The sequence below is a fragment of the Onychomys torridus genome, chromosome 10, assembly GCF_903995425.1.
Source record: "Onychomys torridus chromosome 10, mOncTor1.1, whole genome shotgun sequence".
NCBI classification, from domain to species: Eukaryota; Metazoa; Chordata; class Mammalia; order Rodentia; family Cricetidae; genus Onychomys; species Onychomys torridus.
In genome coordinates, this window is record NC_050452.1 from 63,035,563 (window position 1) to 63,107,651 (window position 72,089).

Genomic DNA, 72,089 nt, shown 5'->3' on the forward strand with positions numbered 1-72,089 from the left:
AACACTCCTCAACTTTTGAGACTCCCTTACCCCTTAATTGAACTACTAATATGATTCTTATGGTCCATTAAAACATCTTTCCACTTTTGGTATAATGCCAAGCATAACTACACACACACACACACACACACACACACACACACACACACACACACACACCAAAAAACAGTCATCTCCAAGCTACAGTTAACAAACAAAAAGCTGTATTTAAAATACTGTCGGGAATTGTCACCATGGTCTTTCAAACATAGACACGCCCCAGCTTGACAGGCATTGTCTATTTTGAACCTTTTCTCCATATAAACTCCTCTCTGTCATGTGCGGTTCTTGTAGTATTATTAAGACAAACTACCTGGATATGGTCTTCATTGGGATACTACAGCTTCTGTTTTCACAACTTGACACATGTGTAAGACTACACAGTGATGTGCCAGCCATGCATCTGGGCTAATTTTTATGCTACAAGCAAAACTGAACAATAATGAATGAACAGAAGCTTTTGTCCTTAGCTGCTCAGGTATTGAAGGGTCTGATGGCTTTATTGTGTGGCACAGATAGCCACAGTATTGAGGAACCACCAGAGCTAAGCTTCTTCTTGTATAATTCCTATTCCAACTTTGTACTTAACAAAATGAACCACCTCAAACAGGGTACCCAAAACAATTTTCCTTCCTCAGACTTGCTAGTGGTTGTCTTGGGTTGCCACTTGAAAGGAGTAACTGAATGTGATCACACACTCTGAAATACAGATATAAAAGAATAAAAGGTGCTGAAAACAAACAAACAAACAAAAACATAGGTTTGTATGAAAGCAGTGTTGATATGCTTAAATATTCTGTTGTTGTTTTTTCTTTTTTTTTTTTTTTTTCTTTTAAGCTGGGGACCGAACCCAGGGCCTTGTGCTTGCAAGGCAAGCACTCTACCACTGAGCTAAATCCCCAACCCTGTTGTTGTTTCTTCATGACAGGGTTTCTCTGTGTAGCCCTGGCTGTCCTGCACCTCTTTCTGTAGACCAAATTGACCTTAAACTCAGAGATCCACCCGTCTCTGCTTCCCAAGAGCTTCTCAAGTCCTGGGATTAAAGGCATGCACCACCATGCCCAGCTTAAACATTTTTAAAAGATAATTAACTACTTAAATAACCTACAACTATAAATAGACCTTAAACCAAGTATCATTTTGAACCACTTAATCACTGAGCAAGTCTGAGCATTTTCCAGTTACAAATTCCTATAATAGTCACTCCTTCATGAGAGAAATAGAAAACACTAGAATTCAACCTTCTAATATTTCAACATGGTACTGCAGTCAACAGGCATGTTAGGGCAAATTTATTGCTATCCTAGGATGATACACACACCCCATGGATTGGTTATGTTGACCAGAATTGGGTTTAAACTAGTCTATCAGAAAAAAAAAAAAAAAAGCTTGTCAGATGACACAAGAGAGATTGGACAGTAGTTTTCAAATGCACAAGTGTAAAAGTGGGCTAACCAGTCCCATGGGTGCAAAGGTGACAGACAATCCTTTGTGTATTAGGTAAATCCCCTTAGCCCAATATTCCTTCAGTTTAATATCTTGAAATTTATTACTTGTGTTTGGCCTATTATGTAGATATAATGTACTACCAAAGATGAAAATGTTTTTGTCTTTAGCACTGACTGATCTTCTGAAGCAGTTTTAAGACAATCTGGAATTTTCTGTCTTGATAAATGTAATTCATGTACAAAAAAGTACACAGGTCACAAGTACAATTTAATGTACCTTTCATGAGTTTGGACACATGTTTTACCAGCACCAGGTTAGGAAACAGTTTACAGTTAAGACATAATATACACAGAATCTTTCATTCAAGATCTCTTAGAACTTCTCCATATCTTTTTACAATGATATTGACAATCTTGATTTCTAAAACCATGAATTATTTTCCAATTTTTTACTTTATGAGTGAGTTTATTATTATATAATGTTTTGTGTTTGTGAGAAGCATCTATACTATTGTGTACAGTTACAGAGCCATACTTCATGCTGATTACTGAGCAGTTTTTTCATTGTAAAAATGCACCTCCAGTTCATTTATCCCTTCCATTACTGATGGACATTTGGGTGGTCCCCAAAGAAAGGTTATTGTGAGTAGTATTGCTGTGAATATTCTTGTGCCTGTCTTTTGATAAATATATGTGTGTGTTTGTTTCTATTGGATTCAAGTGTTGTTCTTGGATTTAAGCACATATCTCACAGCTGTGGGAGACATTGCTAAGCAGTTTTCCAAGGTCCTAGTTATGAAAGTCATAGTTAAACTCTATGATTTGGTTCTAATAGCAAAGGAGCAATTGTAGACTTGTATCTCTGGGATGAAACAGCTCATGGTCAACAAGTAAAATCAATTTCTATTTCTACAGCTAGTATCCAGTTATCATTTCTTCTAGGGCATTTAAAACCAGTGATAAGACAGAATAATTATTTAATAAGTTAAAAAAATAAAATATTAAACATAAGGATTGAGGATTGCTACATATTTCTATCATAGGAAAACAATTCTTTACTCCTAAGAGTCTTCTGCAAACTCCTCCCACACAAGCCTATCAAAGCCAACACACTGGAGAAACCCTGTTTTGGAACAACATGACTCTGAAGAATCCATTTTGAAAACACTACTATGGTCTATTTTCTGTTTCAGATGAGGGTATTCAAGCCTGTGGTGAGGGAAATGCCATTATGAATCACATAGTCAAGTATTAAGAAAGCAAAGGGTGAGACCCTAAGTCTTTCTAACTTCTAGTTTAGCAAACTTATCTCTTTGTTGAACCAGATCCAACACTGAAATAATAAAATTCCTTCCCAACTTGGAGCAGTTGTAAGGTTTCAGAAGACTCGTGTCCTTTCACAACTTTCATTGATGATTTTTTTTTCTCCAGTGGCCTGATGAGTGCAAAGCAATGTACTCTACTATCAGGAAAATGAACCAACTCCATTGGTTGGGGGATCACAAAAGCCTCAGCATTAAGGTGATAATTCGAACAAAATGTGGTACTTGAATATTTAAAGTTGGCAAAAAAGTCCTTAATATTTGCTCAAAAGGAAGTGAAATATAAACATGCAATAGTAGTGCATGACTCACATTCCCACTAGAATCAGAAGAGAACTGAACTCATACAAAGCATTAAGAGAATTTAGTTTGGTCTTTATCCAAGCAGTTGGGTTCAGATCTGATTTCTGAAGACATATAAATCTTGCACATCAAATATCTCCTTTAATTTTCTGCAAACACTCAAATAAAGCTGAATTTAAAATTTCCCTTAAAAGCATATGGACTTTCAAAAAGTCAAGAATGAGGTAGCTGCAAAATATGTTTTCAGCTTTAACACTTAAAACATATAAATAAAAAATTACAGCAGGGTTTGTTCCAGCCTATGTAATTTGTCATTTTCCTAACACTGACATAGGACTACTGAAGATTTTTTAATTATTTCATAAGACATAATAATTTTTTGTATTAGTTCTTGAGTATTTGAAGAAGATGGCAACTTTGATAAGGTGAAACAGTCTTTCCAAAACTCATGAAATCAATACTTCCTTGTAAATCATCTAAATCAAGGACCATTCCCAGGAACTAAAGAGATAATTGTGAATTAAAGAAAAATGTTGTGAAGCTAAAATTCTTTTAAAATTATTTTTACATTTGATTTTAGAACAAAGGATGAAACCAAAGATGAAAACACAGGCAGAGAAGAAAGAAAGAATTCTAGAATTATTTCATTAATCAATGAATGCATTGTGGAGTAGAAAGTAGAATTTTGTTACTGACTTCACAACTTTTGTCAAAGGATATTGACAATTTTTACTAAAGTTTTTCCTTGTTGTTTTGTTGTTTTTTATTTGTTTGTTTGTTTTGTCCAGGACAGAGTTTTTCAATGTAGCCCTGGCTATCCTGGAACTCACTCTGTAGACCAGGCTGACCTTGAACTCAGAGATCCATTGCATCTGCCTCCTGAGTGCTGGGATTAAATGTGAGTGCAGCCACCACCAGGCTTCAGCTAGAATTTTTAAATATATGTTTCTTTATGCTTTTAAAAACAATTCCTCCCATTTCTGACCTATCCTTAGCATATATCTAATCATCCTCCATGTTAATTCGACAAATTAAAACATTAGATTAGAACTATGACCCCAATCAGCCAACAGAGGGTTGTGCACATGTCATAAAGTTACAGGTGACTAAATTAGCCCATGTTAGTCAAGGAGGAAAGAGCAAATTCTTCCAACTGCCTGGAAGGACAAGACTGAAAGCAACAACAGCTCATCATGAAAGATCTCTGTAATGTTCCTGTGATGTGGCCCCTGCCCTACTTGCCCACTCTTTATCCTTGCTATTTGTGTATCCAACAGTCCCCAGCTTAATCTAAGCAACATTCAGCAATGCAGAAGCACTGTGTTCTTCTACAGACCTAATCCTCAGAGTCATCTAGAGGATCCTTGTCATATTCTTCCAGTCCTTCTAGTCCTAGACCAAACATATCACCTCCACTAACCCATCTCAGAGTATTTATCACTCCCTCCTAATACTAAACAAAACACTTATTGTTAAACACTTCTATGTGGCATGTGTTATCCTGAGTATTTCATTTAACTACTAACAAGACTACAAAGAGGATATGCTATGATTTTCAGGTTATAGACAAAGAAACCTGTATAGAATAATGTGATATATATTCACGTTGTTCAATGTGAATTGAGAGAGAGAGAGACAGAGACAGAGACAGAGAGACAGAGAGACAGAGAGACAGAGAGGGGATTAAATGAGGAGAGATATAGGCAACCCTCTCCCTGGTTTAAAGTAATCATTCTCAAGCAAGTTTCATCTTTACTATTCCATTATCACAGCCATCTTCCCTGAATGCTTTTCCATCCTTGACTGTCACAATAAAATGTAAACATATCAAGTTAGTTGATCAGAGTTCTGAGACAGACCACCTTATGCACTCCTTAGTTTATACATAAAGTTACTAAAAAGATACTGTGTGGCTCATGGAATATCTAGGAGACCCATATTGTGAAACTTATGCTGTATAAGCCAGGACAGATGGAACTAGGTAAAACACATCAAAATAATTCAAGTCATGCACATCATAGTCCTCCAAACATAGACCCTGAACACCACCACGGTGACTACTACATTACACACTTAGGACTTGGATCTATAAATAGCTGTGCTAGATGCCCATCTCCCCCACCAAACAAGTTAGAATGCTGGTCTCTATGCATACTGCCATTTACTTCAGTTTTGTTTTCATTTTTTTTCATTTCCAAATAAGTGGGTCTATTCATTGGTAGACCCTAGGTTATGTGCCTGCACCTTGTCTATGAAGTAGTGAGAGCAATGGTTATAATGAAGGAAAGCAACTGCCAAGTGGGCTGGTATCTGTGCTGATGTGACAGTTCGGCTCTTGGTTTTTAGTAGTTACTAAGTAAATGGAGATAAATGCTGAGGAGACCTATTGCTGGGGACTTGGCTGGCTCCAAAGGCAGGCAGAGGTGGATGAGTGACAAGGGTTCCCAAAAGGAGGAGGAAACATCCAAAGGCACTACTATTTAAGACTTATTAAGAGTTGAGTGAGGTATGCTCATTGAAATTTAAACATTACACAGTGTATCAGCTATAACGTAATACCTAACAAACATGTACAGTTTTTATGTTTTTTTCATCTGCTAGAAATTATTTTTTTTATATAAAGAGAATAACCAAGTTATTCTCTGGTGGTGTACTGAGAAAAGAGAAAACAAACTATTCTGAGGAAAGAATAGCAGGCAGCATGGCAGGAGTTATTTCAAGTCATTCACAGACAAGCTGAGGCGAACAGGAACATGGACACAAACAAGGATGTAACTAGGAAAAGTCAAAGACAGTAGACTGGATAGAAAATGCTTGAGAAAACAAGAATCCACTCTGTTATTCATAATATTCATGACATCAGGGCATTCATAATAGCTAAGATGTACACCATTCAGAAAAGTTACTACAACAAAATTGTGCTGTGTCTGAAATGTGTTTGGAGAAACACAAAGTACCATAAAACTAATGGGTAGTCAATTAAAATAAACTTCTGATAAGTGGATATACCAATACAAAAGCCATTCAAATAATTAAATGTATCCAGTTACTTTTGGAAAATTGCTACTAAATTAACTGACCTAAAACCTTTATCCAAAATATCTTCTTTCCAGGCAAGCAAAGAATAATAATTCCCTCCTAGTCTTGAATGACCACACACTTTTTTATATAAACTTCATAGTTCTCAATGAAATTGTGTGTTCATTCATTGATTTGGGGACATTATATGTTTCATCCCATCTGAAGATAAATTCTCTACAAATAATAACAATGTTTGAACTCATCTTTGTGTTGCTACCTCTTGAAACAATTCCAAACATGTAACTGGTACTCAGAATCTGATCTTAGCAGAATAACTGGGAATGCCTTTCCCTATGGTATTGTCCAGAAGATTACCAGTCTGTTTAAGCCACCAAGAAGAGTACTTGGCATATAATAGGGCTTTAGTAAATGCTAGTTGTTATCACTTAGTTTGGAAAAGTGCTCATAGTCTCTCTGTATAGCCCTAGTAATAAATATTCCTTCTAAAGACTTTTACTTAAGCTACCTAGAGTCTAAATCTGGATGTTAGTTGGAAGACTAGAATTGGTCCCCTACCATCAGCATCTTTATGTGATGCTGAAGCTGGTCTTTGCAAGATTAAAGTTTAATGCAATGTAATAATATACATTTTCATCTGCTATAGATTAATAATTTACATGTGATATTTACTGTGAACCAGAATTCAAATCCTTAGTGCATCTTCAAAAGTATTGCCATCTGGCCCACAAGTCTTGGGAAATACTGTGCCATGAGTAACCAGACATGAAAAGTTTGTAATTCAAGGCATTTTTCTGCCCTCCTACCAACAGAAGTGGTCTTGAGAAAACAGTAATTAGTAAGAGTTTACAATGTAAGGCACAGATGGAACTGGCCCTCTAGATGACTCTGCAAGCATATAATTAAACACTGCCTTACTGTTTGTCCACATAATGTTGCTATCCTAGACTATTAGCATTGGAAGAGACTCCATAGTGACCAGGACAAACCTACCCTAAGTAGTACAGACAACAAGAGAACTGATCAAGGACACACTGACAAATTCTGAAACTTTGTTAGGTGTCACTTTGGATAGAACTGCCTAAGTTTTTTTTAAAGAAAGAATTTAGAAAAGATGGGGGGGGGGGGTCATTTTAACATTTATTCTTTGAAATTTCACAGAATGAGGGCCCTGGTAGATGGCTCAGTCAGTAAAGTGCTTTCTGACTAAGCATGGAGACCTGTGTTTATACACTGTCTAAAAAACAGGCATGAGCCAGGCATTGGTGGTGCACGCCTTTAATCCCAGCACTCGGGAGGCAGAGGCAGGTGTATCTCTGTGAGTTCGAGGCCAGCCTGGTCTCCAAAGCGAGTTCCAAGAAAGGCGCAAAGCTACACAGAGAAATCTGCAGCCCCAAAAATGCCAGGTGCAGATAAAAGATCCCAGGGACTTACTGGCAAGCCACTCTAACTCATTAGTGAGCTCTCTGTTCAATAAGAGATTCTGTCTAGAAAAATCAGGTCAAGTGTAATAGAGGAAGACACCTGACCTTGACCTCTGACCTCTACACTTGCACATGAGTTTTTATACCTGCACATGTGTCCACACAGGCATATACAATATGCACAAATCCACAAAGACGTGTATACAAACACACACGCGCACACACACATATACATACACACACACAGAGACAGAGAGAGAGAGAGAGAGGAGAATTCAAAGAATTCCTGTATTTTACAGAGAAGCCACTGCACAATTTTTTTTTTTTTTTTTTTTGCTTTACTTTGCTTTGCTTTGCTTTTCCTTATGGTTGCTTGTTTGGGGACTTTTTATTTGCAAATTTTAGGTTTATATTTTTTTCTATAATTGACTTGTAATATTTATAGGATGAGAAATAATGTTTTGATACATATGTATATCTGTGTATATACATAATATACAGGACATATATCCACTACCTCAGAAATTTAAGATTTCCGTGCTGTAAGAACATTCAAAATCCTCTCTTCTGGGTGTTGTGAAATATTTAGCATACTGTCATACAGTCATTCTACTATACAGCAGAAATCCAGAACCTGTTCCTGACATCTAAACTTAGCTTTGTTTCCATTATTTGGGATTCTGCTTGTTGGCTGATGCAATGTCATTTTTCAAACACAAAAATATTTATGAGAGTAGGAGACAAATCTCAGCTTGCCTGAAGCTGAGGCTGCGCCTAGGTTATCCAGTGTCTGTAGACTCCAACAAAGTTCTTCACTGATCTGAACCTGAGAGCCAGTGAAAAACTATGGTTGAAACGACTCTTATGATGGGTAGGTTTCTCTTTTAGTTATCCATTCTGTCAGTCATGTGAGGAAGACAGGATGTGATAGTCACACAAGTATTGTTTTCTTTTTAGCATATCTGAGAATAAATTCCTAATCTTCCAAAAGAAACCCATAGATATTACTAGAAATTTTGAGCCATGATTTAATTTAAGCAACTGGCAGCCAAGTAGAGAAGTGGTCAGAGGAGCAGAAAAGGCAAAGAAACGAATAAAGACAGTAGGCAAACACAAAAGGAAAACAGGTCACATTCCGTGTGTTCCTCATGCAGTGTATTTTGCTCGGTGGATTCTGTAAGTCAGCAGTTCTCTCAATGTCCTTCCCACCAGCAGTGCAGGCATCACTGGAGCTGCTCAGATAGGTGACTTCTTAGAGCACACAACAGATCACTGAATCAGAATCTTCTGGATGGTCTCCAGATGGACTATAGGTCAGAATCATGGATGGTCCTATCTAACTCCATGAGTCTGACCTATGCTTGAGAAATCCTGGTGGGTTAGTATGTATACGACTGTGCATCTGATAAAAGAAACAATGTACAGAAATTCTCTGGACCATTTAAGTTGTAAATAAATCACATCTATGCTACATACATGTAAAATAATCTGCAAAATAGAACCCAAAAGGCATTTATTCAAAGCTTAAATAAACTGATAAATATCTATTTTGATATTATTATTCTACTCTGTAGGCAAGATACTCTGCATAATCATGGCTATATGCAAATGTAGCCAAGGTGTTTATACATTTAATGAATGTTAGCATTTCAGTATTTCTTGCAGATTCCTTATATCATATAAAGAATTAAATTTATTAAAATTCAACCTATGTAAGAATTTAATGGACACCTTTATATATAATTTACAATATAATTATATAAAATAACATGCACATTTATTTACTTATAATTAATCAATATATAAAAGTCCATCAATGTATCTGTTCCCCAAAAATTTTTTTATGGAACAAATGCATTGTGCTTTAAGCCAGATATATTTATTCCCTATTCCAAGGACAAATCCTTGATCTTTCCAACCTCTGCTCGTATACTTATCCTGAATGAAATTTCCTTCCCATCACATTCAAACATCCAACTGCCCTCTTCCAGAGGGCTTGCATAACCAAGTCAAAAGTGCAAGTACTGCACCTCAGTTCCCTGAGCAGAACAACTCCAAGAGCTGAGGGCACATCTCAGTTTTATAGAGGCTCAGAAGGAGAGTTGAGCCCTAAGAGGAACGTTTATTCACTTAGCCAGAGGAGAAACTTCATATCATCTGTAATTGGCCCTTGGGATGTAAGAGATAAATTCTTGAAAAGTGTGACCAAGGAAATCCAGGGGTTCATATGCAGAAAGCCTAGATTACCTACACAAGTAGGAAATCCAGGGATCCACAGGCAGAAAGGCTAGGCATACCCATATAAGTTTACATGGAGAGCAGTGTGTCTTTTTGACCCTTGCACAATGGTCCTGTCTGCCATGGAGGTTGGGTGAGATCTTGCCCATGAAGAACTGAGCCAGAGAAAATTTGTGTACTGGCTTGTCAGTAGTAGCCCTTGGAAGAATGTGGCGCTATAGCCACACAATATTTATCAACAGCTGTCCTGTGCCCCAAAGAACAGACAAGGAATAATAATGACACCCCCTCCAAAATTCAGAGATGAGACTGAATAGAAAATGAAGCTGAAACAGAAACTAACAGGTTATAGCAACGTTGGTATCTAGCACAGATACAGAGCTTTAAAAGTAAAGGGTAGGCTGGGCCGTGGTGGCACATGCCTTTAATCCCAGCATCACGGAGGCAGAGCCAAGGTGGATCTCTGTGAGTTCGAGGCCAGCCTGGGCTACCAAGTGAGTTCCAGGAAAGGCGCAAAGCTACACAGAGAAACCCTGTCTCAGGAAAAAAAAAAAAAAAAAAGTGAAGGGTCTATGTAAATTATGCATACATGCCAAGTACTATAAGGACTGGCACAAGGAAGAAATTATAATATATGATGGGCATAAAGATGATTTTTGCCTGGTCCTACTATTATGATCAATCCACATGAGTCTATTACAATGGTAACAGAATTTACTAAGATATAAATTGAGAAAATACACTCATGAGTACACAACTGAATAGACAGCAGAAGTCATCTTCTTTGACTGGCAGTGAATCCACTTTGCAGGCAAGAGCAGAGAGAATGGGGCATGTGACCCTTCTCCAACCCCTTATGAGAGGTCACATCCAATGGCAGGAAGCACAGCCTCCTTTGGGCCGTATAGCCCAAGGTCATGGGCAGAGCAAATGCCACTACAGTCCTACTGGAGCCAGGGTCTATGTTGATATCTGTGACTCAGATTGCCACCAAAGGCCACATAGATGCCTGGGGTCTGGGCTGCCACTTGAAGCCATGTTAGTATCTGATGGTCATGCCTCCACCGGGGCTATGCAGATCTGTGTGGGCTGTGTTGCCATATAGAACCATGGTGTTGACTAGCCTGGGCTGCTGCTGAAAGCCATGTCTGGAGCCGGGTCTGTGTTAATGTTCATGGTTCCTCTTACCGTTGAAGGTTGTGCAGATGCTTAGGATGTGGGCCACCACCTGGGGCCATATTGGTGCCTGAAGGCCACACTATTGCTGGAACCATACAAATCTGAGTAGCCTGGCTGCCACCTGGGACTGTGGTGACATCCCAACCTGGGCTGCTGCCGAGGATCATGACTAGGTCCCTAGTCCTGCTACAGCTGGGGTCTGTACTGATGTCTGTGGCCTGTGTTACCACAGAGGGGCATATGAGCCATACAGGTTGAAATCCGAGAGCAGTGCGGAGCCAGCTCTGCCCTTTGCTGGCCCTAGATCTGGCCCTGCCACTTGCTGGCTGCTACAGCAGGAGAGCTGGCCCCATCCCTCACCATGGATATGGGAGAGCTGACCCCAATGGCATGGAAGTAGGAGAGGTAGCTCTGCCCCTAGCCTGAGGGGTGTGGTCCCAGTGCAGGCCTGGACTGACCAACTCAGCCACCACCCAGGCTCACATCCAGTGCTTTGAGTTGGCCCACTCTAACGTCTACCTCATCTAGGACCTGCTGGAGCACCTGAAGAGACTCTTCCTGTGGAACCATAGGCAAAGGATCTCCATGACTGGGGCAACAGCAGGATATCCAGGAAGAGTTTCAGTGGGAGTCCAGTATTGATGGTGTACCAGAAGCCAGAGGGCTTGAACCAGAACAGCTCATGACAATGAACATTTGCAAGTAAAGCTGCTTGGACAAAATGGTATACTGTACGATACACCACAGCTCCCAATGCCACTAGGTGAATGAAGAGGTGGTGTAGAGGCGGGAAAGATGGTGGAGTGAAGTGCTTTTGTTTTGTTTTGTTTTTAATTAATGTTTTTATGCTTTTAATTTTCTTTTGGATGGGGCACTGCAAGGGTGAAGGGCAGATATGGATGGACTGGGAAATGAGTGGAATTATGGTGCATGACCTGAAATTCCCAAAGAATCAATTTTAAAAAAATTATGTTGAAAAAGACAATTTTGTTCATTAATCGAACTTTTTATTCTTAAAAGTGTAGTACAGGCAACTGTTTCTTTTAGTCTGCTAAGTAACAAGAAATCACAGTGGTGCTTATAAAACGGACATTATTTCTCACTGTTCTGGGGGTTGGAAGCCGCTAATCACATATGTACAGGTTTGCTTTCTCATGAAGCTGCTTGTCGTGCAGATAGGACGCCTTCCCACCTGGTCCTCACATGGCGTCAGATGGTGCACATCCATCCCCAGTGTCTCCTCCTCCTGTCACAAAAACAACAGCCATATTGAATCAGGACCTCACACGTGCAATCTCAATAACCACTTTTACCTGTTTAAAGCCTCTTTCCTCAAACATGGTCACCACAGGGTCTAAGGTTTTAATATATGAACTTTGCAGACCCTAAGTTAGTCTATAGCAGTTTCTAAAAGCAAAAGAATCTATTTTATGCAAAAATTAAATAACAGCACTATGTAGTTGGAAGCACCAGGTTTGTGCGGCAGACGGAGGAAAAGCAGAGTGGGGAGAACTGGATGCCCTCCTCATCTTTGCTCTTTACTGTGTGACACTGCACAGTGCCCCTTCCGCAACACCAAACACAGACAGTTTCCACTGGACGTCTTAGAGTTTCAAATTACAGTTCTTTGAAAAGGAGTGAGTTACCAAAAACTACCAAGAAATGATAATAACAATTGAAGTTATTGGAGCAACATAGTTTGCTCCACACACTGAGACGCAACATGCAGCTCCTTCCTTCTTTCTAAATTGTAGTTAATCTGCTTAATGGAAGTTTCCACTCTCCAGGGAAACAAGAAAATCAATTACCCTCACAGCTCCCATTGCATTTCCTATTCCTTTCAAGGGTCCAACAAATGTCCAAGGTATTTGAACAACCCCCCAAAAATGGGGATGGAGCATCTGGTTTTCAGTCCATACAGCTATGGTTTGGATACTCAGGACCTACTCTCCTGTGCTCTGCTAGAAAAAACTATGTCTAGTCTTAGCATGTTCCAACTCTTCGCACCATGGCACCTTATTAGCAGCCCATGCTGTGTTTAGTTATGACCCAGAGCTCAAGAGAAGGGGCCAGACCCCTGCCTCATTAAAAATCCTGCTAGATCTTCAAATCCCGAGCCTTGGGGAATCCAATACCCTTCTATGGAATATAGAAATCTTTCAGCTTTTCACCATCTATTCCCCAAATAATGAGCTTCTCTGTCTTTATGTAAACAAAGTTCCATGAAAACTCCCTCAGGCCTTGAGAATCCAGGCTGGTAGAGGGACGGGTACAAGATAATAGAATCTTTGTGGGGTTTTTGTCTGGTTGGTTTTTGTTTTTGTTTTGTTTTTTGCTTGTTTGTTTGATTGGTCGGTTTGGGGTTTTTTTTGCTTGTTTTGGGATGTGTGTGTGTGTGTGTGTGTGTGTGTGTGTGTGTGTGTGTGTGTGTGTGTTGATTTGTCTGGGTCACAGATGCCCAGATATCATGCCAAATGTCATTCTGGATATTTCTATGGAGATGTTTCTAGAATAATATTAACACTGAAATTTATGGCCTTAAGGTAAAGGATATTACCTTCTATGGGTGGACTTTTTCTAATCACCTGGATCTTCCCTAGGTTGGCCCACTGCAGACATAGGACTTGAAACTACGTGAGCTAAGTTCCCCAAATGTTCATCCCTCCCCCCCCCCCCCCCCCCCCTCTCTCTCTCTCTCACACACACACACACACACACACACACACACACACACACACAAACACACACACAGACACAGACACACACACACACACACTCATTCATGCACGCATGTTCATGCATGGGTACACAAGGGTACACACACATACTCTGTAGGTCATCATTTTTAGAAATACCAAATAATTCACTATTCTAACCAAAAGATCAAAATACAAATCCCAGCATCTTATACAAATTCTGTCAGCTGAAGAAAATAGAACCACTTAAGAGAAGATAGACAGTGCCCTCCAGATTCACTGTTCTATCATTTGATTGTTCTCATGACTGATCCTACAAATATTTGTTGAGACATATCTACATGCATGAAGTCATTCCAAATCATACGTCCCAAGCTATAAAGAAGTGCACAGCCTGGTTGAAGTGGTACTCCTTCCCTGTATCCAAGAAGAATTATAAAATTAAAAAAAAAGTGTTGCTCATGAAGCATTCCTTGACAGATGCCAACAGTTTGTACTTGGTGGCTTTATTTCTATATGTTAGAATCCAGAGTGACATATGGGTCAAGAGCAGAGGCTGATGTGGGTAAGTGATGTGGCACTTACCAACAATGCCACTTTGAATAGGTAGCACTTTATGCCTTAGTTTCCCCTCTGTTAAACAGGCTTACTAATATGTAATGAAAATCACAAGGCTTGAAGCACTGTTAGAAGGATTAGCCTAAACAATAAAAGTAGGATGTAACATGGCCCCTAGCATAGTCAGTAGTCAATATGTTTACTATTAAAAGTTTTCTTGTTATTATTTTGATAATATCACCACAGAAACTTTGACATGAGAAAGCTCATTGAGCTAGATTGACCAGAAAGATTTTTAAAGACATGAAGGTTGAGTTAATCCTCTTCAGATTTGAGCTATTTTGAATCTGAAATGGTCCAACAGGCTTACTGAAAGTAAGATCCTTATTGTACTTTTAAGGCAGTGGTTCTCAATCTTCCTAATGCTGTGACCCTTTAATATAGTTCTCATTGTTGTGGTGATCCCAAACCATAAAATTATTTTCATTGCTGCTTTGTAACTGTAATTTTGATTCTGTTAGGAATCATAATGTAAATATCTGAATATCTGGTATGTGACCCCCAAAGGGTCATGACCCACAGGTTGAGAACCACTGTTCTAGGTTCACCTGCATCTTACCTAGCCCAGCTATAACAATGAATACCATGGACATTGTGGTATAAGTAAAAAAAAAAAAAAAAAATATTTGTTCCCACAATTCTTGAAGCTGGAAGCCCAAAATCCAATTGTTGATGAAATATCCTTTGTTAGAAGTACCTTGATTCTAGACTTCATAAATATGAGAAGTATAAGAAATAATTTTTAAGTGAACCAGTCACCAGTACTTTGTTGTAACAGTCTGGACAAGCTAAATAAAATTCTCATTAAATGACTTTTACGGACTTCAAATAGCTGTGGTGGGTACTGTAAGAATGATGGTAGAAAAGGGAGTAATGTATAACAGTAGATGTCCAATGCAATTCCAGAGAAAATCACTCTAAAAATTGAAAAATTTAAAGTACTGTAATACAAATGAAGAATGTTTCAGTGGGTTTCACACTGAACCAGAAACTCCCTCAGAAGAAAAATAGTGAACGTGAACATGGGTCAAGAGAAACTTCCAAGGCGAAAATGCAAAAAAAAAAAACAAAAACAAAAACAAAAATCCAGAATGTAGGGGGGTGGACAAAGATGAGATATGAAGAATTTTCAAAAGATACATCATGGAAAGATGGAATACCAGAAGGAAAAGAGCAAATGGAAAAAAAGAAACCCATGATGTAATTATGGTCAAAAGGCTCCTGGAGTTATTGGTGGACAACAAACTGCAGATTCTGAATGCCCAGAGAACACCAAGCAGGATTAATTTTCAGGTTTGCACTGAAGCAACTAATATTCAGTAATCAGGAATATAAATACAAACAAAGTTTTAGAAGACAGAGGAGGCATAATAACTTAAAGTGTGTGTCCAATGGGGAGAAAGGAAGGTTTGGTTTTATCAAAATGTATTTTTTCCTTTTCCTTACTCTTAGCTGAGCTGGCATGTAGATCTGGTAAAGTAGTTCCACCTACAATCAATTAAGATATCCAGCAGAAGCCCACATGATGCTCACAACAACATCATGGGTTTGGGAGGACAGAGCTGGCAAGGCCACTGTCAGGTACTCCAATGACAACTGAAGCAGTTCAGTGACATTTCAAGGTTCATTTAGCTCATTCAAAAGAAGCACAAAATATTCTAAGGCAGGATATATATGAGAATATGCTAAACTGTTCACAAAACTCTGAGGAAATAGAAATGGAAGAATAAACAAAGAACAAATACAATCAATACACAAATATAGATTATTTAAAACCCCACTAAAAACATGTCATCTTAAATATGAAGGATCCAAATGTATTAATCCAAGCACAAACCCCAACATCCAATCATCACATGCTTTGTGTACATACACACAAACACACCACACACTCACAGAAAAAAAAAAAAAACATAAAAAAAACATTTTAAGTAGATGGAGAAAGTCCTACAATACTAACACAAAGCCAAAGAAAGCTGGAGCAGTTCCACTGACCTCAGAAAAGCCAGCTGCAGTGAAGAGATGCTGCACAATAATAAGGGGACCAATTCTCCTTTAAGTTGCAACAATCTTAACAGCAAAGTGTCAAAAACTGGACTGAATTGAAAACAGAGATCTACATATCTACTCCAGCAGAGATTTAAAAAAAAAAAATCTCATAGTAATTGATGGACCAATAGGCACAAAGCCAGGAAGAAATCTGTTAGACTGAATAATACTATCAATCAGCTTGATCTAATGCCGGCTTCGATGGAAAGAATACTTCATCCTAAAGCTACAAAGTGTCTGTTTCATCATCATATAAAAATCCTCCAAATTAAAAAATATATAAATCATACAAAGAACATTCCCAGATGAAAATTAAGTTAAATTAAGAACATATAACAGAAGGATAGCTGGAAACTTCCTCAAAATATTTGGAAATTTAGTAAGATGCTTCTAAAAGAATGTAAAGTGAAACAATAAATCACTATGAAATAATAAAATATTTTCAAATGAATAAAATTAACAACACATCATATCCAAATCCATTAGAAGCAACTACAACAACATCATTTGTGGTGATATACTGTGTATCAAATAAAGCTTGCCAGAGTATCAGAGGACAGAGCCAGCCACTAGATTAAACACAGAGGCCAGACAGTGGTGGCACACACCTTTAATCCTAGCACTCGGGAGGCAGAGAATTGTCTGAATCTCTGTGAGTTCAAAGCCATCCTGGACTATATGAGATTGATTCATTCTAGAACAGAAACAGAGCTAGCCAGTGGTGGCACACACCTTTAATCCCAGCACTTGAGATCTCATGCCTTTGCTACCAGTATTTTGGAAGCACACAGGCCATTAACCCCAGCACTAGGAAGGAAGTGAAATGGCTGGGCGGAGAAAGGCATATAAGGCTTGAGGAGACAGAAACAAAAAGCTTTTTCAGCTGTGGATTCAGAGGTCTTACAATAAAGACCATTGAGATTTCATGTTACAATCATTAGAGAGAGATTTTTAGAGCCTTGAATACATGCGTTAGAAAAAAAAAGAAAGATCCCAAATATATCCCAAAGTCTTCATCTTAAGAATCAGGAGAAGGTAGATAATTTAAACCTAGGAGAGAGGGCATAAAAGAAACAAGAAAATATTAGAACGCAAATCAGTGAAACTCTAATCAGTAAAGCAATAAAGTCTATAAGACCAAAAATGTTTTCAAGATGTTCTAATAAAATATATGAAGAAGACATTGAAGCAAACTAAATGAGAAAAAGAGATAAAGTATATTACTGATATCAGAAATGAAAGGTTGTAACTGTGAAGCTCATGGGCATCTAAAGGATAATAAAGGAAGTCTATGAATAATTTTGTTTCTGCAAAATTGACATCTTAGACGAAAACCCTTTGAAGAAAAATTCTATCAAAAATACACAAAGAAGGTAAGTTATCCAAATTGATAATAAACTTTCATATGAAAAACACACAGCCCAAAAGTTTTTACTTGGGAAGTCAATCTAATATTTGAAGAAGATATTATCAACTCATCAAAGTATCTTAAATAAATAGAAATGACCAATCAAATTCAAGCATGGATAGGGTAGGGTTCATGAGGCCTAACCCCTATGTGAGGAAGTACTGGAACTTCGTGACTGCTGGAAAAGAGAGAGTCAGTTTCATTAAGGAATGCAGTCCTTGGTAGGCTGTGCATACTCCAATGGATGGCACTGTGCCTGTGCATATATGGGAAGCACAGTTGGACTTAGTGAGCTGTGATTAACAAAAGTGAAGGAGACATGAAGTTGGGAGCATGCAGCGTGAGGTTCTCTAGGAAGAGTTGGGAGAGAGGGAGAAGGAATACGATAAGTGTGTGTGTGTGTGTGTGTGTGTGTGTGTGTGTGTGTGTGTGTGTGTGTAGTGTGTATAGTGTGTGAAAAACACATTTAAAAATAAATCAAAGCAAAAAGACCATTTTTATTTGTTTTATGAGACCATTAATACTGTAACACTAAAACTACGTTGAAAGACTACAAGAAAGAAAGCCCAAGCATATTGACCATGAGTCAAAAATCCTCGGCACACCATTACCAAACAGAATCCAACAATATAAAAACTGTTATTCCCCACAAACCAAATGGATTTATTCTAGGCATGCAAGACTAGTTTCACAAACTAATATAGCCATATCAGGGTGTAGAAGAAAGCTCAACTGATCATGTCAACTGATTTTTTTTTAAAGCGCTTGACAAAATTCAACACACCATTAATAGTTGAAGAAATATCTCTCAGAAGCTAGGAGTCCAGCCCAGAACATCTTGAGAATTTGACTGGTTACATTATATTAAATAGTGAGAAATTTTCCCCATCCCTTGAAATCGGGAATAAAGTTAAGACTGTGTTCTTAATTACTGTATCTGTTCAACATTCCATTGGAAGTCTTTGCTATGGCACTAGAACAATGCACCCACCCCATCCTCACAGCCACAAACAGTAAAATGTACATATATTATAAAGGGACAGGAGAAACTGCCTATCCAAATGACACCATCACTCTTTGTGGAACTTCCCCAATGAACTGAAAGAATAAATACATACCCGGAGGCAAAATACTCATACACATAAATGTAAATAAATTTCAAAAATAATTTTGAGTTAATATACAACAATACCTAAAGCAAATAGGAGCAGCAAGTAAGAGAAGTGAAGTGTATATGTCATGAGAGCAGAAGAGGGGACTGTTTTGGGGGAAATGAGACTAACAAGAGGGGATACAGAAATGGAGGGAGCACTGGAGGATGAAGATGAGTAAGAACAAATATAATGGTAGGTGTATGAAAATGTTACAAGGAAAGCCATTTCTTTGTATGTCAACCAGATATTTAATACTTTAAACCATACACACACACACACACACACACACACACACACACACACACACACACAATATGCCTTTTGTTACATAATCAAAAATGAGATGCTTAGGTGTATTCATGTGTATGTCTAATAACTATATACATGTAATGATAAAAGAGTAATGACAAAACTAAGGGGTCCATTCTTCCAATCTTGATCTATTAATCCATAGTAATTCCAATAAAACTTTATAATTATTAACAAGTTAATTCTAAAGCTAACAGAGAAAGGGAGGAATCTAAACTAGCCAACACAATAATGAAGCAGAGTGGGAGGACTCATGTTTATCCATTTTAACACAAAACTACAATGATTAAGATGTTGTTGCCCTGGTGACAGAATGGATGCATAGGTCCCTGAGCCTAGAGACAGACCTAACAAATACAGTCAAGTGACAGGAGGACATCAACCGTTCCATGGAGAAGGTTTGGGACACTCTTCTTCAAACCATGCTGGTTAAGCTGGACACCCACATATATTCTTTAAATCCTAGGTGTAAATCTTGTATGTTCCATACAAATTGGCAAAAAAAAATGATAATAAACTTAAATGTAAAATGAAATTTCTACAAGAAAATAACAAAGGAAAATCTGGTGGATTTCAGTTTCAGTAATGCTTTTTTAGACACTCAGTCTTTCAGGAGAGGGTTTAGGGGGGCAAATATGATCGAAGTACATTGAAGTAAAGTGCCTTTATGGAACTCAGCACTAGGCACAATGAAGATACACCAATAAAAAGTTTTAGTTAAAACCTAAAAAATATAAAATAAAAAATGGACAAAAAAAGTTAAAACTCAACAATTTTTAAGGACTTCAAGTGAGACACAGACCTAAACAGAAACCTCACCAAAGAAATCATGTAAGTGGCAAATAAGTATGTGGACGACGCTTCACATCCTACGCCCTCCAAGAAGTTTTAAAGCAAGAATTGCAGAGTACAACTATTTTAAAAGACAATTGGATAGGTTTCTACAACATAAACTTCTTGCCACACCCTGCTGTATAATCCAGCGATGTGTTCATCTCACTCCAATGAGTTGAAGGCGTTTTCCCTCAAAAGTCTGCACTAAAATGTCTTCCGTTGGTGAATGAATAAACAAGCAGACATAACCATTTAATCAAATATTCATCAGTGCTGAAAAATGAGTTTTCAAGTCATAAAAAGACATGGATAAGCTTTAAATGTATATTAAATTAAGGAAGCCAATGGGGAAAGACCACATGCTTTCTCAGTCAGAGTATATTAAATTTTAGATAAGAGCAAAGCAGCCGGTTTTGTTAAAAGCTCGTGGGTTTTCAGGAAGGAGATGGAAGATGGTTGAAGAGCGGAAGTGTGAAGCACCGGACCTTCGGAGGCAGAGGAATTCCTCTGTAGACCCTGTGATGGTGGATGTGTTACACTTACATCAAGATCCATAAAGATTTAGCATGGAAACCAATATATGCACTTTGAAACAAAAACCAAAAATCATAGGATCCAAGGATACAATTTAGAATGTGATGAAAAACTCTGATTGTATTACAAGTGTGGGAAACAAGTTCTGTGAAGAAGGGGGAACGGAAAGGGGGGATCAAAACCACTTGGAAACGAGCTAGACCCAAAAGATTAAAGATGAAAGAAATGTGCACCAAAGTAAGGTGGTTAAACCCATAAAGTCCCATCCTACAGCAATATAAGTTTATATATATATATATGATTCGTGGATATTGAAATCAGAAGATGAAAGAAGAGAATATTCCTTTTTTAAAATATTTTATTTTTATTATGCGTATGTGTGTGGGTCTATGTGCAGGTATGTGCAGTGAGTACAGTGCCAATATAGGCCAGATTGTCGGGTTATGGAACTGGAATTACAGGTGGTTTGCGAGCCACCACATGTGGGTGTTGGGAATTGAACTCAGGCCCCCTGCAAGGCTCTTAACTGCTAAGTCATCTCTTCAGCCTAACTAACATTCTTTTTTTAACTTTCTGTTTATTTATACTTTGTGTATTTCACATCATGCCTTCCCTATTCCACCCATCTTCCCCCAACCTGAAAATAAAACAAAATAAAATTTAAGAGGAAAAAAAGCGGGGAAGGGGAAAATCTCATCATGGAAGCTGCAGTGTGACACAGTGAGTCACACAATAAGCCCCTTTACCCATACACTTTTACATGCAGGTGTTCATCGCGAAGAATCACTGGGCTGGTTCAAAGCTGCTGGTCTCTGCTACACCATCGATGCTGGGCCCACACTGGGACTCTTCCTGGACATCCCATTGCTGGCTGCCCTGTGTCGTGGAGATCTTGTAGCCCTGGGTCCGCAGGACCTTCCCCCCACCCACCCACATCCCATGCTCCAGCAGATCACAGATAGGGTGGATGTTGGGGTAGGCCAACACATAACCTTGGCTCTGGGCCTAAGTAGTTGCAGGGTTGGTTAGCCCATCTGCTCTTCCCTGTCTTCATCACCAGGGGGAGCTCTCCAGCATTGCCCTGGTGATAATTCACCCTCTGCAGCAATGAGCAATGGGCGGGGCCAGTTCTCCTGCTTTCACATCTTCAGCTTGTTCTCTCATATCTACACCTTCAGGCCCACCTCTAATGCGTTGCCCAGGCATGGTGTAGGAGCTGTCTTCCAGAGTGCGGCAGCTGATTAGGGGCAAAACCAGCTCTCCCGCTCTGACGAACTTAGGGCCAGCTCTCCCACCTGCCTCAGGTGTTGATGGGGAAAAGCGGGCATCTTCACCAACCCATGATGCCACGTGACAGATGACTAATGGGGGTCAGCTATCCCATGCTCAAAACATCAGGACTGGCTCACCCATATCGCCAATGGGGTCAACTCAACTGTGCTGCCCAGGTGAGATGCAGAGTTCATTTTCCCGAGTGCTGCAGCTGGTAAGGTCAACTCCCTCGCCCACCACAGGTGGCAGAGTCAAGGCAGGTTGGAAGGGTGGCACCTTTCTCTCGACCTCACCCTGAGCAATCAAGGGGAAGAGTCTAGAGTAATAAAGATTCCATAATAGAGTAGGATACATCAGTCAAAACACATCTAACTCATTGTGGATTTATCCACATACAAATAGTTATAGAAATGTGTATATAAAATATATGTACACAGGTTATTATGCATACATAAAAATATCCTTGCATTGTCAGACAGTAGAATTACAGTGGCATAAGAAAATCTAGGCTCCAAGTCATGAGTTCTAACATCATTCTCCAGCATATTTCCTTAAACTAATGTCTAATTTTATGACTAAGGAAAGAAATGTAGCTTTGAATAAAAATGAATTTTGCTTGAAACAAAAAATGAGCTTTGAATATGCTGCAGCATAGAAAGAGAGAAACTAAATTAATTAGCCTTAACTAATAATGCAGACATGGCAAAGGGACACAGGAGCCAGCTGAAAGAACTATCAATAACCAAAGCTGAACCAATTTGATCAGTAACATATAACAGCGGTGAGTACAGCCTGACATGGTTTGAATAATTCTTCCTCTGAAACTTGGGCTGAAGTTTGACATTGTAATAGTAAAGGCAGTATCTCTGGAGGTATAAAATATGAGGGCTGCAACCTCCATTGTAAACAAAATAATCATGTTTATCTCTCTTTCTCCCACTCCCACCATGTGAGGGCACAGCAATCAGATGCCAGCCAGGTGCTGACACCTTGGTGCTGGACTTCCCAGAACTGCCAGACAATAAACTTTAGTCTACTACAAACTTCCCCATCCCTAGTGTTCTGTTAGGGCAGGAAAAAGAAACTAGAACACACTCATAAGTAAAGAAACTATCTATGAGTCCCCAATAATACAATTGTTTGAATCAATAATAAAAAAGATACAAATCTCTCAGACATGATTCCTAATAATTTACATAGAAACTGCCCCTCCAGGAGGTGGAGTATTATGGGAAATCCCTTATGTGTGGTTTTTACATATTAATATTCTTTCAGAGACTACAGAATAAAAAGAGGGAAGAGATGTTTTATAGTGAAGAAATATAAACAATTGCCTCAACAAGGTGATAAAAGTTAAAGTCAAAAGTAATGTCACATTGATAGAATATGTCTCCGTTATAATGCAGTAAAAATGCCCTTTGTCTGTGTGGTATGCCTTCCCCAAAGATACAACCTTAGCCTAAACATAAACTAAATATCAAATTCCAATTGAGGGAATATTTAACAAAATGTCTAATGAGACTCCTCAAAACTCAAAATATTAAAAAACAAAGGAAGGCTGAAACATTCTCAAAGCCAAAAAACCTGGTTACTGAAGTTCCCAAAGAAAAAGTCACAGCTGTGTTAAATAAAGATTCTACAAGACTGGTTGACTGATAAGAACTAACATGATTATAGAGAGCTTAGAATAGAACATGTGCTAATCGAATCGTCTTGGGCTACCTTTAGTCTTAATAGCCACTCTTTGCTCATGTATATGTTTGACCTAATACCCATCTGAGACTCCCAGGTAAACCCTTTGGGAATATTCTGACAAACAACTAACTCCCACCAACCCAGAGACCAGAAAGATCATCAAATAACATCTGATGCCTACAGTAGCAATTCCCCTACTTTGGTATAACCCACCTACTTGATGTTTTCACCAATATATTTTAGAATTATCTTGATATGACTTTCCTCATTATGACTTTCTTTTGTTCTCTAATTATAAAAACTCATGAAACTTTTACCACATTGAAACACAATATGTAGCATAATCTGGGTCTGTGTTCCTGGTCCATGGTGATTACAGGTTATCTTCTGTCATTAAGGGAACCCAGGGCAGGAGCTCAAGGCAGGAACCAAAGCAGAGACCAAGATAGATGCCTTGTTTCCAGTCTCACATTAAATGATGTTTCTTACATAGCCTGCCTGCCTACTTTCCCATAAGCCTAAGAATAGTACCAGCTACAGTGAGTTGAGCCCTCCAATATCAACAAGCAATTAAGAAAATTCCCCCCACAGATATGCCACAGGTCAATCTAATGAAGGAAATTCCTCCATTGAGGTTACTTCTTGCTAAGTGACTATAGGTTTGTGTCAAGTTGACAACTGAAGTTAACTATGACATTCTCTCTTATTTTCTCTCTGTGTGTGTGTGTGTGTGTGTGTGTGTGTGTGTGTGTGTGTGTGTGATTTCAAGACATGTAGCTTTGAGGTGAGAGGTGTTTTCATATCAAGAAACCTAAGGAGAGATCACAACTGAATGTAATGTGGATGGAATCCTAGGATGGAAAAAGACATTGTGTATGTCTATGAAAATTTGAACGAATTGTAGACTTTAGTTAATACTGCATCAATATTGGTTCATTAAGTGTGACCAACTGATAAATGGCCAAGAACAGAAGGGCCAGGTTATAACGGAATGGCCAAGAACAGAAGCACATAAAGGAAATATGTACTATTTTTTTTTTACTTTTCTATAAATTTAAAAAATGGTTCCAAAATTAACTTGTTTTGAAAGTTACTTAATCATGATAGACCCAACAGACCATTTAAAAGATCTGTGATATTTAGTCCCTATAAGAAAGGAGAGAAATATAAGTAATATTCAAACAACTCTGAAATAAAACACACTGAACTGAAACTGAACTAAAATCTACGTGGAGTCTCTCTGAGGATAGCCTAGAAGAAGTGTTTACTTGTTGGTAAACTTTCTTCATTGGGATAGAAAGCAGTATAATTATATAGGGGTGGGACCTGGTCTCCTTGCCCCATTTTGCCATGCCTCTGTCCCTTTCATTTATGCTCAGAGAACTGAAGCAATCAAGCATCACAGTTAATAGCACATTGGTTATTTGGGGCACATACCTCCCTTGTATTTTATTATTATTTACTTTATTATTTATTTCTACGTACCCACAAAATGTATTCTTATTCTTTTTTCCCCATTTTTCTTTATTAAGAAATTTTCTACTCACTCTACATACCACCCACAGATCCCACCTCCTCCCTCCTCCAATCTCCCAGCCTTCCCTCCCAAGCCACCCCACATCCCCACATCCCCCAAATCAAGGCCTCCCATGGGGAGTCAGCAGAGCCTGGCACACTGAGCCTAGGCTGGTCCAAGCCCCTTCCCACTGTACCAAGGCTGCATAAGGCACCACACCACAGGCCCCAGATTAAAAAAAACAAAAAACAAAAACAAAAAAAAAACATATTCTTTATTTCCTACTCACATAATCAACCATTGTAACTTGTTATAGGAGAATCTAGACAAAATGTATTATTCCTCTCCCCAAAAGGCAGAGAAGTGTCACTGTAACCAACACATTGTCTTCTAATAGCAATATCTTCATCTGAGATTAAAATCACTTAAATGAGAGCTTTGTGGTGGCAAGTGTTACTGAAAGGCTCGGTCTTGTTTTGAAGCTGTGGTTTAATAGAACATTATTAAACCATTTAATCTCTCCTGCAGAGACATTTCATGCTGCCCCCTCAGGGAACTTTCTCTGCAGGTCTTGAAGTCAGCCCTTGGCCAGGCTGGTGACAGTCCAAGTTCATCCTGCTCTAATTTCAGATGAGCAGCAAGAGTTCTATGCACAGCAGGAAATTCAAATTTGAAAAGCTCAAGGACAAATACACACTGCCTTTCATTTCCCACCGCCTGGGATATTAAACCCAGATGACCGGACCATAGTGAACACAAGGGAAAGACAAATTGCAGAAATGAAAACAGCTATTCCTGGTCACTGGGTCATTTAAGTGGCAGTCCTGTTTTATTTCAGGAGAATTCAGTGTCCTCCCTTAAGGGAACAGAAACAAGCCGTAGGAAGCTTTTCTCTCAAGGGAACTATGACATCCAAGGAAACAGGTTGTTTTACAGAAGTCGGGGTTTAGACTTAAGTCCAGCCCTGTTTTCCTATCCAGCCCTGTGAAGTCATCCTAGCAACTGCCAGTAATCAGACTTACAGCAGCACACCTACCAACCTTTGCTCCACAATTTGAATGAGGAAATGAGAAGACAGGGTCACAGCTTTGGAAGTAAGAAAGCAGATCAAATCCAAACACACCCCAACTCTGACCTTCTTCCTGTCTGACCTCAGCAAAGCAGATGAGTCTTTCTGGGGATAGAGTTCAGCATTTTAGGAACTGTTTTCACTGGTTTTGTTTTGCTTATTAAGGGTCCAGCCAGAGATCTGGCTTAGGGCAAAGGGGTGAGGCCATCAGGCCTGAGGACTTGAATTCGATACCCAGGACCTACTTGGTAGAAGGGAAAAATCAACTCTCACAAGTTGTCTTCTGACCTCCCTGTGTGCCCTAGGGAACATGTGTGCCTACACATATATATGCACACATACATACATGATATATGGGAAGAAAGAAAGAAAAGAAGGGAGAAAGGAAGGAAGGAAGGAAGAAAGGAAAGAAGGAAGGAAGAAAGGAAGGAAGGAAGGAAGGAAGGAAGGAAAGAAAGAAAGACAGAAGGACAAAAGCCAGGACATTTTTTTAATCTATGTAAGTCCATGTGCAATTATATTTTTTATTAAATCTGAACGAGCCAGTTTTTCCTCTAGTGTTGAAAAAGTTAGGGAATGTTGTTTATTTGTTTGGTTTTTTTTTTCACTTCTGACACATTTTTTTAATTCTAATATTAATTACTAGTATTAATTCTCAACTCATATATAACATATTGCACAATAAATAGAACTTTATGGTAGTATGCACATGACTTACAGAATGGCTCCAAAAGGATTAAAGAAGCAATAGTCTAGTTGAATGCATTCAAAGAAGCCCATCTGGAGGCAAAAGGCTGGTAGAGATGCAAACAGAATCTCTGCAGGAGTCAGAAAAAAAAGAGCCTTATTGAACCCACTGCAGAGTCTAGCAAGAGTCAGAGCTGATCTGATCCTCCGGGTTAGAGCCCAGCTGCCAGAGGAGGGAGGTGCAGCCCTACAGAGGCCATAGGGGTGAACTGCAAAACCAGGTCCAGAAGGACAAATGAGCAGACAGACAAGCCACATCAGCAGTGAGGACTGAGCCAAGCTGAAGCATCTGGGACATTAGGGATTTATTTGTCTGCCAAACCCTTCACACACACACACACACACACACACACACACACACACACACACACACACACCCCAGTTGGTCAGATGTCAGTAGGACCACCAGCATTGCAATGTTAGGTGTCCTCTTTATGGAATCCAGGAGAGGGTGTTGCACACTTTCCTCAGTTAGGTGTGTTTCATATGTTCTTGGGCCTGGTTTTCCTGATATTATTTTAATATACCCATGTGCTCATATGATTCCAATTTACTTTGATAAAATATAGAGTGATATATTCTTACTTTTAGAAATATGGTATTTACTAGTTTGTGTCTCGTGAGGGTGCTGGAGAGGTAAGTGGTGGTATCTACATTAACAATAAGGTACCGGGTCATTAAGCCCATGTGTTTCTAGTCAGGATGGAGTCAAATGCTTTTTGTAAAATGGAGTCACCCAGAGTAAGGCACAGCCTCACCTCAACAACATGAAACCAGAACCCTGTAAGGGAATAACAGCATTGCCGAGAATAAGTGCCATCTTGGGTCACTACAAGTAGAACACAAATTAGATGGACACTAACTATAATTTAATCTATTTTTTCAATGTATTTTGTGAGCAAAACAGTTGAGAAGGAGGAGGGCTCTAATCATATCCCTAAGCACAAATAATGATTTCATAGTTATAAAAGTACTTTCATGGTTGCTTCAAGGTTCAGGTTGGGAAGGTAAATAAAGAAGGAGTTTTGCTTGCAGAAGCCAGTCAGTAAATGTGTGTGTGTGTGTGTGTGTGTGTGTGTGTGTGTGTGTGTGTGTATTCTTTCAATAACACAAACACCGACACAAGATAGAACAGATAGCAAAGACTCAGGGACACATGACACCATGAAAGAAAGTAACTCCACCCCAGGGAAAGGTAGATAATTGATACCTAAGAAAATAATTTCAAATAACCAATTTATATAAACCCAGGTGCAAGAAGACACAGATAAACACCTAAGGAAAATAATATATGGACAAAAAGTTTAATAAGAACTATTTTAAAGAACCATAAATCCAAAACCTAAAGGATACCAGGAAAGAATTAAAATTTAATAGAGAGACTCAGCAGCAGACCCAGTCATACAAGGACAGAGTTTTACCTGGAAAAGGTAACTATGAAGTCAAATTGGAATATTGTAATGGTGATAGATAAATAATGTTAACTCCAGTATAACGACTAAAAACCTAAAGTACAAAAAGAAACTATATAATCCTCATGCCATATGATAATTCATTAACTCATATACAATATTCACAAACTGTATGAGGGTAAAAATATGAAAACATTCAGGGGTACTGAGGTTTAGATAATAATTACCTCCAATGTGTCCTTAGATTAAAAGGATGGCTTTATGCTTTTAAGAAAGGAATCACAAAGACAAGATTAGAGGACACAATTGCTCCTGGATTGACAATTTGATTGCATGAGGGTGGTAAAGGGGTGTGGTTTTACCCCTAGCCCCTTCCCTGCTCCTTGTCTTTGCTTTCTGCCTAGCATTTGGTAAGCAACTTTGCTCTACCATCTTGCCATGATGTCTGCCTTACAACAGGCCTGGACAGACTGAGCTAAGAGATGACAGGTTGAAACCTCTAAACCCATGAGCCAAAATAGATCTCTTCTCTATTTAAGTTCCTTCTGTCAGATCTTTTGTTGCAGAGATAAAATCCTAACTAACATAATATGTAACTTGTGTTTCAAAGTACATTTTTATGTGTTAGCTCAGATTTTCACTATCCAATAAGAAAGAGAATCAGCATACGTTTTATAACCAAGAGGTAAAAATGAAGCAAAGAGGCCTTGTTCTCTCATACTTTGTGGTTATTATCCTTCATTTTAATTTTGAACATAATATCAAGTTCAAGATTCTCTCTATTTCTCTGTGTCTGTCTGTCTGTGTCTCTCTCTGTCTCTCTCTGTCTCTCTCTGTCTCTCTCTGTCTCTCTCTGTCTCTCTCTCTCTCTCTCTCTGTCTCTCTCTCTCTCTCTTTCTCTCTCTCTCTCTTCTCTCCTTTCCTTTATCACTCTATTTCCTGCTCTTCAGTCCCACATGTCTACACTGAACATCTTTAAAAGCTTGATAAACATTTTCATTTAGATGCTTGCCTGTGTGCTTTTTCTCAAGGCCAATCAGTTTTGTTGAGTGCCAACTTCATAAAAGACAGATGCTTAAACAAAGTTAGTGGGGTTTTTTGTTGTTGTTGTTAAATTAACTTCTTGCTATATACTTGCCTATATATTTCAGGCACACTTAGTGCTAGAAACATAAAAGTAAATTAAAAATACCATTATCCTCCTGTAAAGTTTTATGTTCAGGTTCCTATAGGAACATACATAAAGGGATAAAAGTGTGCTAGAGATAGATGGTAAAGGAGTCTATCTGAAGAAGATGACAGCTAAGCCAAATCATAAGAGAATAGTATCTAAGTGAAGACATAAAGGATACGGAGCTTTGATAACACATATTCAGTCTCTCCATCTCCAATATATATCTTCTTTTATTTAAAAATTCTTTGTACAATCCAATCACTTTCTTGAACTATGACTTTTCCAGTTTCTCAAAATCAACTACATTTTCTCTACCCATGTCTCTTCATTCAATAATCGCCATGTATGACTTACCTTGTCATTGTTAACATTTCCTATTCTTGTTTCAGACTTGAAATCTTATGAGAATAATTGGGATTAGTTTTCCAACTGAGCTCTCTTGAAGGACTATCTATCTACTTTATTAAAGAGAAGCTGGATTTCTCTCAACCTGTATCCTTACCGATCTTTGTCTTGGTTGGGGTTTTATTGCTGTGAAGAGACACTATAATCATGACAACCTTTTTGTTTTGGTTTGGGGTTTTGTTTTGTTTTGTTTTGTTTTCTAGACAGAGCTTCTCTGTGTAATAGCCCTTGCTGTCCTGGAACTCAATTTGTAGACGAGGCTGGCCTCGAATTCATAGAGATCCACCTGCTTCTGCCTCCCAAGTGCTGGGATTAAGTGCAAACACCACACTCTTTTTATAAAGCAAAACATTTAACTGATTTTGACTTGCAGTTCAGAAGGTTAGTCCATTATCTTCATGGCAGGAAGCATGGTGGAATGCAGACAGACATGCTGCTTTAGAGGTCGCTGAGAGTTCTACATCTAGATGCACAGGCAGCAGGAAGTAAATGTCACACTATACATGGCTTGAGCATTTGAGACTTCAAAGCCTGTGCTCTAGCAACAAAGCCACACCCAATCCAACAAGACCACACCTCCTAATAATGCCACTCCCTATGAACCTATGGGAGCTATTTTTATTCAAACCACCAGTCTTCCTAAGACATTTACTACTGAAACCCTTACATCACCTGTTGCCTGAGACCTGCATCACTGTGACTCTCTTCCTTCCTCTGCAGCTAGTTATTATCTAATACATAGTCATCCCTAAATGTATGCATTCCTCCAGACAAATCTGACTGTGTCCCTCATTTCTTCCTCTCTATATCTGCTCCTTTTGTCCTTTTATGGCATTGACATTTTTTCTTCATGAGTGATCTGTAAGTCTTTGCAATTGCTGATGGCTTTTTCTAGGCTCATATTCAAATTCACCACATGCAGTTTTGGATTGTGGACATCTCTACCTGGATATCTTGTCAACCTCTTTATATGCAAGGGTGGTTCAACATATGAAAGTCCGTCAATGTAATACACCATATAAACAAACTCAAAGAAAAAAACCACATGATCATCTCACTAGATGCTGAAAAGGCCTTTGACAAAATCCAACACCCCTTCATGATAAATGTCTTGGAGCGATCAGGAATAAGGAAACATACCTAAACATAATAAAGGCAACTTACAGCAAGCCAACAGCCAATATCAAATTAAATGGAGAGAAACTCAAAGTGATTCCACTAAAATCAGGAACAAGGCAAGGCTGTCTGCTCTCCCCATACTTATTCAATATAGTACTTGAAGTTGTAGCCAAAGCAATAAGACAAAATAAGAAGATTAAGGTGCTGTGGATATCGTTCTGATTGGCCAGTGGCCAGGCAGGAAGTATAGGCGGGACAAAGAGAAGAGAATTCTGGGAAGTAGAAGACTGGAAAGAGACACCGCCATGAAAAGCAACATGTAAAGACACTGGTAAGCCACAAGCCATGTGGCAAAGTATAGACGAACAGAAATGGGTTAATTTAAGATAGAAGAAGCAGATAGCAAGAAGCCTGCCATGGCCATACAGTTTCTAAACAATGTAAATTTCTGTGTGCTTTCTTGGTTGGGTCTGAGAGACTGTGGGACTGGTGGGTGAGAGAGATTTGTCCTGACTGGGCCAGGCAGGCAAACTCTAACTACATTAAGGGGATACAAATTGGAAAGGAAGAAGTCAAGCTTTCCCTAATTTGCAGATGACGTGATAGTATACATGAGTGACCCCAAAAATTCAACCAAGGAACTGATACAGCTTATAAACACCTTCAGCAACATAGCAGGATACAAGACCAATTCAAAAAATCAGTAGCCCTCCTATATACAATTGACAAACAGGCTGAGAAGGAAATCAGAGATACATCACCCTTTACAATAGCCACAAATGATATAAAATACCTTGGGATATTGGTGAAATTATTAAGGCCACTCCACGTAGTTAAAAGGGAGGTTTATTTTGTGGGGTAACTTACAAATAAAGGGGTAGGTTGCAGGGTCTGGCAAAGGTATAGCACAGACCAGTGGTGTTCTCTGGAGAACTCTGCTCCATCTACCTCCAGCATCCAGGGTCCCAGAACCAAGAGAGAGACCTCCTCTTGATCCTTGGTCTTCCGCTTCCTCCTCTGCCCTGCCTTGTGGGTGTGACCATTACCAAAGCCTCAATGAGGGTTGGAACTTCCAGGCCAATGCTGGGATGGCTATCCACTACATCTCCCCCTTTTGTCTAAATAAGAAAGTTCTAACCTAATAAAAGACTATATACAAAGAGATGGTTATCAAATATTGTCCAGGAGTAATGAGGGATAATGACCTAGATAAGTTGGAATTACAATAAGTGCAAACAATATCAAGCAAAAAACACATAGTAAAATCCAGGGAAGTCTAGGGCATGGGTAGGTGGCATGTTACAAAGATCATTCCAAAAGGTGTCCTATCCTAAAGAACCTGAGTCTAATACTTAATATATTCTATCTAAGATATTATATATGTATATATACTAAGTTGTAACTATAACTGCTAATCTCCAACCTCATCAAAGACCTGAGAAGGAATATAATAATACCTGAGAAATGGGAGAAGGACGCAAGCAACTTTAGGGAGTCTTGCAAGAGTAGACAGAGACAGTTAGCAGCCTGGACAGTCACCTAATGTTTCTCAGCATCGTTGGTGCATTCAAATTGGCTACAGGCCTAGCGTATCTGACAGACCATTTTCAGAAGCAGGAATTCTGAAAGACCATCTTACCCTGTCTTGACAAAGTATAGTGGTCACTTTCCTTGTGTCCCACTTGTCAAGAAAGGACAGCATTTGTACTGTCAGCAGTTGAGGCAAGGGCAGTTCTTTGCCCAGTAGGCCATTTTGTGCCAAGAAGACAAACTTCCAAATGGAAATGTCTTAGAAGCCCAACATTCTCTCAGGATCAAATTGATGCTGCCAGGAGCAATTGTGTCTCACATCAACAGAATTCTAAGTTATTTAAATGCCATATTCTCTAGGTCCATGAAGTGTTTGAAGATTACCTGTCCATCTGACCTATGTATTTATAAATCTGGATAACCTAACTAACATAATTATAGAGATGACAAGCATAGGTGACAATAACTCTGTAAGTCTTTTCTACCTAAACAACCTAAGGACTAAGCTTCCTATAAATAAGGCAAACAGTCTATAAGCAAATGTACAGTAAAAGGACAATGACTTTAAATTGTGACAATACACAAAATATCTTTAACAGAGGTAGGAATGTATAGTGCAATATGCAATATGATAATCATCCTAAATATATATCAGTATACAGAATATCTTAAACAGAAGTAGAATATACATACAGTATGACAGATATAAATTCACATTTGTATCAATATACAAATATTTCAAATAAGAATAAAAATATGTGTACAATATAACAAACATAGTTCTGTATTTGTATCAATATACAAATTATCTTAAATAGGAATGTAAAAAGTTTATATTTGTATCAACATATAAGAATTCATAACAATGCAAAGGCTGCTATATTACTAAATTTGTTTACTAATGTATATGATAGTCTACCATAATATCTTATACCTATCCATTCCATTTCTTCTTTTCCTTTTTTTTTTTGAGACATATTTTCTTTCCTTAAGGAGAGTACTGAGTTTAACAGTTTCTTCCACCCCCAACCCTAGAACCATTATCCATAACCCTGAGAAATATGAAACCTTAGGGATAAGGGTCGTCGTTTTCTTAAAATTGCTTCCTGCTGTTTAGGGGGCGATGGTATCTCTGTTGGGTATTGTGAGAAAGCTCAGATAGTTAAATCTCAGTTAGACTAACTGTAGATTCTGCAGCAGCTCTCAGAGTAATGGGTGAGATTGTCTGAAATTCTGGCAAGAAGTGTAGTATGATGATGATTACCATGGCATCATTCTGGATTGGGTAGAGTTGTTGTTGTTGGAGCCCCATCTTCCTTCTGGAGACTTCAGAGATTGCTATTGGAAAAAAACTTATTTTTTATCAGAATGGAAGGTTTGGATTTAAAGATGTCATGACATGTAAGAAAGGATTCCAAGAAATCAAGAGTAAGCATGGAGAGAATTAGAATCTTGAAGATAATGGTCCCTTATAATTGGTTTCCTTCTGTCTCACACCAGAGGGTTCTTATGATATGGCACTGAAGAATCTCTCAACCTTTTCTTTTATCAATATGCTTGGGTTTAGAGAAGGAGTGAGCCAACTCCATCTCCAAAGCCAGCTTGGTTTATAATTAAATTGGAACCACAACTATTCTAGATTGATAGAGATATGGATGTTAGACAGTGATATCTTACCCTGTGTAGATTGGTACCAATAGATTCTTTCTTTCTGCTGTAAACATCCGGATATCCAAGGCCTTATGATTTCTGGAAGATGGGTATCTCCATTATCCTGGAAAGACAAAAACAGAACCCTAACCCAACCTTTGATTGTTAAATTTTTCTTACAACCTGACGAGATATCACATTGGTGGATGATCTTTTACTTCTCCTCATCAAGGGGTTTCTCCTGTTCGAATCGAGTTTTTATTAATTTTGTTGGTATCCATAGCTTTTCTTCTCCTGTAGAAACAAAAGCAAAACCCCTTCCCCAACGTAGGACATATCCAGGTTTCCATTCTGAGGACAACACATCTTTGAAATAAACCGGTTGGTTTAGCTCAAGAGTTTTGTCTGTCGTCCAATGTCTCTCCACAGCTGTTGTTCCTTTCTCATCAGCATTGAGAAAATTCAAGGTTAATAAAGCACTAGGCAATCTATTTCTAGGAGTCATTGTTACATGTTGCTGTTTATTTAGCATATCCTTTAAAGTTCGATTGGATCTTTCTATGACTGCTTGGCCTGTGGGATTGTGTGGTATACCTGTAACATGCTTTATATTGTAATAAGCAAAGAACTGTCTCATTTTATTGGAGACATGTGCTGGGGCATTGTCTGTCTTAATTTGTACAGGTATTCCCATGATGGCCATAACTTCTAATAGGTGTGTAATCACAGAATCAGCCTTTTCAGAACTCATAGGAGTTGCCCACTGAAATCCTGAATAGGTGTCAATGGTATGGTGTACATACTTTAATCTTCCAAATTCTTCAAAATGAAATACATCCATCTGCCAAATTTCATTTCTTTGTATACCTTTTGGATTGCTTCCTGCAGGTAATGGAGTTTGGTTATAGAAGGAACAAGTAGGACATTTTTTCACAATATCCTTAGCTTGTTGCCAAGTAATGGAGAAATCCTTCTTCAAACCTTTGCTATTTACATGGTGTTTCTTATGAAATTCTGAGGCTTCTAGCACATTACCTATTAGTAACTGATCAATCTCATCATTACCTTGTGCTAGAGGTCCTGGCAGATCTGTATGGGATCTGATATGTGTTATATATATAGGATGTTCCCTTTTTCTGATGATTTCCTGCAATTGTATGAATAATGAAGTTAATTCTGTATTATCAGGAATAAAATCAGCAGTTTCAATGTGTAAAACAACTCTCTCTCTGCATATTAAGAGTCAGTGACTATATTGAGGGGTTCTGTGAAGTTCATCAGTACCATAAGAACAGTTCTGCCTTTTGTACAGAGCTGTATGGACTTTGTACCACTTTACTTAAGTCTCCTGATTTGTATCCTGCTTTCTCTGATTTATTTGCACCAGTATAGAATGTGAGCACTCCAGAAATTGGCTTGTGTCATACAATGTGAGGAAGGACCCATTCAGTCTTCTTTATGAATTCTATTCTCTTGCTTTTGGGATAATGGTTGTTAATCTCTCCCAAAAAGTTACTGCAGGCTCTCTGCCAGTATTCATTATCTTTCCATAGTGACGAAATTTCCTCATTAGTTAAAGGTACTACAATTTCTGCTAGGTCCATTCCTGTCAACTGACGAAGTCTTAATTCACCTTTTTGAATCAAATCAGAGATCTTTTCTATATAAGTCTTTAATTTCTTATTTGGTTTACATGGTGGGAATATCCATTCCAATATAATATCTTCCCTCTGCATCAAAATACCTGTGGGAGAATGTCTGGGGGGGAATATGACAAGAATGCATTTAAGTTCTGGATCCATCCACATGTGCTTCTCGAATTGTCTTTTCTACTAGAGCCAATTCCTTCTCAGCTTCGGCTGATAATTCTCTTGGACTATTTAATTCTTTGTCCCCTTCTAGAGTAGTAGCCAAATTTTGTAGTCCATCTTTGGGTATTCCCATGATACCCAATAAGTTGGAAATGCTTCCTAACAACTTTTGAAAATCATTAAGAGTCTTTAATCAATCTCTCCTCAGTTGTACCTTTTGGGGTCTAATTTTTTGTAACTCTATCTTATATCCTAAGTAATTAATAGAATCTCCTCTTTGTATTTTTTCAGGCGCAATTTGCAGTCCCCAGCGAGCCAAAACTTTTTTTACTTCTTCAAACATGCTTTCTAATGTGTCTTACTTTGGATCAGCTAATAGGATATCATCCATATAGTGATAAATTATGGATTGTGGAAACTTTACACGAATTATCTCCAATGGTTTTTGCACAAAGTATTGGCATAAGGTAGGGCTGTTTAACATTCCCTGTGGGAGGACCTTCCATTGATATTTCTTGACTGGCTGTTATAATTAGGAACTGTGAAGGCAAATTTTTCTCTATCATTTTCTTGTAAGGGTATGGTAAAGAAACAGTCTTTTAAGTTAATAACTATTATAGGCTATTCTTTGGGTAGCAGAGAGGGCAAGGGCATCCCAGTCTGTAGGGAGCCCATTGGCTGAATTACTTTATTAATAGTTCTCAGATCTGTCAGCATTCTCCAATTACCAGACTTTTTTTTAATAACAAATACAGGAGAATTCCAAGGGCTGGTAGATTCTTCAATGTGTTGAGCATTTAACTGCTCTTGAACCAGCTGTTCTAAAGCTTGTAGCTTCTCTTTTGTCAAAGACCACTGTCCAACCCAGACAGGTTTATTAGTTAGCCATTTTAAAGGTAAGGCAGTTGGTACTTCTGAGAGTTCAACAGCAGTTGTGCTCTGTTTGTGTACAGCATGAATGGTTGGTGACTGTTTTTTATAGCATGTTATGATATTATTCCTAGAAACATGCATTGGCCTGTATTCCTTTTCTGAGAGTGTAGGAATTTTAATCTGGGTGTTCCACTGTTGTAACAGATCTTGGCCCCATAGATTTACTGCTACATTTGCTTCATATGGCTTCAGCCTTCCTCTCTGTCCTTCTGGCCCTATGCATTCAACCCATCTCGAACTCTGTTTTATCTGAGATAGGGTGCCAATTCCTAAAAGTTGGACACCTACCTCTTGAAGAGGCCAATTTGGATGCCATGATTTTGGTGTAATTACAGTCACATCCGCACCTGTGTCTACCAGGCCCTCCAGAACCAAGCCATTAATTCGAATTCTAAGCTTTGGTCTTTGTTCATTTATGGAAGTCTGCCAAAATACTTGTTTTATTGTGTTCTTTGTAAACTGCGATTCATCTATCAGAGCTGTTTTATCATCCACTGCAGTATCAGTTTTTACATTAAGCATTGGTTTATTTGGTTGTCCTGGAGAGGAATGTCTTCCACAGTGGCTGGGAATGTTCTTACCACATTTGATTTGGGGGCCTTCAAGAAGCCCCCTGAGGCATTTCCCGCTAGTAAAGGGTTGCCTCATATATCTATTTTTTATCTCACTGGTCCAATGTCAGCCTTTGCCACATCTTCTACATAATCCAGGAGGTGGTTGGGGTCTTCTGTTTAGGCTATTCCTAGAAGGAGTATTACTTCTAGGATTACCCCATGTACAGTTTTTACTTATATGACCTGGTGTACCACATTTAAAACATTTGGTACCACGGGGCCTTCTTTCACCTCTGGGATTTGTCTCTCCTATCCAAGCCTCATTACTGTAGTTAAGAGATTCAACACTATTAGTATACTGAATCCATTCTTCCAAAGGAGCTGATCTGATCTTTAATGGTGTAAGTATTCTTTTGCATTCTGCATTAGCATTGTCAAATGCCAAGGACTCAGTTAATACTTTTCTTAATTCTTTATCTGATACAGCTTTTGTTACAGCTGTGTTCACCCTTTGTAAAAAAAAATCAGTGAAGGGTTCATGTGGTCCCTGAAATATCTTTGTGTATACCTCAGTTGCTTTTCCAGGTTCTGGAATTTTTTTACCCAAGCATTTATTGCTGCTGTGCGGCACAGGGATATTGTATGCTCATCATAAATGGCTTGTACATTCCTGTCAGCGAAACATCCCTCACCAAGTATTTGATCTTGGGAGATCTCAAAACCTCTGAGTTTACCTTGTTGTTCTAAATTTCTTGCCTCTTCTCTCAACCAGCTTTTCCACTGTAACTGCTGGCTATATTCTAGAACAGCTGAAATTAACTGATGCCAGTCATCTGGAATGATTCTATGTGAGGTAGACCACGAATTTAACATCTGTTTTACATATGTGGAGTGTATCCCGTATGTAACTACTGCTTCCTTTATATTTTTAAAGTCCCTTGTTGAAATTGGTTGTAATGTATATGTCGAATATGGCTCGGGGTGTGTGTCATCTGCTGGCTTCTCATGGATGATAACAGGATAAGCCATTGTATGAGAGCCATTTGAGATGTTACAACCTGTATGGTCTTGCCCTTCTGCTTATTAGGTCCCTTGTAATGTTTATTGAGAGTTTCCTCCAGGGCTTGTAAACAAGCACCTAGGGTCTTTCCAGAAAGTAAACCCCCTCTCTTGTAAGGGATTCCAGATTTTTCATGGAATCATGGAAGCTTTTATGTTCTTCTGAAACACATGATTCCATGGACCTTATCTTATCAAGTAATGATAATTTTTCTTTCTTATATATTGTCTGAGTAGCTACAACTTCACTCTGGAGAGTTAGTGTTCTATCCATTAAATACTCATATTTATTATCAAGTAAAGCAATTTTGGGTACAAGCTTGTTTTGTAAATTCTGGTTAGCAGATTCCAGAGAGAGAATATTTTTATGCAAGTCCTGGCCAGCAGATTCCAGAGAAAGAATCTTTTTATGTAAGCCTTCATTGCTATCTTTTAAAACCTGTAAATCCTGGTTAGCAGATTCCAGAGAGAGAATCTTTTTATGTAAGCCTTCATTGCTATCTTTTAAAACCTGTAATTCCTGGTTAGCAGATTCCAGAAAGAGAATCTTTTTATGTAAGTCCTAGTCAGCAGATTCCATAGACAGAATCTTTTTCTGTAAGCCTTCATTGCTAACTTTTAAAGCCTGTATCAGTCCCAATAATGACTCATCTTTGTTCTTATTATTAAACCAGTGTTTGAACACTGTGTGAATTATTACAATGAATGTCAAAATGGTACAGGCCAGATATGTCTTAGGGAGGTCGTATATTTCCAGGAAAATGTCATTCATCATACAGGCAAAAAGGTTTTTAAATTCTTGTGAAGTAATGTTGTCAGCCATATTACTCAAAATTTGTTAGTCAGTTTTACGATGTAAAATTATCAAGTACTTTTACTTGAAAGAAGCTTACTTTTCCGTGGTTTGGGGGGGTGCAGTAGCACTTTTCAGCCAGCAGGAGGCGTTGGTATAGTTCCAAAGCAGGGCCTGCTGGCGACCTTGGCTGTTGGCAGCTGAAGGCAGGAGCCAAGATGGCAGGGAGCCGGCACTCAGGGAGGAGTGGGGACGCTTCACTCACAGCAAGTTTTCGTTGGTCTGGGGGCTAAGCTAGGGAACTGAGACCGGACTAGCTGCTCCCTTTTTCGGGAATGGAACCATGTAGGTGTCCCCTGGTGAAATGGAACTTTGCAGGCAGGTTTAGGTACCCACCAGCCGGGGAGAAGGCTGAGGGAGGGAGCTGCCCAGGCCTTGGAAATTTGCCCCACATGAGCGCCAGATATTGGTGAAATTATTAAGGCCACTCCACGTACTTAAAAGGGAGGTTTATTTTGTGGGGTAACTTACAAATGAAGGGGTAGGTTGCAGGGTCTGGCAAAGGTATAGCACAGTCCGGCGGTGTTCTCTGGAGAACTCTGCTCCATCTACCTCCAGTGTCCAGGGTCCCGGGAACCAAGAGAGAGACCTCCTCTCAATCCTTGGTCTTCCGCTTCCTCCTCTGCCCTGCCTTGTGGGTGTGACCATTACCGAAGCCTCAATGAGGGTTGGAACTTCCAGGCCAATGCTGGGATGGCTATCCACTACATTGGGGTATGTGGTATTGTGTTCCTAAAAATATTGCTCAGGCTAATAAACTTATCTGGGGCCAGAGAACAGAATGACCACAATATTAAACATGAAGATAGGCAGTGGTAGCACATGCTAGAAATCTCATCCAATGACTGATGGACGAGGATTCAGAGATCCACAGCCAGGCCCCAGGTGGAGCTCCAGGAATCCAATCGGGGAGAAAGAGGAGGGATTGTACGAGTGAGAATTGTTGAGACCACAATTGGAAAAAGCACAGGGACAAATAGCCAAACTAATGGAAACACATGAACTATGAACCAATAGCTGAGGAGCCCCCAACTGGATCAGGCCCTCTGGATAAGTGAGACAGTTGATTAGCTTGAACTGTTTGGGAGACCCCCAGGCAGTAGGACCAGGACCTGTCCTTAGTACATGAGCTGGATGTTTGGAACCTGGGGCCTATGCAGAGACACTTTGCTCAGCCTGAGAGGAGGAGACTGGACCTGCCTGAACTGAATCTACCAGGTTTAGCTGAATCCCAAGGGGAGTCCTTGCCCTGGAGGAGATGGGCTAGGGAGAGGGTGTGGGGGAGGGCTTGGGAGGAGGGAGGACAAGGGAATTCATGGCTGATATTTAAAATTAAATCAAATTATAAAATTTTTTAAAAAAGAAAAATTATTTTATTAGTTTTATATGTATGAGTGTTTTGCCCAAATGTAAGTGTGGGTGCCATGTGTACACCTGGTGCTTTAGAAGACCCAAGAAGGTTTCAGTACACCTGGATTAAAGTTATAGATAGTTATAAGCTTCCAGCCAGATGCTAGAAATTGAACCTGAGTCCCCTGGAAGAAGAGCCAGTGCCCTTAACCACTGAGCCATCTCCAGCCACTCTTGACAACTTTTTTTTTTAATTTTTTAGTTTTTATTCTTTTTTCATACATTACATCCCACCTGCAGTTTTCTCTCCCTCCATGTTTCCCAGTCCATCCCCCTACCTCCCCTCTCCCTCAGATCCACTTCTCCCCTGTTTCCCTTCAAAAAAAAAAAGGAAGAAAAGATAGAAAGAAAAAAAAAGAGCGAGCCTCCTAGGGACATCAACCAATCAAGGCATAACAAGTTACAATAAGACCAGGCACAAACTGTCATATCAAGGCTAGATATGGCAACCCAGTAGGGGAAAAAAAAAGGGTCCCAAGTGCAGGCAAAAGACTCAGCTCCCTCAGGGGAGGAGATAAGAAGGAGCGGCATCAACAACACAGACACTGGGAGTCATTTGAAGGCAAGCAGCAAACTCCTTTATTCAATAACAGGGAAGGCCTTATATATCATCCTCCCGGTACCCAACCTGTGTCCCAATCTGGTGGCATTTCATGGTCATCTCCTGTAGTGGATAGCCATCCCAGCATTGGCCTGGAAGTTCCAACCCCCATTGAGGCTTTGGTAATGGTCACGCCCACAAGGCAGGGCAGAGGAGGAAGCGGAAGACCAAGGATCGGGAAGAGGTCACTCTCTTGGTTCCCGGACTCTGGATGCTGGAGGTAGACCGAGCAGAGTTCTCCAGAGAACACAGCCGGACTGCACTATACCCTTGCCAGACCCTGTAACCTACCCCCTCATTTGTAAGTACCCCACAAAATAAACCTCCCTTTTAACTACGTGGAGCGGCCTTAATAATTTCACCAATAATCTCCCCATTGGCTGGGCACAATCAGGAACTCTGACAGCTCCTCTTGCTAGGCCCTCAGACAGACTCCAGGTTGATTCATAAGGAAGTACATTATGTGCATGCCTTGGCAACTTGTTTGAGACAATTTTCTTGACCTTATGGGTTTTTCCTACTACATCTCTCTACCTGAGATTTCCTTCATCCTCCTTGCAATTTCAAATCTTAGTATTCTTCTTTATGTCTTGGTTCAAAAGCAATTTCCTCCAATAAACTTTTTTACTCTATCTGTTAAACTTAATCTTTCCATGTCTGAAATTGCTTTAATATTCTCTCTCTTCTTCTACTAGATCACAGATCTCCATCTACCAACAAATATTCTTAAAAGCATGCCACATAGTTTCTATGACCTGTAACAACCAGTACCTGCCCTGTGTATCTGGTCTATGTCTAACTGTGCTATAAACCCATTGTAAGGTTTTATAAAGAACTTGCCAAGCAAGAAAAATTGTGAACAGTATAGGATAATAAGCAAAAAATTTTCAAGGTTATAAAAATCAAAGTATATCATAATAAAACCTGCAGAATTACCTTAGGGAAAATAATAAACCACATACCCTGAACCTGTCAGAAATATTTAGGCAGAGTCCTTGAGCCATGGGAAATCTTGGGATACACTTGACTGCCATACCTACTCTATCGAAGCATTGGTAAGTTTCCATAATCATAATACTCTGCCAGCAAATCTTGGAGATGGAGAAACAACATTAGCTCAACACTTGACCACATTGTAGCCTGGAGACATGAGTCCCACACTTGACTTCCACAGTTCAAATATGGTGCCTCCTACCAGCACTTCTTACATGCCAGCATTGAGGATGTACTCAGGCACAGCATGAGACAATGTCTTGAGTGGTGCAATTAGCTGATATCAGACTGAAAACGTAGATCTTAGTACTGAAAGCCAGAGTGAAGTAACTTTTGAAGATGTGACATAGCCAGGTAGAACTTGAGAATCAAACTAAGAATTCTGTGTTTCATTATGGGATATCATAATGTCAGGAATCAGCCCTTTTATGATAATATGCAATCAATTTAGGACAGATTCTATACCTCAACAAAATTAGATTATAATTAACATCTTGGCATTGTTTTCAGAGCATCATAACATATTTTCAGGAATAGTCTGAGCAAGAACTATAAATTTGCCCCCAGGCATGTAAATGTTTTTGCATAATTAACTAAGACAGGAATCACAGTGATTCACTTCACAGAACCAGTCCCAATTAGGGAACTGAGTCTTGAAAGGTTGTTGGGGTTTTTTAACCCAAGTACCCACAAAATTTACAATTGCAGCTCTCTTGTGACATCCAAGGCTCAGGAAAAAAAAAAAAAAAAAAAACACTCAGGAATTAAAAAAAAAATAAGGATATGAATGAAGAAGGAACTGGAGGCATCTCAAAAGATGCACAATGTAGTCAGCCTAAGTTTTCATCATTTCAAGGACATAGTTTTGCTCATCTATGTCTGGAAAGATGTTTTCCTCTATCATATCTTAAATTTCTAATTACTATGATAATAATTTAAAATAAAATAATTGGATAAAGTGAGAAATTGCTTCTCTTTCTGATGTCCTAAAGTAAATATAATTTTTTCCCTCCACCAGAATTATCTCTTTAACCTCCCAGGTCTAAATAATCTCCTCTTATACCAAAATTGGAGGCATTTTAACACTTAGATGTTTTGCCCATATATTATCATTATAAAGCCTGTGTGTATTCTACATCTTTGCATTGCCCCTTCCTGGTTTACCAGAGACAAATATACCTATTTAGTCACACACTTCATATGCCGCATCTTGCAAGGTGCTCTGTCTGAGACATTATTTTTCATTTTCCCACCAAATTGGTACTTATCACAGGCAGATAATGGAAGTGTGCCTACTAAATCTCTCCTTTCAGATCCGTGCTTCTGCTCTCTGTTCTAGAAAAATAAATATCCATTGAGTTGTTCACACAATTAAAAAAAAAAACTTTTTTAAGAAAACTATGAAGAGAGTTTGAGAGAAGATGGTAATGGCTGACATCTGTAAGGGTGAGAAGTCTCATTTTGTGTTAGTCTTCATATGATGCCAAATGCCAAACTTCTTTAGCACAATTCTTAAGTTGAACCCTTCACAGTAGACTGAAGTAGAAGGACAGCTTTATTAAAACCCAAAGGTTTACTGTTATCTTATTTCTAAAATTCTTAGTGAATGATAAAAGATTATTTTTATTTCTATGACTATCTTTCTAGATGAATGTAATTGAAAGAAAGCACCCAAAGTAGCATAAGCAAGCACACAAACAGGATGAGAATCCACTGGCTCTGACTGCTGGGGGCAGTTTATAACACCTCAGAGTAGTAGTAACAGCCATAGGTACAGAAATACAGTACTCACTGCTGCCAGGTCTCTGGATCTCACTCTTCACTCACCTCTGTCTTTGGCCCTCATCCTCTCCCTTTATAGCTCAATTCTAACAGTTTGGTATTTCCAGGCAACATCAGACCCAAGAAGCAATGCAACCATTCTTTAAAAGAATGGCAATCTACTTCTGCTACAGGCCCAAATCTGATTTGTCCCTATGTTAAGTCAAACCCCTGCACTTAGATGTGGAGCTGTGATAGGCTCTCCGAAGGTAGAAGGGAAAACTGTTTTAAGAAACAAGGGAATAGGCAGGATCCAAGAACAATAGTTTCCTGTGTCTATTAAAAATAGTAACAATGAGATTCGGGGTCATACAAGGAAATCTAACCCTTGAATAAATGTATTCTGGTTAGTCTTTAATAGTTAAACTATTTTCAATATTTAACATACTGTCCTCCCCTCCTCCCCAATATATTCACATTTCTATGTTTTTTTCAAGTAGACATATCAGGTCAGACCCCTAAGTAAATGTGTGCAAAGAAAATAATTTATTCACTGTCTAGGTAGGAACTGAGACTGTTCAAGTGCACTTATAGACTCTGCACTCAGTTTGCACAGCAGTTCTTGGTCCTTTGCTCCCTTACTGAGGTAAAAGTTTAGGAAAGATGCAATCAACAAGGAGTATTCAGGTTTGAAACCAGATATGCATCCATCCAGACACGGAGTATAAGCAATATTTCAATTGAAATTGATATTTAAGTACAAGAAGAAAATGAAATACTGATAAGACTTGGTAAGACAGAGCCATTTATTTACAAACATATACTAATGGAAATGGTTTCTTCAAAAGATCTGATCTATTGCACAAAAACCATGGCTACATGATACAGCACAGGCTGTCAGTTTCCTACACTCACAAGTATCTTCTTATTTAAAACAAAATCAAACAAAACCCCTTCATTTTGAGCAGAATGCAATGCGTTCAGAATAAAAGTCTACTTTCCCAATCTCCCTTGAAGTCCATAAGTATTTGCACTTCCTGAAAGCATGCATTCTTTCCCATTTCCTCTTTTCTACTACCTAAAATGAAAATGTCAAGGTAAGAACTGCAGCAGCCCTTTTGGATCAGGTGTTACCAACAATAGAAGCCAAGGCTCTTGATGATATTGAGGAAGTTAACAGGAGGCACAGTCCCCAGTAAAGATGGTAAGACCATAAAACCACTTCTATATGGACATGACAAACAAGCATTTATTATATGAACCCACTATGGAAGGAAAGGTCTGCAGTGTCAGTGGCCAAACAGAATTTTTAACTGATAGAGGGCAGAAGATGTCAGTTGACAATACTTGTAATTTGGATTCAAGAAATGACCTAAAAAGTCACTTGTCTTCAGGAGACATGTAGAAAATTTAAATAATATAAATAATATAAATATAGAAAAACCAATGGGAAGATCAAATAGGATCATAAAGTGAAGAGAATGTCAACTGGCTTGACATAGACAATTGGAGATCAATAATTAAGGTCCCGTCTCCTAGTTTTATTTTCCTTTAAAAAGGGTCTTAATATACAACCCAGATTGCCCTTGAACTTATAGTCCTAGTACCTCATTAGAAGCATGCATCCTCAGACCTAGTTAGATCTTTTCATATGAAATGCTCACTCTCTATCAACTAGTCTTCTCAGTCACAAATAAGACCACACTCCTTCTCCAGCTGTTTCCACTAACTCAAGACAAAACTGAAAGTCCTTAGCACAGGTGTCAAGGCCAATGTTCTCCTCCTTATCTCTTAAACTTGTCTCTGTCTTCCTCCCCACACGCCCTGTACTTCATCCATCTTCTGAAATGTCCCTTTGACCATTCTGAAACATCCTCTTCAACCCCTGTACTCAGCCTTGTTTCCCTGACAATCATTTCTCCATTACCTTGGATATACCACTTTCTCTGCATACTATAGATATTCACAGAATGGCAATATTGCTTTTAAATTGGAGATTAGATGTAGAGTGCAGAGATACTATTTTGGATTGGACTTAAGTGATGAGTAATATTTCAAAGCTCAGCCAGTGGCAGACAAATGCATATATCAGAAACAAATATCATGAGCAAAGACAGAGAAGCAAGGAAGCTGCTATGCATTCAAAAAATGGCTTGATTATAATACAGAATACACACATAGGACAACCCTATTACAAACATTTCTAAGCATTTAACCAATAGTGTGCAGTTAAAAGAACATTTAATAATGCACTATGTATACAGCCTTTTACTAGTCCCATCAAAGACAGGTCTTTGGAAGAATTCAAATGGATATATGATAGTTGATATCAATATACATTTGACAAATATCACCAACTAGATACATAGTATTAGCTCAAAGAGTTTGTGAGCATGATAATTCTTTTAAATAAAGGCACTGTTTAAGATTTAGAGAATATTTTTTATTTCAGATAGCTTTATATCCAAATTCAATGATAAGAAAACTTGAGATTCAGATAATTTAAATAATGCTGCCTGAGGTCACACAGACATGTTGACAACATTCTTTCCACTACATCATGCTAAATGTGGTTAACTTAATTTGGTGGGCAATGAGGTGTCATTGAAGGGTTTTAAGCAGAGAAATGACATACTCTGGGCCGTGTCTGAAGAAAATTAATGTATTTGTGTGGTGGTGCAAAGCAAGAAGGGATGGCAGAGGGACAAATTAGAAAACTATTACAAGTCCAAACTTGAAATGTTGCTCTGAGAATTGGCTATTTAAGAAAGCAGGTCTAATTTTGATTGTTGTCTGTGGCAGTTATTAGTTCTTCTCATCAAACATTCTGTTTCTCCATCTCCTGGTGCATGATAAAAATGTACTTTCTCTCCCTCTTAGATTTAGCTATGGTCATCAGTCTTCATTTACCCACTAAAATGTAAGTAGAAATGACAAGCTTCTCCACACTGTCTGTTTTCCTTTCCGTTATAGAAAAAAAAAAAAAAAAAAAAAAAAGAATGACCCTCATGCTAGTCTGCTAACCTGAGCCCCAGAGGCAGAATGATATTGAATGAAGCTCACTCTGACCCAGGGTAGGCAAGAAGAATTAGTGAAAAAGAAAACATTGAAGTTAATTGGATGCAGAGCTTGCTGTTATGACAGTATAACCCAGACATCTCTGGCTAATACCGCATGTCTTCATGAGTCATTTCAAGCACAGCTTCACAAACTTTAATGTACATGTTATATTTGCAGATGTTATTAAAATGTAGAGTTTGGTTCCTCAGGTCAAGGGAGAGGTCCAATACATTGTATTTTTAATAGTCTCCCAATAGCAGATCATACAACTACTGTGCTTCACACCATAATATTGCAAGAGTCTAAAACTACCCTGTCCAAAATTGTAACAAAATTAAAAATCCAGTTGCCCAGCTCCCCTAGCTATATTTCAAGTGCTCAAAACCCACATGCAGCTGAGGGCCACTGCATTTGACAGCTGGAACATCAAGCACTTTCTCTACCCCAGAAAGCTTTCTTTTGCTGAGTTCTCTAGTGTGACACCCAGAAATGCAAAGGGACAGTTAGTTCTGACAGGTTTGGGGAAGGGAATGACAAGAGATACAGGTTAGCCGAGATGCTGCTGTCAAGCAGGATCCCTATAAAGAGCAGACAGTCTTGAGTCCTCAAATACAAAGCTGAGACAATCAAATGTGACATTCAATCTGGGTACAGGGCAGATTCTTGTCCTGCCTACCCTTTCTCAGATCACCTCAAGAGTACCCATTTCAAGGTAGACAGTTCCTAGGTACTCCCCCATCACCTTTGCCCTGATCTTCCCTACCCAATTTGACTAATCTGTTTACTTACCCCCATAAAACACATGATCCAAACTATAAAATTTGTTTTTGATCTCCTTTTCCCGGGAAATCAACCAGTGAGCATCTAGTGAGTACAGCCAAAAGAGCCACAGAATTACACAGTACACTAGGCACGTGTCTGTGAATGGTTGTCAGCGGCTGCCTGTTGCTGCTGGTGTTCTATACCCTGATACCCACTCACAGACGTGAGGAAAGGCTAGCGCTTGCCCAGTCCAGATTCTAGTGGTCCAGAGCATGTGGAGGGAGGCAGAAAGGAGCAAGATAACTAACTGAAGGACAGAGCATAGAGGAATGGCCTGCTAGGCAAAAACCACTAAAGAGCAGATGGAAGCAAGGACAATGTCAACAAGGATCACACCTCAGACCATATGCTCTGCTAAACAAGAATTCACCTCTTGACCTTTGTAACACGTATTAGCAAAATCATCAGAATGAAATATCTGAGACAGTTTATAAAGAGAAAGCCTTTATTTTGACTTAGCAATTCTTAAGTTCTGGTCCAAATCTGGTTGAACCATGGCTTTGAGTCTCTAGTGAGAGTTCATTGCAGGAGCACGTGACTGAACAAACCACACATTTTCAATGATTTGGGAAGCAAATGAGAGACACAGGGAAGGACTAGGCTCTCAAAAAAAAATCACCTTTAGGGACATGATTTGAATAAGGCCCTGTCTCTAAAAGGTTCCACATGTCCCAAGAATACCACCTTGGGGATGAAGCTTATATGCATGGTAGTATCCAGGGAGAGCACTACCTATCTAGAAATCATAGCATCATATTTGCAAAGACCCTTGTTACTTTCCCAAAGAATAATCCCGAACTGGAAGAGATTAAATTCCTTTATCTAGAAAAAAAAGATTATAATTAAGTTGAGGTTGTTTTCTTCTATAGAAAAAAATCACAGGTGACATAATTTCTTGAAAAGTCTAAAGCCTTTAGCAGGTTCTTAAAAGCTCTCTGACTAATAGTTCACAATAATGGCCCTGCCCAGTCCATTTTTTCTATGAGTTGTGGTTATGGTACACATTGAATAATGCCAAAGCAATCTAGAAAGGATAGTAGACGAACAGGAAAATCTACAGCCATGTCTCCTACCTTAGAGAGCACAGGCCAGTTAAGCCTATGAGAGACACCAGTTGACTCAAGCCAGGCTCAGTAAAACTCTACATTCCTCTAGTTCAGAGGTCAGCAGACAGTTTCTGTTGAGGGAATGGCAGAGCAGATTTGGGTTTTCCCTTACTATAATATATCTGTCCCAACTTTTTAGCACTTTGGTTGCAGTAAGAATGCAGTCTTGCAAACAATTGCAGCAAAAAGGCATAATGTGGCTCAATAGAGCTTTATTAACACAATGCAAAGTGTGACTTTCACCTATTTTTTGCTCACCAAGAAATACCGCTCTTTTTAACCACATAAAGGTGTAAAAACTATTTTCACTTGGAAGGCTGTGGAAAAACTGGCATTGATTTGTCCTCTTCTACCGGTGAAGTTACTTGGATTCAGCAGCATAGTGGAGGTTAACATATTCTAGCTGTACCTTATTCATACATAAGTTCATGTGGCCATAGTGACTAGACACAACTCAAAGACATGAACATTTGATGTATAAAATGCTGCTTTACACCCTGAGCAATTTTTTACAATTATGTAGATTCTTACTCGCTGGTGGAAACTAACAGATCGACCCAGTAGAAGAATCAAGTGGTGGTGGCATGATGGCCACTAGACAGTGGGGATGGAAAGATGGAACAATGGGAGGGACAGGGGACACAAAGAAGGTGAAGGAGGAGCCCAAAACACAGAGTAGGGGGATTAGTTTTGCTTTTCTATAGCGTAGCAGAGTAACTATTGTTTAAAACAATCTGTGGTATGTATTTTAGAACAAATGAAACAGTATGAAATTATCAGCACATGAAAGTGAGTAGTGTTTGAAGATAAAGAAATGTTTACTTTCTGATCTGATTATTATGCATCATGTATATGCTTAAATTACTACAATTTATCCCATAAAGTCATATAAATATGACTTAATCAAAAAACTTACTTGAATTTGAGAAGGAAACTTGTTGCTAAGAGGTAAAGGTTTTAATATTTTTATTATTTGATTCTAACAAATAGAAAAATTCGCATGATTTTGCCATGATGGGAACAGAGTACAAGAGCAGTAGTTCTCTGGGACCAGAGGACACAGCCTGGAGCAATCAAGGCGTTCCTCAGCACTCTATATTCCAAAAGCAGCATCATACTGCCAAGGGCTTTGTGTTCCTTTGAATAAAGCATGTCCCTGAGCCCCACACACTGCAGATAATCCATCAATTCCAAAACATGATCATCAAACACTGCCTATGTTATGAGCCCTATGCAGGGCCAGCTGCTCAGGAGTGCAATTTTCTGCTCTCTTTCTCATTTTTAATTAAAATATAATTATGTAATTTTGCCTCTTCCCTCCAACTCCTTGCATGTCCCTGTGCTCCCTCTTAAATTCATGACCTCTTTTTCTTTAATCTTTAATTATGATTATTAAAAATATATAGAAATAAAATACATATATGAATACAAGCTGCTAAGTTTAGTGTTGCTCATATGTAGGTGTTTTTAGAGTTGACCACTTGGTATTGAATAGTTATGTTTTAGGGACTCACCCCTGGAGAAGATTAATTCTTCCTCAGCAGTTAATAATTAGCTGTAGTTCTTCATCAAGGGATGGGGCCCCATGAAAATTCTCCCATCTACTTGACATATCAACTGGTGCTATCATTGACCAGATTTTGTTTCAGTGGCCATATTGTAGAGATATCACAGGTGTGGCTTCCCTCTCATATGTAAAAGACACAACTTCCCAAAGAACGTTCTGGTCCTCTGACTCTTACAATGTTTGGCTCTCTCCTGCTTCTTCTGTGTTCCATGAGCCTTAGGTATGTGTAGGCATTGTGTTCTGGGTGTATCAAATAGAGCTGGGCAAACCATGGTCAGTAGTTCTCTGAATTTTGACAAGTTGTGAATTTCTGTAATGGTCTCTCTCCACTGCCAAAAGAAGATCCTGTGATGGGGATTGAGAGTCGTATTTATCTGTGGGTATAAGGGTAAGTATTTCAAATGCAATTAGGAATCACACCAACTTAAGAAAGTGACAGTAGTAGATTCTCCTTTGAGATCCATGACACTGCTTGTTTAGGGTAATGTTGTTGTTGTTGTTGTTGTTGTTGTTGTTATTGTTGCTTCTGTTTTGATTTGTTTCTCTATATTCAAAAATCAGCCTGAGTAGCCACTTGTCATTTTGTTCAAAAGCACAGGATGTGCATTGATCCTCTATGTATTTTCTGGAAATCTTGTGCACTTCTCCCACTCCTGCCTATTATTTCTCACACATAACAAACCTTGGGCTCTTCCAATCCCATTCAGTTTACTTAACATTGGCTGAGAGGCTCTTCAATGTCTTATATACAAAGCTAGTTTCTAGACAGAAGATAATAATCCAAATATATTCAGACTGGACTAGCTGCCTAGTAGGCAAAACGAACCTTTGAAACTCAAGCTGTATAAACATTACATCAAGAGACAAATCAAGTGTTGTGAATGCAACAAGAAGTGGCATTTAACCTACTCCCTGGTATGCAAAATTCTTTCTTTAGTGAAGTCCCCAAAGTCAGGGAAGGGAGAGAAGGAGGTAGGATTTCCACTAGAGAAAATAGCATATAAAGAAGGCTGAACTAAAGAAGAATGTGATGGATTCATAGACTATGAAATCTCAGAGCTGGGGGAAGAAAACAAGGGTGGGGATTATGTCTTTGTCCAACTTGGGACCTGCTGCAGGGAATGGCATGAGCTCAGTGACCATCAAGCACAATCTCAGGTATGACCTTGGTCATTTTCTATCATGCCCTTTCTACATACAACTTTCATCACAGAGGATTTTACATGTGAATATTTGTTTCCTGTCCATGTTCCCCTTTGTACCAGAAGATCGATCTTTACATATACAGTAATTTAAGATTCAATAGTCACCAAAAATAACAAAAATAATAAATAAATAAATAAATAAATAAATAAATAAATAAATAAATAGTGTGTGTGATGATTTGATGAGTAAAAGTTCTTGCAACACAAGCCAAATGACCCAAGTTTGATTGCTAGAACTCATGGTGAAAGGGGAAAAAAATCCTCTCTGCATTTACATACTCCCCTTGAGTCAAGCCAATGTGCAAGGCCTCCTTTCCTCACAGTAGCTCTCAGGAAAACCAGTCATAGCAAGATGAGCAGTCACAATGGTCTCTCTCATCCTCACTCCACTGGGAGAGGCAGCCAGTGAGGCAGGCAAGTACATTCACCCTAAATGGTTCTGAGAATGCAGTCTCTATAGCCAAAATTGCTCTCATGACCACACGGACAAAATGTTCTTTGTTACTCTTACTCTTTCATGGGTGCATTGGAGGCTTTGGTGTGCTATCAGAGCAAACTATAAAATACTTCCTTTCTCTCTCAACTAATTTTTTGTGTGAAGTCAGATTTTCTTTATTTCAACCAAAAGTAATGTTATCAAACACACTGAATATGGAGGCACTTCTTAGTGTTCAGCTGATTTCCGTTAAGCCAGGCACTAAAGAGCTTTGAAAACCTCCACACTATTGTATGTTCCAAAAAATACAACAGGTAAAAATGTTTGAGAACTACTAGTCTAATTTAGGGACAGGAATTGACGAGTAAGTAGTCACTAAATAATTACCCAAACAATGATGAACTGCCAAGATCCTTTCATATCTAATCATATGGAAACAAGTTAACTCACTAAGGATTTATGAAAACTGAAAAGCAGATCAATCTTTTGTGGACATTTACAAGGCAAAGCCAAGTATGGAAAGGAATGCAACATGAGAAGACCTCATTGAATGACACAGAGTGGTGCAGTCAGTTGGGTAATGGACATGAATTCTTCACCAGTCAGTACTTGTTCTCCCAGATATGCTAGTTAGAGTGGCCTGCCATTGAGTCATGTCATGTGACTCACCAGTGGACATCTGGCAGACATAAAGGAATCAAAGGTTAGAAGGGGGCTTGTATATTATAGCTGTTAAACTGTGGTTGCCCCTCGAAACCTGAAACTACCAGTAGAGAAGCCCAGCCTGTCAATAATAAGACATATGACCCAGTCATCCTAAATGCATGCAGACATTTTTATCATACATGTTAATCACACATGTGAGCAGGTCCAGTCTACCAAGGACAGAATCAGAAGAACCTCTTGATGGACCCAGAATCAAAAGCAAAATGAATGAATAATGTCAAAGCCATTGTGTTTCAGGTGAGGTTGTTAAGTATCAAAACCAACCTGACCAGTGGGTTTAGGGTGAGCAAGATCTCAAGACAACCATTGCTTGGAGACCAGTTCAATTGTCTTATATACACAGGTCTTTAAACAATAAAGATCAAATTCTATTTGCCTCCACTTCTACTCACTGACTACTATTCAGAGGTTCGGCAAGTTCTCCATTGGTTGATATTTTGGCAATATGGCCTTAAACACTCAGAGCTCATGAGATACCTAACAGCCTTCACCCTACCAGTCCCATTAAACAAGTGAGCACAGCATTGTTCCAGTTGCTACTGACACTCCTGGCTTCACAGAAGTCCACCCCACTCTGCCTCTGTCTCCTGGGACTCTTTCCTTGACCATCTGTGGTCTTCTTAGACAGCCTTAGGCAGAAGTCAGAGAAGATCCAAGCTCATTCTCCATGTTCTATGGCTTATGTCTAAAACACTCTTGTGCATCTAAGCCTAAAAAATGCTGAACAAGTAAGTATAAGCACAGCAGGCCTTCTCCTCTAAGCCTGCCTATCTTATCCTCCAGATCAGTGATGGGCAAGAGAAGAAGGTATGTCGCAACTGTGAACTACATGGCTGATAGAAAATCCCATAGTATGCTTATCAAAATGGTAAAAAGAAACAGATGAAATTTATTTTTAATCATATATTTTATTTAGCTCAATATATTTCAATTTCTCATTTAAATGTGCAATCAATATAAATACTAAAAGTAGTTGGCATTCTTGCTGTTATGTGAAATCCACTCCACCAACACCAGGCCATCAAGTGATGCACATATGGAATTTGATTTAAAACAAACACAGAAACACAAGAGCTCCCTGTCCTTCTGCTGGCACTTTCTTTACATATCAGTCAAATGTCACTTAGCCTTTTTTTTTTAAGTTCTAGTACAATTCACTTTTGTATTTCAGACCTATTGTCTTTCCTCGATCAAAATGTCATCATCTTAGAGGGAAAAAAAAAAAAAAAAACAGAGATGCTGCAGGTACTGAGCACCACTGAGACATACAAAAATCAATGTTGGCCAGGCGCTGCTGGAGTTATCGATGAAGTGCAAGTTTGCTGGGCTCTTGGTCTGCAGAATGATGGAGCTTTTCTCCATCATGCTGGAAAGTCAGGGCAGAAAAGGCTGACGTTTGGGTGGCTGCTGAAAGAGCATGTCAAGGAGTCCAAAGTGCAGAGGGTGCTGATAGTGGTCCCATTGATGAAGCCTGGGACACACAAATGAAGTGAGATGTTCAGAGCAATAAAAACAAAATTGAGTCCTTCAGGAATATGAGCCAAGTCTTGTAGCCAATCCATCTCTTATTTACAGGAATCAATAAATCAACACATTATGTATTTAGTGTTCTTGAGTGTTGTTACAGAGAACACCAATAACACTTTTCCCCTCAAGGAGCTTACCTCCTAGCTGGAGTAATAGAAGTAATGAGCAAATCAATACATGTTGCATAAAAATTTGGTTGTATTATATGCCATGAATTTCAAGTATTTTAGAAGTATAATAAATATAACAGCAAGGATAGCATATTCTTATAGCCTAAATACATAGGCAGGGTGACTGCTATCTGGCTTGTTTCTCTGTACCCTATCCACAACTACCATATCCTGTCTGATGGCTGTACCAGACAGACATTAAAACAACTGTCAGACAGAATATGATGTTGGCTCTCTGTTCTTGTGGGGACATGGGGATTCTGATGTTCATCAGATGGGAAGAACGAGGTCAATAATGAAAAAAAGATAAGTGTCCATCTTTACATTCAAAGGAAATGTTTCCATACATGTGGCCCATCCTCACATGGAACAACTAATCTAAGTATTAGATAAAATAACACTATAGCTAGAGAGTTTCTCTGCAGGTCCCACCAAGCCCTGGAGAAAAGTTCAGCTACATAACATATAACAGAAAAGGATGCCTTGGCAATATAGACACAAGTGAGTATTAGGAGTATTATATAAAGACAAAATAACTATGCAACAGATAGATGATAGATAGATAGATAGATAGATAGATAGATAGATAGATAGATAGATAGATAGAGTTAGATAGATGGATAGATGGATGGATGGATGGATGGATGGATGGATGGATGGATTATAGATAGGGAGATAGTAATAAGGATCATATAAGAACATTCAAATTATTTTACTTTGTGGAATTTTTATCTGCAATTTTATCAGACAACCATGAAGATTTTAAACCATATGAAAGTCATTTTTAAAAAATAAAATGTTGTACACTGTGTTTTCCTATGAAGATGTGTTGTTAACAAAACACTTAAAGCTATTAAGAGGGATAACATGGTACACTGTTAAGGTGTCCCCAGATGGTGTGATCATTACTTATTCATTGTGTTATAGTGCATGTATTTCCTCTAGGAATTGTAGGCATCAAAGGATTAGGACAAGCTCCAGGAGCCTCTCCCATTGAAATGTAAGCCATTTGTAGGGTTGTTCTCAAAAGGGATTTTAATGTAATTTTGCCACAGTTTTAACAAAGACTTGCACTGGGAGTCTTCAATGTGCATTTAATACAAATATATAGAGGATATATAGTGATGATGGATAAACACAATGCCACCAGGGAAACATCTTTTGTTCACAAATACAATGGCAGAGGGGATTTGAGGGATGGTCATTAGTTAAAGTGCCTTCTATGTGAGTCTGAGGAGCTGAATGTTGATTCCCCAGAACCCACACAAGGCTGAATGGGGTAGACCACATCTGTAATTCCAGCACTCCTACAGTACAATGGAAGGAGGAGATGGGAGAATCTTTGGAAATTCCTGGTTCAGCTTGCCTGACAATATGCAGCAGCAAACAACAAAAGATCTGGGCTCAGACAAGGTGGAAGGTTAGGACTGACATCCATGGTTGTCTTCTAACCTCAATCTACACGTGACAGTGTGGGAGCATCTGCACTCTTACACAAAAACAAGCATATGCGCACATGCACAGAGGAGGCGGAGACAGAGAAACAGAGACAGACAGACAGACAGACAGACAAAGGGACAGAGAGAAAGATTGATTATTTTTTAAGCTTATCCCCATAGTCATCAGAGGAACTTGTGTGGTCTTGGTTCTGACTTTATTGGACTACAACACAAAGCTCCCCTGGCAGTGGTAGAGCCAGGACTTTCAGGCTAGAATGAAGATTAACCATAGGGCAGCTCCAGAAGGCACCAATTCACTCCCTAAATAGCATTTTCCAGAATCACCACAAGCACATCCTTACTTCCAGCCATGCCATGGAGGTTCTGGCCATGACCTGGCCCCAGCCAGCAGGAGTGCAATTCCTTCCCAGAGTGAGAAGTGTGCAATAACTGAATCCATGGCATCAGTTCCTCCTTCTACATCAGAAGAACTCTTCATTTTTCACCTCCTTCTTTCACTCCCCCATTCCCTTTCTCCTAATATGTCACAACTGAAACATATTTTTAAAACACTACACAACAAAGCACAAAAAATCTAGACTATTATAATAGTCTAATAAAATGTTGATTATTTTCCAGACTTGGAGTGCTTTGTGGGATGGATTTAGGATGTCAAATGAGCAGTTTTTACTGATTGATTACCTCAGCTGAACGACAATGGGGAGAAATTCAAAGCTAAATCTTAGGTTTCAATAACAGGTATATATTCTCACTTCATCAAATATTCTATGAGTACCTGTAAGGATGATACTGTTTTATGTCTTCAGAAAAGATCTCTGGTTTTGTAGTTAATTGGCTATGCTTAAGATATTGAAGAAGAAATCGGGAGGAACAGCAACCTATGCCATGCAATGTATGCCAAGTCCTTGGTTATAATTTACATGTGTTGTCTTGTTACTCTTCACATTACTTTATATTCATTTTGTGGACCAGACTCTAGGACCAGCAAAGACTATATAACTTGTACAAGAATTGCTAATGAACTACCACACAGTGATGTAAAAGGGGAAATGAATTGTTTGGCCAGATTAATTTTGAGAAGGTTGTAAGATATCCAGGCAAAGTTATCTTGTAGGATACTGGATATTGTGTGTACTTTGCATTACCATAATGAAATAATTGGATTGGTGACAAGGTGATTGCCACCAAGCCTGTTGGCCTGAGTTCAATCCCCAGAATCCTTATAGCAGAAGGAGAAAATGGTGCCATAAATTTTCTACTGGCCTCCACAAGCATGTGCCATGCCATGTATGAATGCCCTCAAAATTATATTAATATAATAAAAATTTTAAAAAGAAGTACATGAAGCTGGGTAACATTATAAGAAAAATATATTTATTTTGTATATATTTTTGGAGACGGAAAGTCCAAATTACATCAATCTTATGGGTTTTGGTCTCTAGTTAAGGAGCTTATGGTAAATGGCACCTTGGAGAGAACAAATATGAGAAGGGAAGATCGCATTTCAAGACAAGAAGCCAGAGGGCCTGGTATCCCACACTTTTCTGGGGACAGCACCCCCAATGACAAAAGATTCACCTCTTAAAGTTCCCACCACCTCTCAAGACCACCCCACTAAGTAATAATGTAGGTAGTCAGTCAATCATGGGTAATAGACAAGAAGGGGTTAAAACACTGAATGCTAAGGGTATGTAACATCTTATAGCTATCCCATAGTCCTGTGACTGTTGGAGTAAAGATGCCTGCCAGGAATTTTTTCTTTAATGTTTCTTGGCTGTCTTGTGGTTCTCTGCCCGTTTAAATAAGAATATTTGCTCAAATGCCTTGCATGGGACAGAAATCAAAATGTAACCATTTTAAAATCTACATATAGGGACCAATAAATGGACTGAACCTATAGGACCCAGCCTCCTGACCAAAAGAACCAAGAAGTCAATATACCCTCTTTACTGTAACACTTACATTGCAGATTTCTATATCCCTCCTGGCCTTTTCAAGTAAATTCTAGGGGAACCATATGTGCAGTAAAAGGTTACACAGCACTTGAAATTGTCAATCAAACCTCAAAAACTCACCCTGGGGTTAGAGAAGAAAAGGCTTAGGATAATAGAAGAACCCACCACCCTAGTAGCTTGCTAACTCTTTTTGACTGGTCCACTTTTCCACCAAAGAGTGTGTAGCATGCATCTTAAAAGTTCTTATTAGTTATTGGATGAGAGTTCCAGCACGACTGTTAGGGTGTTTGGCCATCTGATCACCATACTAGGTTGTCCTTTTGGCCTAGATAAGAAATTCTGAATTGGAAATAAACTGTTATCAAATCTAATTCATATGCAGAGAGCCTGGGATTGTGAATAAATACATGGAGTACTGTTACCTTGAAAAAAAAAGTTCTTATTAATAAAAACAAACCCAGAGTCAGGTATTGAGGTGAATGCTAGAAGACCAGAGAAACAGAACAGGCCACAGCCACCTCACCTTGCCAGTTCCTCAGCTGATCCTGTTTCCTCAAACTGGAAGCTTCTGTGTCCTCATCCAAATGGATCTCAGCTGAACTGTTGCTCAAAATCCTAAAAGCTTAACCAGGCCAAAACCATCTAGTTTCTGGTCTTCATGACTTATATACCTTTCTGCTTTCTGCCATCACTTCCTCGGATTAAAGGCTCTTGTTACACGCCTAGCTGTTTCCAGTGTGGCTTTGAACTTACAGAGATCCCGACAGATCTCTGCCTCTTGAAGGCTAGGATTAAAGGTGTGTGTGTCAGCGTTTTCTGGCTTCCATGTCTAGTGGCTGTTCTGTTCTCTGACCCCAGAGAAGTTAATTAGGGTGTACAATAGTTTGGGGGAAAACAATATCACCACAAGAGTGCCCTGATCTTCCGTTCAATAAATTTTAACTTGTGCTACTGTTCACAAGACCCCTGAATTCTTTCCTGCCATAATGTAAGAACTGAGGACTTGAATTTCACTGGAACACTAAGGAGTAAGCTCCTGATATATGGAGACTAGGGCATGAATGCTGAACATATCAAATCATAGCAAGTAGCTACATCTAGAACTCCTGGGAAAAAGTAAAGTGTGTGTCTAGACTGGAGTAGCCTCTCCCTACAGAAATGGGTTGAATGAAATCTTCCATCTGGAATGGCACAGCTGGAAACCCATACATTGGGAGGGAGCTACCCACTAATGGACCTAGATTAGAACCAAACACAGATGGCAGGGGAAAAAAAAAAGACAATGAAACGACTTCTAATGATATTCTGCTATTCTCATAGACTGGTGCCTAACACAACTGTCATCAGACAGGTTTAATCCAGCAAATGATGGAAACAAATGAAGAGACCCACAGCCAAACATTAGGCGGAACTCAGGGAATCCTGCAGATGATGGGGAGGAAGGATTGTTAGGACCCAGTAGTGTCAAGGACATCACAAGAAAACCCACAGAACCAACTAACCTGGGGGCTCATGTGGGCTCACAGAGACTGAACTGACAACCAGGAACCCTGCATGGGACTGATCTAGGCCCTCTGCATATATGTTACAGTTGTGTAGCTTGGCCTTTATGTGCAACTCCTTGCCATGAGAGTAGGGGATGTCTCTGACTCTGTTGCCTGATTTAGGGACCCATTCCTCCTGCTGGATTGCCTCATCCAGCCTGGGTTGAGGAGGGGGTGCCTGGTCTCAGTGCAGCTTGATAGACCATGTCTGGCTGATCCACAGTATGTATCTGAAGAGAAAAAGTGAAGGAGGAATGGATGGGGGTAGGGGAAAGGGGGAATGAGGAGAAGCTTTAGTTAGGATGTAAAAACAAGAAAATAAATTTTAAAAAATTAGAAGAACAAAAAAACTCAAAGAATAATAAAAATGATTTTTCAATAAAAAGAAATTTCCTAGGCGAAGAGTAACTGAGAACAAGCCAACTCACCTGGTCATCACCCTTCAAAGAGACCCAATATCAAGAGAGAAGGCACAGGAAATGGAACAGTAGAGAAAGAATTTTGGAGAGAGTGACCAGGCGAAAAAGCAAAGATGGAGGATTATGGAATTCCTGAGCAGACAAAATAAAAAGCAAATGCTCTCTGTCAGGAAATCTCATCAGGTGATCAAATACAGATCGTGGATCATGGATTCAGTGGTGTTACTCTACCATGACAGAAAGGGCACAGGAGATGAGAGCAATTCATCCCATGGCAGCCAAAAGGAAAGACTGAAGAAAATACAGATGCTAGGCTAGCTTTTTCATTTCTCTCCTTTACTCCCATCTGGACCACCAAGCCAAAGGGTAGTGCTACCCACACGTGGGCTAAGTCCTTCCTCCCTTGGCTAATCCTCTCTGGAAATGCTCTCACAAACACATGCCATCTCCTAAGTGATTCTAAACCTAATTGAACTGACAGACAAAACAGCTGTAGAGGCTGGGGTGGCAGCTCAGCTGTTAGGAGCACTTATTGCTCTTGTTCAATCAGAACTTGGTTTTGATTCCCAACACCCACATGGCTCACACCCACCTATAACTCCAGTTACAAGGGATTCTGAAACCTTCTTCTCATTTCCTCAAATACCAAGCTTACAAGTAGTATGCATGCATACATGCAGGGAAAACACTCACACATGAAAAGTGAATAAATCTAATTAAAATTTTTAAGCTTAAAAATATTAAGGTACACACAGTCTGTTTTCAAATGCTATTCTGTGGTTTTCTGTAAAAATTAAATAAGATAGATAAGTAGAGAGAGAGTCAGACAGACAAACAGGAGATTGATGGATGGATGGATGGATGGATGGATGGATGGATGGATGAAATCTTATTTTAGGGAACTGGATCGTGAGATCATTATGATTCAGACATGCCAATTGTTGAAAGCATGTTCTTGGAAGCTGTACCTTATGCCTGGTGCCTTCCATCTCCCCTATAATTCCTGGGTACCACAAAGTAAGAAACTTTGACTTCCCATGTGTTCCTCCATGATGTTCTGCCTCACAACCCAAGAACAATGAGGCCAGCAGACCATGTACTAAGACCCCCAAAATTGTAAGTGAAATATATCCACCCTCCTCTTTAATTTGTTCTATATCACGCATTTTGTCAGTGATGAAAAACTAACTAACACAGCAATTATGAGGGTTTCCAAGCACACAGTCTGAAGAATAAGCCAGTGGGCTAGAGACAATGGAAAAGTGGATGTGACTGGTCAAGTCTGCTGCGGAATTCTAAGACCTACCAAGTTATAGTAAGCAATATGATTTACTCGAAGTCCATAGATTTCAATAAAAATGTCATCCAAAAATTCTGGCTGTACCCAGAAATTCTGACCACATACTATGGCCCAGTCAAGTGGACATAAAATAAACCATCTCAAATGCAATGCAAATCACTTTAAACTCAGTACTCAGTAGTAAACTGCATGCATTGTCTATGGATCAGCTTCATGCTCAGGCTAGGTATGAGTTGCTTACAGAAGTTCTGGACTTCCATTTACAACAACATTCAGAAGAAAGGGGAATTATTTTCTAAAGGAATCCCCCCTCAAAAAATAACAAAGACTACTATAAGTCACTACTTGACTTCTGTCACCCAAATTGGTCTTGTGTTAATTCTTAGCCCAATAACTGCCAAAGAAGATGGACATACACTTTGCTCATTAAATCCACAGAGCTGGTATCAACAACAGGATAGATAAATGAACTCTCATTTATGTGGGTGGTGGGAGGTCAGACTTGTTGAAAGAATGAAGTCTCTATTTGGACACACTATTATGTTGGAGATAATTTATCAAACACATTTGAGCTAGAGAATGCAAAGTAAATGAAATAGTAGCATAAAAGCAGCATAAAAGTCTTTATAATATTTTTCAAAACAATAAGCTTAAGAAAAACAGCCTGGGATCTGGATCTGTCCCCTGTTCTGGTAAGTAGAAAGTTGAATATGAGCATTCCTAACTCCTTCACTTTGGGGAAAATATGTTTGTGACAAAGCAACGGCTTGATGACTCTATGCACTGGGAATGAGGTATAAGAAATCTCTTCCCAATATAATACATAAATAAAATTAATTATCAAAAACATATAGCCAAGCTATGCCGTGCTTCCAAGACTATCAAAGGAATTGAGCAGTAGACCACAGTAACTTTGGATTATACAATAAGAAAGGCATCAAACACACTTGAGTGTCTGCCCAGACTTGGAACATGTTATCTTCTTAATGCCTTAAGTTATTCCAAAAACTGCATATACAAATCCTTTGGAAGAGTCTGGTAAAGGTGACAGTGAAGTACTCCCTTTATAGCTGAAGATGATGAAAGTTCTGGAGAGAGATGGCAGTCACAGTTGCATACTTGTGCAAATACACTTAACACCACCAAACTGTCAGCTTGCCCCAGCTATTAAATCCCCAAGCCGTGTGCAGCTTGTAGGCTTGTAGGGAAAGCTGAGATAAAGCAAGGATAATAAGAGCTGATGAGTGACAAACTGATCTGAAATGAGGCACAAGCAATAATATTCCAAATTCTAGTTATTATAGCCAGTCGGTTTCTAACACCAGCAAATTGCTTGTCTGATGTATCCCCTACCACCTACGTTTTTAAAGTATATGCATGAAAGCTGGTTCTTAACAACAATTTTCATTTTGATAGACTAAAAGCTAGTATTTATGTTTCCACCAAAGACTGTTAATGGTTTATATCAACCTAGCTAAAGGATTCTAGCATAGACTTCAGTCATTGACTCTATTCTCTCTAATAAATCAACGGCCTGGGAAGTATTAGTCATCTCAGTGAGTATCCCAGAAGTCACACTGCAGTGAAACAACTCACTCAAGGTTCACATCCCTTACCCTTTAAATGCCACCATTTTATTTTCCTTGAGTGGATCCCAAATATAACTTCTCCTATGCATTCCTAGGCCTTCTGTGGCAGCCAAACATCTAGGCTCACCTTCATCTCTCCTAGTCCTTCAAATTTGTCCTCTATAAGGCCATCAAGATAATCCATCTGTTGGATAAATGGTTAAACACGTAATGCTAGGACAGAAGTTGTAGTAAGAAAAAATTGAGAAATATTAATTACCTCCTCTGTTTCTGTTTTTGTCTCTATGTCTCTGTCTCTGACTCTCTCTGGTGTGTGTGCATGTGCGTGTGCGCGTGCGCGTGCGCGTGCGCGTGCGTGCGTGTGTGTGTGTGTATGTGTGTGTGTGTGTGTGTGTGTGTGTGTGTGTGTGTGTATGTGTGTGATGCCAACATGTATATGTTCACACAGTAGTCTGAAGATGACACTGGTGCCCTACTCTATCATTCTCTGTATTATCCCTTTGAGATAGGTTCTCACACTGAACCTTGAGGGAGGCTGGCAACCAAGAAGCCCCAGCTCAGCCCATGGAAAAACAGAGTTGGAAATATGTTCTGCTGTCACATTTGCCCGTCTTCAAAGGGAGGAGTCAGAGAGGATGATAGACACTCGTCCCAACCATGAACAAATAATTAAAGAAAATGTACAGTTCCTTTGATTTTCATTTCACCAAAGACAGCACAAAGTAGAGCCTTGGAGACTAAAAGAAAGAAGAGCAAAGGTAAGCAGGTTATACCAATAACAGCAAAAATTGCTACCACCCATTGACTGCCAACCAAATATCCAGCCACCATGCATGCATTATAGACTTTTATCTTCCAGAAACCCCACAAGGTAGATAAAAAGAACTGAGGGTTGGGTCCTAAAATAGTAAGTTCGGGCCCTCACAGTGGATAGGTGATGGTGCTGGACCACATGAGAGACTTTCATAAACCCTAATGCCCCATTCAGTCCAGGTGGCACTGCTAACTCACAAACTAAACAGCATAAATAAAACACCCCACATTGAAGCAATTACTTATATTGTTCTATTACTAAATAAAACCTGGAGTCAGTAAAAACCTGGTAGATCCAAAAAGCAATGGAGGAACAATCAGGTGACCCTGCCTCTCCATACTTCCAGATCAAAAATGCACATGCATCTTTCTAAGCCCCTCCCTACTACTTCCTGTGCCTCCCTCTTTATGGCTAATTCTGACCAGCTGAACATTGGCTCTGACCTCTGATTTAAGGTGTAACTTTATTGGCAGTCTGGGAGTATCAGTGTGAACAAATATCCCACAACATCACATAATCCAAATTTCATGGAAACACATCCAAGATGCGGACCTCTAAACCAATTTCCTCTTACACTTGCCATGCAGGCTTTCTCCTGGCAGCTGAGATGATTATCATTCCAAATATCAGAAGATGTACTGTTATATTCAGGTCTCCCAAAGAACAGAAGGCCTATAACAGCTTCCTTACTCACAGACCCAGAGATGAGCCTTCATTCCAAAAGACTAAGGAAGCCCTCAGAAGTCCCAAAAGATAAAAGAAAAGGAGCAGTGTGGGTAGAGAGAATCACTGGCTGTGGACCACCATGTATCCTCCAGCTGGCTGTGTGCAAATCTCAGGAAAATCAGAGGAGTCTGACAGAAGACATCATTGTACACTTAGCTCCCAAGACTTCAAAATGTCTATGAAGTGCAGTGAACAACTGAGATTTGATATTTAATGTGGGCTTGGGTACAAGCTGGGTCCCTACAAACTATTTCTTAGCCTACTTGTATCTCAGTTCCCTAATCATACCAATATGGATCTGTGGAACATCAAACAGAGCTAAGTAAAAATGTTGTTTGTAAAAGTAATTAGCCCGTAACTGTGTCCAAGATGGTCACCCTGCTTTAGAACACTGTTTACAAAACTGATTTATTCAAAGCTAGCTAAGTAACATTCTGGTTGTGAATATATTCAGTTTGTGGAGAAAAATCTATAGCTATGATTTGGGGAAAGAATGAATACTTTATACTTGACGTCCACAATGAACCTTGATGAGTTAAAGGTTCTGAGAGTTTTCTCTATAGTCACAAGTACCTCCTAAGTTTATTTGGCCACTGAGATTTTATTTTAGTCTTAAAACATCAAGGTACATCTACCAAGCACATGTGGAGACAGATTGCTTTAAAAAATAGTATTTTTAAAGGAGATTTTCATTCTTTTCTACAAATGGCACAAAGTGTCAGAAAGAAATCCATTCTTTCATTATATTTATATTACCTTTATCCAAGGCACCTAAAAATATCCAGAGACAAATTGCCAGCTATTGAGAGAGGCAGGCAGATCTGATCCTTATATTACAAAATCACAACTGCCTAGAGACGTGATCAGATCTAGGAAAAGATTGAAAGCAACAATCAAAAGCCACAAAGAAAAGACACTGACACATATATCATCCTCTCAAGAGACAATAGCAAGTACGAGCCCTCATTCTCTGAGTCCCCAGACTAAGAGACGCTGTAAAATATGAGCGGGAAAGAACACAAGGCCCCAAAAGCACATCTTGGAATTGAAAATGTCTCTGCCACTCACAACACAATGACGCTCTCCAAGCCTTAGTTTTCCTGAAATGAGGCTAACATTATGTTGGCTAGATAAGAACTTAAATGGCAAACAGAATAGGACATAGTCAGGAGTGCTGTATTGAACTGAAACGTTTGGAGGATATATACTCCAGTTCAGAACTACATGCACCTTTACAATTATCTACTGCAACCTCTCACTTTAAACATGCTGGCTTATCCAAAGTCACAGTTTTGTTTCTATGGACTATGACCCTAACTGGGTCTCCTGACTTCTAATCCAAATGTGTTTTTACTGTTTCTCAAATATCTACAGCATCTTCCCTTTGTTTAATATCCAGTGAGAATGGAATTAAGATGAATACAGCCCTGGATCTCGAAGGTAAATATGAAACCCTCTTATCTCCTCTATTCAGGTTTAAAGGAAGTTCTAGCTAATCAGAGTATCTTTCTCACGGAAATTAAAAAATTCTCTTCACAAAAAGGTCAGAGAGTCCTGATATATGCCCCACATAGATTAATGACTTCCAAATCATGTGAAAGCAATACAGCTCACCTTTGAAACTGGGCTGGACATAATTTCCTCTGCCTTTAATGACTTTGGATTCCCACATTGCTTCAAGGCAACCATGCTGAATATCAATCATCAACACACTAAGGACATAAACGTACAGCCCCACTCAGAGATTACACTGTGTGTGCAGGGCTGGTTAACAGAGACCTGGGTTAATGGAAATCCAGGCTGCAAATGAATACTGCATAGAGATTTATGACCAGTTTCCAGGAACTCAGTCATTTAGAAGATCTTGCACCTTTGCTTTTTTTTTTTTTAAGATAGGCTATTGCTTCATATTACACTAATTTCAAAGTCCAAAGTCAGTATCATGAAACAGAAACACAGTCTAGATGGTTCTTAGAACTACCTTAGAACCTCAAGACTTGAACAAAGTCTTGATGGCAATGAATTTCAATCCATCCTTGAGACAATAAGAACAGGGAGCCTAAAGAGTAAACAGACCTACCTAATTGGAGGCAGAGTAGAAACATTCCTTCCACAGGATGCAGAATCCCACATTTGGATTTTCACTTGTCACCAGGAGGGCCAGAGGTATGCTTCCTAGAATTGAGGATGGAGAGATTGAGAGAAGAAGAAATCTTTGTTACAACTGTCATAGAGAGCAAGGAAAGTGTCTGTTCCCGAGAATGAAAATTCCCCACTGGGCTACACCTCCCTGTTCCTTACTGTGTTCCATCCATCCATGCAGGCCCAGGAAGTTCTGGCAGTACATGGAACTGAAGCCACAAGCTCCTAAGGACTAGGAACCATCTCAACTGCCTGCTGCCATTTCACAGTCTGCTTTCACACTCAATAAAGACAGTGTTGAACCTACTGCCTTCCCCTAAGTGTGAATGGCTTCAATAGTCTCTGTTGCAGATGAAGGCAAAAACATCAATCCCAATATTCAAACTAGAAACTGAGAATTCATCTGTAATTCTTCCATCTTCTTGGCCCACTCTTTTTCTATCCGGAATATGTGCTGATCCCTCTCCTACTGTCCCTTTTAAACTTAATTCTACCTAGCACAGCCACAGATGCAGTTCTCATTGTCTCAGATAAATTATATCAACAGCATTCTCCTCACTTAGCTGCTGTCAACTGCACCCCATTCTCAATAACATCAGTGTTTTCATGCAGAATAAAATTTCCTTACTCTATTCCCTTTATCTTTGTACTAGCTCCAAAACACACACACACACACACACACACACACACACACACACACACACACACACACACATATATAATATATATATATACTCACTCCTTTTATTCTCCAAGAATATCTAGCTGTTTGTGATACATCTTATCTCCTTAACTAAATCCTCTAACTCTTTCTTTCCTCTCCTTGGGCATGTGAGAGTTAGGAAGGATACAGGACCTAACAGGTTCTTACCTCTCTTTACTGCTTGCTGGTATTGACCTGGTGTCCTGATCCTTCAGGTAACCAGATGTTACTAGGGCCCTCAGTGATTTTCACAGTTTAGTCCTTGGAACTATCTGTCAGTCAACAGATTTCTAGAGTCCTATGGCAAAACTGATACCATCTCACAGGCAAACCCAGCAGAGCACTGGCCAGGTGGGCTGTGCCTCTGCTTCCAACCATCAGGCATAACTTAAGATGGCGAAGCAACAGGTCTTTGCCTATAGGTGAAAACCTAGTGTAATACTTTAGAGAGGCTCTGGGTTCCATCCTCAGCATAAACAAAAAGAACAGTATTGTTCGGGACATTTGTTTGAGAGCTTAGGTGGTTACAATATAAAGGGCAAACTCACTTGCAGGTAGTTTGGCTGATACTTCTTTAACAGGTTCTCTTTTGGTCCAGGAATCCTAAATTTTGGGATAATTCATTCTGGATAATGAGTCTGCAGGGGCTATGGGGGGAGATAAATGTGTGTGTACATCATGATGATGGTGCTCTTGCAGTATCAGACACCAAAAACATGCCTGAGCCCTACAGCAACAGGGTATGGGTGAAATGAGGGAGGCATACAGGCTATGTGTCTTGAGGTGCCCTTGAATTTTCTTTTGGTCAGTCCCTAATAGATGTGAAAGATGGGCTTCCAAACAGTTGGTAAAAACAATATGAAAACACTTTGTGTGTTTGACATGCTTGAAGAACTATTTAAAGTTTTGAAATTATTTTAGTTTTTTTATTTCTTGGTTTTTGTTTTTAATTTTTGTTTTTTTTTTTTTTTTTTTGAGACAGGATTTCTATGTGTAGCTTGGCAGCTTGTTCTGGAACTTGCTCTGTAGATCAGGCTATCCTAAAACTCACAGAAATCCACCTGTCTCTGTATCCCGGTCGCTGGAATTAAAGGTGTGTGCCACCAATGCCTGACTAATGTTTTTATTTTACTTTTTAAATATATTTGTGTGTGTGTGTGTGTGTGTGTGTGTGTGTGTGTGTGTGTGTGTGTGTGTATGTGTGTGTGTGTATGACACCATGTGTATGCAGGAGCTTATAGAAGTCAATATAAGTATTGGACCCCGTGAAACTATAGTCATAGACAGTTTTGACCAGCCATATGTGCTGTGGAATAATCCTCTTCTACACTGTAAAGATTTGTCATTCAAATTGGTTTAATAAAACACAGATTGGCCAGTAGCCAGACAGAAAGTATAGATGGGGCCACCCAACTAAAAATGCTGGGAAGGAAAAGGACTGAGTCAGGAGTCACCAGCAAGACACAGAGGAAGCAAGATGAGAATGTTGTACTGAGAAAAGGTACCAAGCCATATGCTTAAACATAGATAAGAATTATGGGTTAATTTAAATATAAGAGCTATTTAGTAACAAGCCTGAGCTACATTAAAAATAACAAGTTGGGTCTCGAAAAACAAAAAACAAAAAACAAAAAACAAAAAAAAAGGAAATAATATCAAGCTTACCAAACATTTATAAGTAATATTAAGCCTCTGAGTCAATTATTTAGGAAATGGCTACTGGATATTTAGGAGTTGCTGCTGGGACAGAAACTTTGGCCTGCAATAGAGTCTTCCACTCACTATTCAAGATTCCAAAGGTCATCTCAGTAGGAATATACTATACCTGACCCTACATACATCCCTCAGTATATGATAAATACTATTCCTTCACAATAGCAGACTGTCCTGAACTAACATCTTCTACTTTACTATGTGATAGCCATTTGAGTATCTATTTCCCACTGTGTTCATAGCACTCTGAGAGTAAGGTCAAGTCTATATCTTATTTCATTGTTCTAGCCCCAGGATCCACCATATTACTAAGTTCTTCAAATGTTGAATTAATAAACAATCCAATTAACTAATTAATTAGTGGTCAATTCACATAGTTCCTGTTTTTCTAGCTAAATTTGCAGGGGAACATCTGTGTCATTCATGGGCCAGTCCAGGGCACAGAACCATGAACACTGAGAAGAACCATCAGAAACAGGCACTCAATCCTGATGACCACACACAGCATTATTGGTGAAATTATTAAGGCCACTCCACGTAGTTAAAAGGGAGGTTTATTTTGTGGGGTAACTTACAAATGAAGGGATAGGTTGTAGGGTCTGGCAAAGGTATAGCGCAGTCCAGCGGTATTCTCTGGAGAACTCTGCTCAGTCTACCTCCAGTGTCCAGGGTCCTGGAACCAAGAGAGAGCCCTCCTCTTGATCCTCAGTCTTCTGCTCCCTCCTCTGCCCCGCCTCGTGGGCGTGATCATTACCGAAGCCTCAATGGGGGTTGGAACTTCCAGGCCAATGCTGGGATGGCTATCCACTACACAGCATTTCTTCCTCCTTTTGGAAATAGGATGCTATTTTTTTTTTTCTTTCTTCTTGTTACTGAGAACTTCTTCCAGCTACCCATGCGACTGAACCATAAGGATGTCACAGAAGTAAAAAGGACTTGCAAGTGATTGTACTACCTGGGTGGGACTGCTTTCTATTTTAACAAGGTGTTTGGAGTCAGTGTTATCCCATTTTTACAGATGAGAAAACTGAGACTCAGAAACTACCACATACACTCTAATTCAAAGAGTAGCTAAATTGATGGCTTGAACCCTACTATTTATTTAGGCATCTTTACATCTCATAAAAATATTTTATTTTGTATAGACTCCAGATGAATTTTATCTTTAAATAGAATCTTGATTGCACTGTTCCAAAGCTCAAGGCATCCCGACAGCATTCTATGTTTGCCCCCACCCACCCTGCAACCTCAAGCTGGCTGTGTTTCCTTCTCCTCAAGAGGAGTAAACACCATTTCCCTTAGACAAGTAGCAGATGCTGCCATGAAAGAACTCAAGTTTTCTGACCCTCTTCCTACTCATCATTGCACAGAAGTAAGAAAGCAAATTATACTCAAGCAGTCTTGTTAAATGGAAGGCATAACATGTGTGGCAGGTCAATCCTGTCCAACATATGCCCCTGTATAGAGATTTCTGAATGATGAAGAGATTCTCAGGTCTCAACCACAGGCCATTAATTAAAAGCAGTCTTGACCTGACAATGTTCCAACTGTGTGCTCATATGCACACACACACACACACACACACACACACACACACACACACACACATACCTTACCAATTTTATTTATTTGTGCCATGCTCTTTGTAGTATTTTCTAAATGTGTTAACTCATTATTCTCCATTACTTGACTAAAAGACAGTTTTAATATCTCTATTTAACATCTCAGCAGAAATAGACTTAGAGAGCCAAGGGACTTGAGTTTATATGACTAGTGGTCCACTGATAAGGATGTGAAAGCTGAATTAATAGAAGTCTGGTTTTCCCATGGCCTAATTCTGTGATGGGTACTCAATGTGGCCTCAATTTTCCCTTTCTGTAAAATAGTTAAGATACTTAGAACATTATCAAATAGTTTTATTATTTTCTAGGGCTTTATCTCTGCTATCAGAGGGGAAGAGAATGAGTGAAGAAGGTATTTGAATTGTTACTTGTCTATAGATCAGAAGCAACTCACAACCCATGTGTTCCCATCCAAGAGTGAGAACTAATTATATATCCAAGTCCTCAAATGAAGGAGAGACAAAAATTAGGTCTGTGAGTATGTCAAAGAAGAAAAAACAGAATTAAGTCATTCTGGAGAAGCAGGAATACCTTCCCTATAATTGCACAGTGACAAACAGGTTAGTTTGTATAAATTTTATATCTAACATAGCATAAGCATACAACAGTTGTTAATTATAATTACTGTTCTTGCATCCAAAGTAAAACTCAGAATCCTTGACATATCATGCCTCTTCCTGAACTCTTAGAGCATATTACGCCTTTGAATTTATTACACCAATTGTACATAACACTCAACTTCAAAAAACTGACAATATAAACTATCAGTGGATATTAAATTATTCTAATAATTGATTAACTGTATAAAAATCAACTTCTCATCACTGGAATAATCAACATTTACTTACTCACTTAATTCGCAGATGCTTATTAAACATCTGGTTCAAATACCTCTTAGCGGAGTTCATAGAGATAAGTGAGCATGGTATGGTGGTACTCTATTTTAGTCACGGAGTTGATGTCCTAGAGCTGCTAGCTTCTTGAAGAGAATACATAGTGTTTGCTGACTAAAAGGGCTGTCTGAAACCAAAGGCTCCTGTCTAGCAGAAGCAAGACAAATGCATCATGCAAGCCATAGCCATCTTTCTCTAGACTGCTCACAGGAGTGAGAATCACCATGAGGCTTGCACTCTGTAATAGAAGTTTCTATTTGGTATGCTTAAATAATGAGAATTAGACTGTGTAAGACTGCATTGTGGACTGATTCTTATGACACACACACACTGGACATTACCTCATGCAGACATTATAGCAGAGCTTAGAAAACAAAAAGTGGGCTGGAGAGACAGCTCAGAGGTTAAGAATACAACCTGCTTTCCCAGAGA